At 48.3% G+C, this 71,768-nt stretch overlaps 1 protein-coding gene across 1 annotated transcript; it reads right to left on the reverse strand.

Moving 5' to 3' along the window:
- Positions 1–739: 739 nt before the first annotated feature.
- On the reverse strand, positions 740–50,265 carry IGFN1 (immunoglobulin like and fibronectin type III domain containing 1). The gene is made up of 21 exons (XM_037885336.1): positions 50,178–50,265; positions 45,559–45,681; positions 41,128–41,267; positions 40,480–40,579; positions 38,762–38,807; positions 38,048–38,222; positions 37,350–37,463; positions 33,883–34,054; positions 32,581–32,853; positions 25,903–26,027; positions 22,950–23,091; positions 21,266–21,562; positions 18,815–19,114; positions 16,929–17,102; positions 15,867–15,995; positions 15,081–15,383; positions 11,498–11,586; positions 10,318–10,513; positions 9,304–9,603; positions 8,012–8,338; positions 740–753 (listed from the first exon to the last, which is right to left on the reverse strand). Exons 1-21 carry the CDS (start codon positions 50,263–50,265, stop codon positions 740–742), a joined length of 3,627 nt encoding a protein of 1,208 aa, XP_037741264.1.
- Between the last annotated feature and the right edge of the window lie 21,503 nt (positions 50,266–71,768).

A 71,768-nucleotide genomic window follows, 5' to 3' on the forward strand; every position in this document is an offset into this window, starting at 1 on the left:
CATCAAAAACATCTGCTGATCTCCTCCAGCCTTCTTTCTCGCACCTCAACCCTCCAGAGGCCAAATGTGGGACCAATGTGCCCCCTCAGGGCAACTCCCACCAGCCTGGAAGCCCTTCCTCTAGGGACCCAGGAACATGCCACCTTTTCACCCCACCATGACCTTTACAGTCATGTTCCCCAGTTCTTCAGAGGTTTTAAAACAAAGGGAACAGAACAATGCCAAACCATGTGAGACAAGAGATCAGAAATCCAGATCCAAGCGGGTCGGCTTCAAAGAGCTTCCCAGCAAAGTTTCTGCTTCCAAGAGATTTCTCAGCCCCGGTTCAGGAGTAAGTGGAAGTGGCCTCTTGGCATTGCAGGATGATGTCTCATGCCTGTGGTGTCCATGAAAAGTTCACTCTTGGCCAACTCTGCCTACCTACAGTTCTCCCTCCACATTCACCTTCTGCGTCCTTTATGTTTCTCCTTGCTTTGGAAGGCCATCTTTCTCCCCTTTGGAGGGCTGTTGTACAGAATCATACGTCCATTCTGAAAAAATTTTGCTGTTCTAAAAGCTTTTGTTTTCTCCCACACACATGCAGCACAATGCTCAAGATACAGCCAACGGATCAGAAAACAAGAGACAACCCGAGACTGTCAGCTCGTTATCAAACTAGATTTGTAGCTTTTTGGTACTGTTCTACATAAAAGCTTTGTAATTCGGATGGCTGTGCAGAGCTGTCCTCAGGCAGGTCACATTAGAAGGAGGGATCTAGGAGAGAGAGAGAGATAACATGAGGGTCTTCAATATTAGAATGGAGACCGTTTGGAAGGCATACAGAGAAGAGCAACTGAAGGGGCTGGAAGGAGTGATTTATGAGGAAAGATTACATTATCAAATGAATCCAATCCTTCCCTGGTGTAATCTCACTGAGATGTTTTGAATTGCACCAGGCATTAATTTAACCCAATACATATAGATTGGCTAAACTATGACTAAGGGGAAACATGATGATTAGAAGGTACAAGCTCCTCAGTGTATGTCTACACTGCAAGCAGGAGGTGTGACTGCATCACACGTAGGCATACCCGAGATGGCTTTGATCTTCTCCAGCCTTCTTTCTGGTACCTCTCAACTGTGATCAAGCTAGCTCGCTGAAAATAGCAGGGTAGTTGCAACAGCCTGGCTGCTGGTACAGGCTAGCTGCTCACGTACAGACCCAGGCTCTGGGACAGGTTTGTATTTGGGCAGCCAGCCTGTGCTTCTCCGAGTGCCACCCTGACTTCACTGCTATTTTTAGTGAGCTAGCTCCCTCAAAGCTAGCACAGTGTAGACATACCCAAAGAGGAAGAGGCATTACTTAGGGTGTCACAAAGGCATGTAAGTAGAAGTAATGGGATGAAATCAACAAAGGGAACGTTTAGGCTGAATATGAGTGAGCTGTGTTAGGCTGTGTCACGGTCTCCTAATGGAAGTGGTGGGAGAGCTACTTGGGGCAATTATAATTAACTGGAGAATATGCTGTAGAGAACACCCATGCACTAGCCCCTAGGGGCATTGCCTAGTTGTGACCTAATTGATCTTCTCATCTCCAGTTCTTCAGTTCTATAATTTTTCTGTGAGAACCAAACTATGTTCTGGGAATACAGGTAGGGTATGCTCAAGGGCTCCCTTGACGTTTGATCTTGTTCATTCAACTTTAGTACTTTAAACCTGTGTCTGAGTGAAAAGTAACAGCAGGCCAACTTAATCTCTGCTGTAAATCAGTGGAGTTGCACCAGAGAGGAATTGGTCAGTCTGTCCATACAGACAAGATTGGAACTTAGAAGGCTTTCCCAGCCCAGGATTTCTCTGTGACTGATGCAAGTAACCTAAAGGCTGTATAAGTGTTAGAAGCAGGTAGAAATTCCAATGATTTTCCCCAGGATCACTCTGGCCTCTAAAGTTTCTTATTTTATTCTGTGGAGTACAAATATTGTGGCTGAGATGCTGAATATGCTTTGCAGAAGTAAAACAAAAGTGTCTCTCTAGAAATTTCTGGAGGTGAAGAGTCTCTTGAGAGACTAATCTATTCTGTGACCAGGGCACTTGGCCTAAATTTATGCATGGCTCTTCCAATCTGCAAGAATGACTTGGGTTAATTTCATGCCTGTTGTGAGTTGTTGAATCATGTCATGGTACCATGAGTAATTATTCCCAGTGGGCCAGATCCAGAGGTCCATTCATTCATTCTTTAGTCACTGATTTCAGTAAGAGCTCTGCCTGCGTGTCCACTGAGTTAGAAACTGAGTAATGTGTGCTGAATGCTGTTGCCTTCCTTTTCTTACCCATACAGAATCCCTGCTCCGTCACACTCATTCTTTCATTTCTGATCTGGATCCTGAATTATCCCCGTGAGGAACTCACTCCAGCCTAGCTCATGTCCTTCCCCCTCTGTACTCACCTTCTCGTTTTCTTTGTCCATCTAGATCCAGCTTTCTCCCTATTGCTTCAGCCACTCTCGCTATGGCTGGTGCAAGAGTCTTCTCTCCTGCAGCTTCTGCCAGCTGTATTGGTTTTTATAGAGGCTGGTAGGGGCAGTGTGCTGGGACAGAAGCTGAGCCCTGATTAGGGGGCGGGGCTTCTCTGACTAGGGGTCCTATAAAGGTAGCCAGCCAGTCAGGCAGCGGCACAGACAGCTGCAGCAGCCCAGGAGCTGGCAAACCGAGCTGGAAACGGGGGAGTTTGGGGGGAAGACTAAGAGCCAGGCAAAGGAACAGGTCGGCTAGTGAAGGGGGGGTGGGGGGGTGGTGTTTTGGTGCTCACTGGGGGTTTGTGTTGCTGTGGGTGGTGGTGTTTTGGTTTGGTTTGTGTTTCCCGGACTAACAGGACTTAGGTGGGAAGGCTATGACAGATACAGAGGCAGCGGTGGTAGTGACCAGAGCAGTGGAAGACACAATGAAGATGACTGGATGTAGAAGCTGCAGCATGTACATGATCCTGAAAAGAGTTTCGTCTTCATGAAGTGCCGCCTGATAGAGCTGATGGAAGAAAAGATCTGAGGACTGGTGATGCAGGTGGGGAGACTGGTTGAGTTTAGAAGGGGGTTCGAGCGGATGATGGAGCAAAGACATGAGGAGGCTGAAGGGAAAAGCTCAGATTTGCAGATGGAAGCGGGACCGAAGAACTCTGAGGGGACACTGCTGGGTGAGGAAAGTGGACAGTGGAAGCATGTGACTAAGAGAACCAGGCAGAGGAAAAGACGGGGCAGTGAAGGAGAAAGAGTTCAGGAACGGGTTTACGGAGTTGGAAAATGAAGAAGGGGCACAGCAGGTGGTCACTAAAGGTGAGAGGCCAAGGAAGAAGAGAAGAGCAGATAGTCCTATTGGAAGAGAGCAAGAGACATTGGAGATAACACCAAATATGAGCCCCAGGAGGATACGGGATGTGTTGCAGAGAACTGCAAGGGACAATAGAAACCGAGAGGACTTGCGGCCAGATGGAACAGGGGATACACTGGAGAATTGCACCATTGCCAGGAAAAGGCAGGTCTATGTGATTGGGGACTCATTACTGAGAAGAATAGACAGTCCTGTAACAAGAGCTGATCCAGAGAACAGAAGGGTGTGCTGTCTGCCGGGTGCTAAGATACGGGATATGGACTTGAGGCTGAAGAGGATCCTAATGGGAGCGGGAAAGAATCTATTGATTATCCTTCATGTGGGAACATATGATACCGCTAGATTCTTACTGCAACATATCAAGGGAGATTGTGCCAGGCTGGGGAAGACGCTAAAGGAAATCGAGGCTCAGGTGATCTTCAGTGGGATTCTGCCTGTTCCTAGAGAAGGGCAACAAAGGTGTGACAATATTATGATGCTCAACAGATGGCTCAGGCAGTGGTGCTATAAAGAGGGCTTTGGGATGTATGGCCACTGGGAAGCATTCATGGACAGAGGACTGTTCTCTCGGGATGACTTCACCTGAGTAAGGAGGGGAACAGACTTCTAGGATGGAGGATGGCACAACTGATCAAGAGAGCTTTAAACTAGGAATTCAGGGGAGAAGGTTGGGAGATGTCCAGGTAATCTCCACGCCAGTTTTTCTCTTTGAGAGGGAAGAAAACGAAGTAAGAAAGGATACAGCCATGGGTAGGAGAATGGACATAAGGTGGAAGGGCAGTGTACATACCAATCTAATAGGTAATATTGGTGGTAGAATGCCTGTGCCCAATCGGTTAAAGAATGTGAGCGAAGCCAAACAGCAAAAATTAAGATGTTTGTACACTAATGCGAGAAGCCTAGGTAACAAAATGGAGGAACTAGAGCTACTGGTGCAGGAAGTGAAACCAGATATTATAGGGATAACAGAAACATGGTGGAATAGTCGTCATGACTGGAGTACGGGTATTGAAGGGTATGTGCTGTTTAGGAAAGACAGAAATAAAGGCAAAGGTGGTGGAGTAGCATTGTAAATCAATGATGAGGTAGACTGTAAAGAAATAAGAAGTGATGGAATGGATAAAAGTCACATTGGGGAAGAAAGCTACTAGAGCCTCCCCTGGGATAGTGCTTGGGGTGTGCTATAGACAGCCAGGATCTGACGTGGATACGGATAGAGACCTCTTTAATGTTTTTAAAGAAGTAAATACTAATGGGAATTGTATGATCATGGGAGACTTTAACTTCCCAAAAAGAAAAGGAGTACTTGTGGCACCTTAGAGACTAACAAATTTATTTGAGCATAAGCTTTCGTGCGCACGAAAGCTTATGCTCAAATAAATTTGTTAGTCTCTAAGGTGCCACAACTACTCCTTTTCTTTTTGCGAATACAGACTAACGTGGCTGCTACTCTGAAACCTTTAACTTCCCAGATATAGACTGGAGGACAAGTGCTGGTAACAATAATAGGGCTCAGATTTTCCTGGATATGATAGCTGATGGATTCCTTCACCAAGTAGTTGCTGAACTGAGAAGAGGGGATGCCATTTTAGATTTGGTTTTGGTGAGCAGTGAGGACCTCATAGAAGAAATGATTATAGGGGACAACCTTGGTTCAAGCGATCATGAGCTAATTCAGTTCAAACTAAATGGAAGGATAAACAAAAATAGATGTGACGGGGGGTTTTGATTTAAAAAAGGCTAACCTTAAAAAATTAAGGAAATTAGTTAGGGAAGTGGATTGGACTGAAAAACTTGTGGATCTAAAGGTGGAGGAGGCCTGGAATTACTTCAAGCCAAAGTTGCAGAAACTATCAGAAGCCTGCATCCCAAGAAAAGGGGGAAAAAATCATAGGCAGGAGTGGTAGACCAAGCTGGATGATCAAGCATCTCAGAGAGGTGATTAAGAAAAAGCAGAAAGCCTACAAGGAGTGGAAGATGGGAGGGATTAGCTACCTTACTGAGGTCAGAACATATAGGGATAAAGTGAGAGGCCAAAAGCCATGTAGAGTTGGACCTTGCAAAGGGAATTAAAAGCAATAGTAAAAGGTTCTATAGCCATATAAATAAGAAGAAAAGAAAGAAGTGGAACCGCTTAACACTGAGGATGGAGTGGAGGTCAAGGATAATCTAGGCACAGCCCAATATCTAAACAAATACTTTGCCTCAGTCTTTAATGAGGCTAATGAGGAGCTTAGGGATAATGGTAGGACGACAAATGGGAATGAGGATATGGAGGTAGATATTACGACATCCGAGGTAGAAGCCAAACTCCAACAGTTTAATGGGACTAAATCGGGGGGCCCAGATAATCTTCATCCAAGAATATTAAAGGAACTGGCACATGAAATTGCAAGCCCGTTAGCAAGAATTTTTAATGAATCTGTAAACTCAGGGGTTGTACCGTATGACTGGAGAATTGCTCACATAGTTCCTATTTTTAAGAAAGGTAAAAAAAGCAATCCTGGTAACTACAGGCCTGTTAGTTTGACATCTGTAGTATGCAAGATCTTGGAAAAAAATTTGAAGGAGAAAGTAGTTAAGGACATTGACGTCAATGGTAATTGGGACAAAATACAACATGGCTTTACAAAAGGTAGATCATGTCAAACTAACCTGATCTCCTTCTTTGAGAAGGTAACAGATTTTTTAGACAAAGGGAACACAGTGGATCTAATTTACCTCGATTTCAGTAAGGCATTTGATACAGTTCCACATGGAAAATTATTAGATAAATTGGAAAAGATGGGGGTCAATATGAAAATTGAACGGTGGATAAGGAACTGGTTAAAGGGGAGACTACAGCGGGTCACACTGACAGGTGAACTGTCAGACTGGGAGGAGGTTACTAGTGGAGTTCCTCAGGGATCGGTTTTGGGACCAATCTTATTTAATCTTTTTATTACTGACCTCAGCACAAAAAGCGGGAATGTGCTAATAAAGTTTGCAGATGACACAAAGCTGGGAGGTATTGCCAAATTAGAGAAGGACAGGGATATCCTACAGGAAGATCTGGATGACCATGTAAACTGGAGTAATAGTAATAGGATGAAATTTAACAATGAAAAGTGCAAGGTCATGCATTTAGGGATTAATAACAAGAATTTCTGTTATAAACTGGGGACGCATTACTTGGAAGTAACAGAGGAGGAGAAGGACCTCAGAGTATTGGTTGATCACAGGATGACTATGAGCCGCCAATGTGATGTGGCTGTGAAAAAAGCTAATGCGGTCTTGGGATGCATCAGGCGAGGTATTTCCAGTAGAGATAAGGAGGTGTTAGTACCGTTATGCAAGGCACTCGTGAGACCTCACCTGGAATACTGTGTGCAGTTCTGATCTCCCATGTTTAAGAAGGATGAATTCAAACTGGAACAGGTACAGAGAAGGGCTACTAGGATGATCCGAGGAATGGAAAACCTGTCTTATGAAAGGAGACTCAATGAGCTTGGCTTGTTTAGCCTAACTAAAAGAAGGCCGAGAGGAGATATGATTGCTCTCTAGAAATATATCAGAGGGATAAATACCGTGGAGGGAAAAGAATTATTTAAGCTTAGTATCAATGTGGACACAAGAACAAATTGATATAAACTGGCCATCAGGAAATTTAGACTTAAAATTAGATGAAGGTTTCTAACCATCAGAGGAGTGAAGTTCTGGAACAGCCTTCCAAGGGAAGCAGTGGGGGCAAAAGATCTATCTGGCTTCAAGATTAAACTCAATAAGTTTATGGAGGAGATGATAGCCCAGGCAGAAGTTATTGGCTCGATACAGGCATCAGTGACTGCGTAATGACCTGTGTTATGCAAGAGATCAGATTAGATAATCATGATGGCCATTTCTAGCCTTGAAATCTATGACTCTCCATCTATTTTCCAGTCTCAGCTGAAACCCTCTCTCCTCTGCCTCTGTTTCTTAATTTCTATTTCCCGCTGTCACTCTTGGTCTTTGTAGATTTATAATTGAACTCTGTAAAGCATTCTGGGTAAACACTACCCAATATAAAGTTGTACTGAACTGGCAAATAACGTCCCATGGTAGCCATTTGCAAGATGCCCTGGTGGCAATGAAATGCTATCTTACATCACACACATGGGTGGTACACAGAAGATGATATGCCAGGAGCCATCCATAGGGTCAGAAGGGACCACCAGATCATCTAGTCTGACCTCCGGCATATCACAGCCTGCTACCATCACCCACGCACTAGACCCAATAAGTGCTCTGGGATCTCTAATAACCATGAGCAGTCAGGACCCTGGTTTTCTCTCTCATCTGATGGCTGCATCTCCAGCATCACAGGCCCTCTAGCACGGCACTGGGGCATTGGGATCAGCACAGAGTGAGTGTGCACCCTGCTGAGCCCACCACTCTGCTCCCTGTGGCACCTTGTTTTTTCTTGGAGTCTCCCATCTGAATACGGACCATCCTTCAGTAGATTCCAAATTTGCCTTTCTATAGCACTTATTTGGCCCCATCGCCACAGTATCTGAGTTCTTCCCAATCTGTAACGTGTTTATCCTCACAACCTCTCTGTGAGGCATTATCTCCAATTTGACAGATGCAGACTGAGGCAGGGAGACTAAGAGACTTGACCAAGATCACTTTACCTTTTATGATAAGCATGGCTTTGCTGACCACATGGCCCAATTCATTGGTGGCTTCCACCTTGTACTCTCCTTCATCTCTCTTCGTGACACCTGGGATCACCAGGCAGCAGACACCAAAGTCATTTGTACTGAAGAAGGTGTGGTCTTCTGAGAGATCCCTGCCATCCTTGTACCAGGTGATCTTAGGTTTTGGGTAGCCACTCACTGCACAGCTCATGTGACAATCAAATGCTGTGGTCACTACATGGGGCTTCAATTGGAGGAGGAATCTTGGAGGCATATTTTGATTCACCCTCCTGTATTTGGGTAGTCTGACTTTAAACTCATCTATAAGAGACATAAATACACACTCAGCGACTGCTCCAGGGGACTTAAAGGCTGGGTGCAGAAGCATCCTCCACCCATAACACTTAATAATTGCATTTGGCATCCACCCTACCAAATTGACAGGGCCTGGCTCCCTAGGTCAGGAGAGCGTTCATGGCTCCTTCTGTGAGTTGCCATGCAGTGGCCATATGTGTAAGGCCCTGGCTCTCTCTGCGTATTATGAACCCAGTTACTGTTACTGGGAGTTCCTTTAATCCAAGCATTGAGACTCAATAAAAGGGGACAGAACTAAAAGCTTTGTTGATCCAGTCTGTGCTGCATGCAGTACCCAAAAGTCCTCGTCTAGAATGCAATAGGCGCAGTATAAAGCCTGAGCTGTATTCTCTACAGGTAGTTTCCTCTTAAGTTTTCCGAAGTCCCAGTCAGGAATCTGGAGGGGATCACTAGGTCTTTGGCATATGGACAAGGCCATGGCTCCTTCTACAGGTCATGAGGATTACACAGTACCAGTCTAGCTCCTGCAGGTCACCTGGTCCTTCCCAAATGGGGTTGGGTCCTCAACTCCTGCAGATTGGATTGTGTGGCTCCTTCTTAAAATTACCAAGTCCTCACCATTCAGGTCATAGCCCTTGGCTTCTGTGGAACTCACCTAATTTCAGAGTTTGCTAGGAATTAATTCTCTTGGAAGCTCTTACCCATATAAGTAATATGAGCCGGTATATTGATGGGAATGGAGAAGCCCAGCTTCACTGTTCCCACTGATCTGTAAACATTCATGTCCAGCAGGGGACATCTTTCCTTGCCCAACAGTATTTCTTGGGGATATGTCAATGGGCTCTCATCTGGGCAGACAGCATACATATGGGGACTGGGACACACTGACAAAGATTTATAAATGGGATAGTTTGACTGAGACCCAACAACACAGGTGCACTGATAGATTTTTTTTTAAAAAGCCTTTTTACCCTTTTCCTTTTGCATGATCCAGGGCTGCACAGTTTCAGATGGATCACTGGTTCCCATATAAGTTTTGGCCACAACCCTAAAATAATACCCGCGGCCAGGGATAAGTTTGGTGATGGTAAACTTGTTGTTGTAGATCAGGTCAGCGACCACTTGCCATGAGCCCTTGTTGGAGTCACGTTTCATGACTACATAGTACAGGTTACTTTCCCACTTCTCTGTCGGCGAGGGCTCCCAGATCACTGTCACTGTATTAAGGACTTTCTCTTGCAGAAGAATAGGGCCAGGGGACTGTGGGATAGCTGCAAAGTGAAGACAAATAGTATGGAGGGAGTAGAGAAAGTGGTAAGTTTAAGATGTTATAACAATTCTGCAACCCCATAAACTTCATGGAGATCAGATATTTTGAGCATTGTGGCCAGCTAAACTTGATGGTCATTAGTGGGAAATGAACTCTGATCCCTTTGCTCCAAATATACAGGTCCTCCCATCTGGATTAGGGAAATTCAGCATTACTGGACTGGTATTAGAGACCCTCTCTTTCCCTTCTATTAGAGAGCTGATACAGCTGTGTTTTTATAAACTGGAAGTGAAGGAGTTGACAAGGCTATAGAGTTCTTATGGTTGGACACAGGTACTTTGTTCTGTTTGCTAACTGACATTCACAGAGCCCTGTCATGGACTGAGACACCTGGCTATATTATGGACTGTATAAGTTGGCCCTCTGATAGCTTGTACTATCCTAGTCCTCTCACAGAATACGGCTGTGTCTCTGTTGGTGGTACCTGGCTGGGTCTTGGATTGTAATTTAATCAATGGATGCCAGTATTCTGTAGCCCTGCCCTAGACTAAACCACCTGGTTTTTGGACTGTCATCTCATGAAAGACCGTATTATCTAGCCCTTTCCTTGTCCACAGTGCTTAACCCCATCAAAACTGACAGTCCTCTACTCAGTCATGGGCTGGAACCTCTCCCTTAGGATTTTATTCTCCACCAAACCTGCTATGCATGTTACCTGCGACTTGGACTTGGAAGCTGAAGGATTCTTTTTTTCCCCACTCGTTTTGGAGTATGATGGTATAGAGCCCACTGTCAGAAAACTCAGCTGATGGAATCAAGAGTTGGCTGAGGCCATCTCTGGTGCTCACTATGGCCCTGCTGGGTAGAGGAAGCCCATTCTTTAGCCAAGTCACCTCTGGAGTTGGGGATGCCTATTAAAGATAAACACCAATTATAAGTCAATCTGCTTTTCTTTTGTATTTATATCCTGTGTACCTATAGCTTCCTTGCTTTGTCCTCAAGTGTTTCCTTAGCTGTAACTTGTTTCTTTGCCCTGGAACCATGGCCAACAAAGGGTGTGTTGCCCTAAGCTGTTTCAATATAACTAAGTCAGAAAATATTTATTAACTCAGAAGTTGTAGTTGACAGATAGGCAAGAGTAGCCCTATTAAAAGCATCTGCTGCTTTTTGGAGGGAAGAAGACTCCTGTCTGGATGATTGTTCCATTTTTCCTTCCGGTCCCCCTCCCTCCTGATGTCACATTGCAGTGACTTTCTTTCAGCCTAGGGGAACTGGATGTGGCTCCCTGTATTGCTCATCAATGCCACCTTGAGATCAGCCAGAAGGTTTTCTCCCCTTCTCTTCAGTAGGGACCAAACACCAGATCTCACCCATAATGCTCCCAGCCTTTGCCAACCTGCAAGAGTAAGAGGCTAGATCTTTGAATCAAACCTGTGCCTTTCACATGATACAATCAAGGTGTACCACTGCTCTTGCTGTTTAGTTTGATGAACATGCTCAGCAGGACATTGTCAATTCTCCTACCTTCAGTTCTCACAAGGAAAGCAAGGGATGGGTGCGGGGAGTGATTAGTTGACACATCAAAATCTGAGACGTTGGTGCTAATATTTTACACTTCTTTGGTGCCTTCCATCATCAAGAGTTTAAAGTGCTTTACTTTACACACCTTAATGAATTATCTGAACTTCATAACTCCCCTCCCCCATGAAGAGAACCATTACTATCCTGATTGTACACATGGGGAATGTATACGAGGTGCAAACCAATTAGATGACTTGCCCAAGGTCATGTGAAAATTCTGCAGCAGAATGAAGAACAGAACCTCAATTATTGTCGTTATTTTTACAACATGGAATCATATGGAGGACTCCTTACAAACATGCTTCAATGCTTACTTCAAAGGGCGTGTGCACTCGGATACAACTTCCCGCTTTTATAATCATAAAGTTTTTCATAGTGTCATCTCTTAGGAACTTGGGACTAACTGGAATGCAAAAAACAGTGAACACAATTAAAAGCTGCATCTTGTTACAAGGTCGCTGACAGATTTTAACTCAAATACACTCAAAATAGCATGTCCAGTGTGCTAAAGTTCTCTCCTCCGGCTGGCTGCCTGACATATCTCTGGCAGTATTAAGTCAATGGATCTCTTTCACTGAGTGAGAAGTGCCAGAGCACTCGCTGAGCATCATCTTTCTGTATTTACAGAGTGTTGATGACTTAAGATTAGGATATTGCCAGCAAGTTAAAGAAGTATGGGCTGGATGAATGGACTATAAGGTGGATAGAAAGCTGGCTAGATTGTTGGGCTCAACAGGTAACGATCAATGGCTCCTTGTCTAGTTGGCAGCCGGTATCAAGTGGAGTGCCCCAAGCGTCGGTCCTCGGGCCGGTTTTGTTCAATATCTTCGTGAATGATCTGGAGGATGGTGTGGATTGCACCCTCAGCAAGTTTGCAGATGACACTAAACTGGGAGGAGAGGTAGATACACTGGAGGGTAGGGATAGGATACAGAGGGTCCTAGGCAAATTAGAGGATTGGGCCAAAAGAAATCTGATGAGGTTCAACAAGGACAAGTGCAGAGTCCTGCACTTAGGACGGAAAATCTCATACACTGCTACAGACTAGGGACCGAATGGCTCAGCAGCAGTTCTGCAGAAGAGGACCTAGGGGTTACAGTGGACGAGAAGCTGGATATGAGTCAACAGTGTGCCCTTGTTGCCAAGAAAACCAATGGCATTTTGGGCTGTATAAGTAGGGGCATTGCCAGCAGATTGAGAGACGTGATCGTTCCCCTCTATTCGACATTGGTGAGGCCTCATCTGGAGTACTGTGTCCAGTTTTGGGCCCCCACACTACAAGAAGGATGTGGAAAAATTGGAAAATGTCCAGCGGAGGGCAACAAAAATGATTAGGGGACTGGAACACATGACTTATGAGGAGAGGCTGAGGGAACGGGGATTGTTTAGTCTGCGAAAGAGAAGAATGAGGGGGGATTTGATAGCTGCTTTCAACTACCTGAAAGGGGGTTCCAAAGAGGATGGATCTAGACTGTTCTCAGTGGTAGTAGATGACAGAACAAGGAGTAATGGTCTCAAGTTGCAGTGGGGGAGGTTTAGGTTGGATATTAGGAAAAAAAATTTCACTAGGAGGGTGGTGAAACACTGGAATGTGTTACCTAGGGAGGTGGTGGAATCTCCTTCCTTAGAGGTTTTTAAGGTCAGGCTTGACAAAGCCCTGGCTGGGATGATTTAGTTGGGGATTGGTCCTGCTTTGAGCAAGGGGTTGGACTAGATGACCTCCTGAGGTCCCTTCGAATCCTGATATTCTATGATATTCTAAGAGGGAAATACTGCAAAAAAGGTATTCACAAATGTTTGAATAGAAACCATGAAATCTCCTCAACAGCATCTGTGACCCCTCTGACTTGCTTTTCACAATCATGCAAATGAACTTTTCTTCACAGTAATGCTTGTGGAAAAGGAAAGTGGTGTGAACACTCGTTCCTATGTCTGTTCACAAGAGCATTGACTTCAGGAGTATTCATCTGGACAGCTCTTTGAGGGCTTGGGAGTCATCCAGTCAGCTAAAACGATATCATGTAACCTGGATATCCTAGAACACAGTGCAAATAGTGCATTAGAAACAGTGAATAGTCAAAGCGACAGCCACAGCAACCAAGTTCTGAGTGACCCGTGGGCTGAAGCATGTTCACAGAAACCATTGTTGAATAATTTCAAACAGCAAACAAGTTCATACAAAATCAAAGCCAGTTTCCCGATAATTTATGAACAGAAAAAGAGTGAAATTCACTGTTTATATTGTTTGCTACCCTCCTGAGCATGAAACCCCATTGCTGTCTCTGCAGCAGGAGGGAGAGAAATAGCTACTCAAGTATAGACCCACTTTTGCCCTATCTCCTAGTGTGTGGCACAGGGGCCACACTCTAACCAACAACAATGCATTAGGATATTAGGCTGAGTCACAGAATCATTTTGAAGAGCTTTAGTCCATTATGTCAAGAGTGAAACCCCTCACCTCCCTTTTTATCTGGGCCATTATTTTATATTGTACAGGTACAACTGAGACCGAGGCTTCATTGTGCTAGGTGCTGCACGTACACATAGACCCTGCCCCTAAGAGCTTGCTGTAGAGACAAGTCAGCCAAAGGATGGGAGGGGAAAGAGAGACACAACTGAAATGATTTACAGCAGGTCAATGGCACAGATGGAAAAAGAGCCCATGTCTTCTGGCTCCCAGCTCAGTGTCCTAGATCGTATCACGCTCCCTCATTAAAAAATATATAAAAACTTCTCCATTTGTTTGGGTTTTTTTCTTTTAAAGGCTCTGAGTGTATGGCAGATCCAGCCTCTTAATAACAGACAACTGAAAGTGCAACCTATATCTGGCTGACTGGCAAGGATGTTACAAAAAATGTGACCCTTTTATTGAAAGTTTCCCAGCATCAGGCTAAAAACTGGAATGAACATGGGATCTGGCATATGAGATCAAGTCACTGGTCCATCTGATTTGATATCCCTGCTTTGGCAGTGGCCAATGGTTGATGCCTCAGATAAAGGTGAAAAACCTCCATAATACGTTTGACCAATGCTGAACACAAGGTGAAAAATGTCACACCCTGTGCAATGTAATTAAGCCAACCTAAGCTCCGGTGTAGACACTGCTAGGTCAATGGGAGAATTCTTTTGTCCACCTCTCGGAGAGATTGGTTTACTACAGCAATGGAAGAACCCCTTCCGTCACTGTAGTCTACACCAGTGGTTCTCAAACTAGGGCCCCGCTTGTTCAGGGAAAGTCCCTGGTTTGCTGGGCCGGTTTGTTTACTTGCTGCGTCCGCAGGTTCGGCCGATCACGGCTCGCAGTGGCTGCGGTTCACCACTCCAGGCCAATGGGGGCTGCGGGAAGCGGTGCGGGCCGAGGGATGTGCTAGCCGCCCTTCCTGCAGCCCCCGTTGGCCTGGAGCTGCGAACTGCGGCCAGTGGGAGCCGCGGTCAGCCGAACCTGCGGAAGCAGCAGGTAAAAAAACCAGCCCGGCCCGCCAGGGGCTTTCCCTGAACAAGCGGCGGCCCTAGTTTGAGAACCACTGGTCTACACTACGGTGGTGCAGCTGTAGAATTTCTCCTGTAGACATATCCTACGTATCTGAAAAGAGATAACATTTGAGATGCTAGAATCACAGTGAGCCTCCAATGTGAGCTGTGGTCATCTCAAACTGAACCCTCAATTTTCCTGATTCAGTAAGGAATATAGGAGCTAAATTATCTGTGTCCTCCATCTACAGCCTGAGATAATCATCTATAACAGGCTCCTGTGCCCCACAATCCACAGATTGAGTTGTTCCAGCTCAAGGTTCAATTTGAATCTCTAGCAAAGTGAAAGCTGCCTTTGGATGGAGAGCCCATGATTTGTACCTGTAGGACTATGACAGCTTTTCAGGGGCAGCACATTTGACTCACCAATGGGAGGCATGGCTTGGATGCAAGTGTCCAGTGCTATGGCTTCCCCTAGGCCTCCCTCATTGATGGCCCTCACACGGAGGAAGTACATCTCTCTGGCTTGCAGACCTTTAATTGTACAGGTTGTCAACCCTATGGGGACAGTGTTACAGTGGGTCCACTTGAGGCTGTCAGAGGATTTCTTCTCCACCTTGTAGCCCTTGGCAGGCCCCCCTTCATTTGAATCGGGTTTCATCCATGCCAGAGTGATGCTGGTGTAGTCAGTATTGGTGACCTTAAGGTCCCTCACTCTACCAGGAGGCTCTGGGAAGGGAAAGTTTATTTAGACTTCGTTGTCCTAGGATTCCTGCCCCCACCCCCATTCAGTGCACTGGATAATCCATCCCCAACATGCTTGCACTGGGTATCCATTCAGTCAGGCTCCCTGTAGCATACTGGGAGTTTGTCCCCGTCCCTCTGAATTGTACTGGGAATCCTGCTCCCAGCCCCTCTGCAACATGCTGGGAAGCCCACTCCATGTTCCATGCAGCACAGGGGAATCTCACCCACAACCCCTGCAGCACGTTGTGGGGCCAGCACCACATCACCCTCCCCAGCATATTGAGAATACCACCCCACTCCCTGCAGTGAATTCCTGATTTTTTAATATTATTCAAGTATTTTATTCTCCCACACATACATTTTAAAATACTTAATACACATTGCTTCCTGGATTCACATGCTTCCCCAGATTCATCCCTCTCTCTGCATCCCACATCCAATGGGACAAGTGGATAGCCCACTTACTCATGGGATCTCGAGCAAAGACAGGATCGGACGGCGCACTGGCCTTGCCTGTCCCTGCGGCATTGATAGCAGCCACGCGGAATTCATACTGCAGTCCCTCCTTCAGATCTGTCACCATCCACTTCCTGTCTGTGGAAGGAAAAGATAAGGTTCCTCAGTGAGCTCAGGCTCAGATCTGCAATCCCCTCAGTAGGATGTGTTGGGACAATAGTTCTGTACATTAATTATACCACATGGAATTGCACAGTATACCACTCTCCTGCCTAGAGGAACACATATGGAGTATCGAAATGCTGTCCCTTTTTCTCCTGTCCTTCCCCACCATTAGCACAAGTCTCTCTCATTGTACTCCTTCCTCCCTTTCAAATTAAATGCCATTTGAGATACTGAGGAAGTAAGAGAAAGAGTAAATAATGCTTTCCTTGCAATGGCAGCCCTTCTAATACAGGAGATATGAAGAACTTGTGTGGATCTGAAAAGATCATTGCCATCTATAGGTGAACACGATTTTGAAGCCTGCAGAGATATCAGTTCCATCTCCTTTCCTTCCTTGTCCCTGGAATGTCCCCCCGTTTGCCCAGGTTCCAGCTCCATAAGCTAAGAAAGCACTTCCACAACTGAAGTGCAAGGTGCCAGATTGCTGGCCCTCAGTTTATGCACAGAATGGCACAGCCAGGCAGCAACAATGCAAATTTCTCCATTCTTCAGCAGCAGATTTTTATTCACAACCTGGAAAGGAACCACCTCTGGAGGTAAGAAGAGAGTCCCACCTCAGTGGTTTATTCAATATTTGGGCATTCTGCTGAGATACCCAACAATGGTGCCAACTGTGATTTTTGTACTATCAACTCGGACCTGGACTGAGATCACTGATTTGTGTCACCACACAGAAGTCACCCAACATCCATCAGACAGTAAAAACTTTTGGTCACTACCAATCTAAATCATATTTGAAGCAGTGACCTAGAAATGAAAGAGTCAGCATCTCATTACGCCTTGAGCCATCTAGTCTTCTTGCCTTCTTAGAGTCTTTCAGCCTGGTCCAAGCTTTCAGCTGCTTACCTGTTATTGGCAGGTCAGAGATAGGTGTCCAGATGTTGCTGCCTTTCTTGCGTTTCTCAACGATATACCCCAGGATTCTGGAATTGCCTGTTTTGGGAGGTGCTGCCCAGGAGAGTGTTATGGACTCTTTGTTGGCACTGACAATCTGAGGAGGAGCAGGGGGGCCAGGGAAAGCTAGGAAAAGATTAGCCCTTTGTTATTAGCAGGTATTTCTTTTCCATCACATGACAATAATGGGTTCTCAAGGGTTGTTTCTTCCAGGATCCCCCAAATGGTGTGTTCAGATGAGACACCTTTTGAAGGTAGAGGGGAGATCTATGACTCAGTCTTCTACTCTCCAGGACAGCTACATGCTGGGAGCCTGGAGGGGGAGCATGTCCAGACTCCTAAGGGTCAAGATATTATGTGTCTTTCATGAATGAGCCCCTCTTGCCAGTGCTTAGAATGACATTGACAGTCTCCAAAGGGAGGCATGTGCCCAATCTTACGGGGAGGGAAGGCCACTGTGATATTATTGTTCCTGAGGGTGGAAACAGGAGTCTTGATTGGCTTCTAGTTCCCTCCGCTCCACCCATTATTGGAGGGCGTAACAAGGTGTGTGCTGAGTCAGGAGTGATTCAACACCCTGTCACTCCAATCCCCATCAGTACATTAATTGGGACCTGACTGAAAGACAGGCCGGTGCCAATTTCTTGAGTAGAGATACAACTGAAGGACTAATTGGGTGGAAGTAACCCCAGCAGCTGGGCCTGTATAAGCAGACAAGAAGGAAGTGCTAAGCAGAAGAGTAGAGAGCCTGAAGAAAAGCAGGACTGAGTGCTACTAATACCCTGTCTTTTCCCCAGAAGCAAGTGGTGGAAGCTGACTACTGACTGTACACTGTATAAATAACATTGCAGGCTGTGCCCACAGTGGTGGTTAAGAATGCTGGGAGATATGGAGATCAGCTGCTATGGCTAGAAAAGACTCTCAGGGGACCACCCCATGACAGACGGCAAAACAACCAGCCATTAATACAACAAAATTGTTTTAAAAGTATCTTGGCACAAAATGTGATTAAAGGGGTGAATAAAAAGGAAGGACAGAGAGAGGGCAGCACGGGTGGATGTGAGGAAGGCAGGCAAAATGAATTAAATGTTTTCCCTGCTTGTACTTCCATGTTTGTGCTAAAAGCTCTCTCTAGTATTTGGGTCCACCGGCGACGTTATAGAGTAGAATGACTGTTCTGTACTTAAGGACATGGCGGGGGAGGGATAGCTCAGTGGTTTGAGCATTGGCCTGCTAAACCCAGGGTTGTGAGTTCAATCCTTGAGGGAGTCATTTAGGGATCTGGGGCAAAAATTGGGGATTGGTCCTGCTTTGAGCTGGGGGTTGGACTAGATGACCTTCTGAGGTCCCTTCCAACCCTGATATTCTATGATTCTAAGTGATACTACTGAATAAAGACACAACCAATTAATGTCCCTTTGGGAGACTCATTTACCTATGGAGTAAATTAAGGTAAAAGCTTAGCAGGTTCTCTTTGCAGTGACATGTGGGAACCCTTTCTTTGGATTCAGTCCATGCATGGTTTCCACTGTGGATGTTGCTTCAAGGTTTAGGTTGGATTGTACCCAAAAACCTCAAAGCAGATCTCACTCAGAATCACCAAAATTTGCAAGAAACTTATGGTCTCCATCTGAAACCTTAAATTGGCCCCAGATTCATATGACATCATGTTCACAGTCACTTGACAGTTGAGCCAGGCTTGCAAATCTTCTGTTCAAACTGGACAAAAGTACAGATTTGTAACAAAACCCAAAATGTGAGTTTCTCTTGATTTCGGCTTTCATAATAGAAGTCTCACATGGCTATAAGATGTGTTTACACAAAGCGCTTCCTCTTACCTTTGGTTGCAGCCATCACCTCATCTGATTCCAGTGCCTTGCTCTTTCCCTCAGCGTTCACTGCTCGCACCCTGAAGCGATAGCTTTTGTCTTGCCCCACTTCGTTGGTGGTGAAAGTGCTGTTGTCCCTGCTGGTTTCTCCCAACGTTACCCAGGTTTTTCTGCCCACCTGCTGCCTCTCTATGATGTAGTTCTGCACTGGTCTGCCCCCATCATCCTTTGGGGGCTTCCATCGAATGGTTATTCCAGTTGTGGAACTATCCACCACCTCTATGGGTCCGATGGGTTTCTGTGGCTTGTCTGAAAGGAGGAGAAAAACAGGGAACAAAAGGTCCCACATCTGTTCTTGATATCAGAGGGGTCACTATCTCTCGCTACTCACACTAGGCAACTCAGTCTCAGTTTGTATAGTACTTACAGGGTAGAGCAGCAGAATTAACGCTAGCAAGATTACTTGAGTAAACATCCATTCATCTACTGATCTAGGAGAGTGTGGCAAGAGGAAAACACTTGCCTCATCCAATCTATAGTTCCAGGATGGTCAAACTTACTGACCCTCCAAGCTGCATATGATAATCTTCAGAAATTCTAGAGCCACAAGACACACACAACCTGCCCCGCAGAGTGGTGCCTGCTGGGGCACGCACAGGGCTTTTGCCTCAATGCATCCCCGTAGGCCTAAAGCCCCGAGACCCCCCTTCCCTCAGGGCAGAAGCCGCTAGTCCCACCACCCCAAGCTCTCCCCCTGCACTCAGTCTGGTAGGCCGAGAAAGGGAGGATATGGGGGGCACCACGAGGCACACGTTAACTTTTAAAGAGCCACATGTGGCTCATGAGCCGTGGTTTGGCCACGCCTCCTACAGTTGATCATTCCCATGAATACTGCATCAAAGTCAGACCTGGGTGAAACTCTCATTGACTTCCCGTCTCCTTTAGGAGTACAGATGGTTCCAAACTGGAACCATTTACCAACCTCACCCCAAACCTGCGGTGCTCAGGTAAGATGAGACCTGGAGCCAATTTACTTCCACTTTTGGTTTGCAAAAAAACAAAATCCAACGGAGACTCTTCCAAACCAAAGCCAAACACACCCTTGTTGAGTCCCATTTTTTAATCAAATACAAATGGATGAAACCCAGAACCAGGTAGTCAACAATCCTCTCCTCCGCCCTAAATGTAGGTGGTATAGATTAAATGGGATCCAAATCTAAACTAACCCGATTCTGAATTTTGGGTTTCTCCATCTTTGTTTGGGAATCTATTCTACTTTCTGTGCACCTCCATCTTACACAGATATGCCATATAGCGCCATATTACAGCTGGGAAGTTAACTTGGGCCTATTATTATTGTGAATAGAATGGCAAGATTCCCCTGACAACTTTAACATTAAATTGCTTTTGTGATCAATAGAGCAGGTTGTACAAGTCAGATATTGAGCTCCATCAGCTCAGAAGGAAATGGCTTTTGCAGAATAATTTACTCTATAATGAGCCAAGTGATCACTACAAACCAGGATCACAAACCCAGAGGAGAAGGACAGGGGAAGGAATATGAGAGAAACTGATTATTTATCTTAGTGATTTATAACCCTTGTATAATTATGTGAACTTTAATAGGTGCATTTGGGCTAGTTTGCATCTTTAATTAGTACTTTTCTTCTTGGAGAACTGTTTGTTCTTCATTTGACTTTTATATTTAAATTCCTGCAGCTCTCAAGGGGCTGTGTTTCAGTGCAAAAAGATGGATGCATAAGTAAACTGTTTAATTTAGAAAATGAGCGAGATTATCTTTATTTGGCTACTCTACCTGGAAGTCTTTAATCTTCTGTTAATTACTAGGAATGACAAAGCTAAATCAAGTGATGTAGCATCGTCCTTCCCCAGCAGACCACACTTCTGATCTCATCAACCTGTTCCTCGACTGGGAACAAATCCTGCCCCTTTTTCACCGCTGCAGAGAATTCCAGTTGAAGCTAAACCAGTGCAAATCTGCCATGCATGGTTTTCAGGTTTCAGACCCCACATAGGTAAATCAGGATACAGGCTGGGGTGAGCCAATAAAGGAGCAAGGATAGGTCTGGTAGATTTACAACCATGTGGATCCTTTTGCATTTGAGCCTGGAAGTCACTGAGCAGCTCCTGAAGGTGCCAAGTGGCTCAAGTCTCATTAAAATCCATGGGAGCTGCAGGCATTCAGCACTTCTGGGAGTTGCTCAGCACCTTGTCTCCTTTTGGTTTATTGTGGATGAGAAGGAAAAGAGTGAGCCCAGCCAGCACTCAGATATTCTTACAAGCAGTGTTCTGTAAAAGCACCAGTGAAGAGCTCCTTCTGTGTGTGCCATGACTCTAAACTAGTTATCTCTGGAGAATCAGGAAGAGAGATACCAAAAACAATTTACAAGGACTTCCCTCTGTGCCCAAGGTGGTGGACTGATATCATGAGACTCTCACCTATCACCTCCAGCTTTAGGCTGGCCTCCAGGGTTCCACTCTCATTCTTCAGCTTCACTTTGTAATCCCCACAGTCCTTCCTGTTGGTGCTAGAGATGGAAAGCCGCGTGAAGCTGTCTGCCTTGTCAATATGGATCCTGGCATCATTCAGGAGCTCATCCCCGTCCCTTAACCACGTTGCTCTGACTGGCTTCCGGCCCTCGAATGGGATTTTAACCATGGCATTCTGCCCTGCCTTGACTATCACAGGCTCCTTCATCAGCTTTTCCAGAAGAGCCTTGTCAACATTTGGAGGATCTAAACATAAAAACTCAGCCATTCATAAATAGAACTGAAAGAGAAAAAGCTTATTTTGAGGGCAGAGCTGCTCTGAATTAACTGCTGCTAAATATTTTCAACATTATTTAATCTGGTACTATTGGGCCCAATCCCAACAAAAATCACTGGAATTTATCATGTGGCAGGTGGGGCTCAGGATCTCACAGGATCTAGATCTTCGGTTTTAGTTGCATACTTACCGTATGCTCTGTATCCATACATGCACTGCAGGGTGATTCACCCTGTACAGAACAACAGCACCAGGCCCCACTTATGCCCTCAAAATATAACGTAAGTGAGGCCTAGACTTTGTTCTTGCCCCTGCACTGAGGTGAATTTCATCCAACATGCATAAATTCATTTGGAATTCAGTAAGCATGCATGTGAACTAAGAGACAGTTTTTGATTAAATCAGCTGGTCAAACCTTTGAGATAATGATACAGCACACTTAGAGATGCATATATTATAGAGATGTATTTGCTTGTTTAAGAGCGACATTTTCTTTAATTCTTATGAAGTCTTTTAGGTATTAAATTGTTCACTTTGAAATGGCTAAATCTGCCGCTAGCCAGTGCCTGTCAGCTGTTTTTTTCTTTTAATTTCCCTGTTTTTCTTTATATTTTCTGCTTTTTTCACCCACCTCCTCATTTCTTTACAAACTAAAATCTGGGATATTAAATGCAATAAACTTTGTTCATGCAAGATTAAGGCTCCACTATAAATTTGCAATTAGTTAGGAAATGCGCAATCTCCTTCACAAAAATTGGTGTTAGAGCTAAGAATCAAACACACATCTCCTACATTCCACTTCATTTCTTTAACCACAAGGCCAGCCTTCTAACCAAAATACTGCTTTGTAAGATAATGAATGCATTACATCAGCGGTTCTCAAACTTTAGCACCCTGAGGACCCCCATTTTGATTTAAAATTTTTCGTTGACCCCACAACTCCTCCACTCAGCCCCAGGCTCTGCCCACACTCCATCCCTTCCCCCACGGACCCACCTCACCCCACCCCCACTCCACCCCTACCCCTTCTCTTCCCTCCTCTTTCCATCCCCTCCCCCAAGCTTGCCCCAACCCTGCTCCTCCCCCTCCCTCCCATCGCCTCCTGCACGCTGCTGAATACCTGTTCCATGGCATGCAGGAGGCACTATGAGGGAGGGGGAGGAGTTGATCAGCAGGGCTGGCAGCCCTGGACATGACTTGCGGACCCCCTGGAGTACCCTGGTACTCCATGGACCCCAATTTGAGAAATTCTGCATTACATTTAAGCACAGGCAGGCTAATACATTGCATTAGGAACATGAGCATTCCAGCTGCCTTTTTAACATCGAGGCAATGAAGCAATTTGAACAGACTTGCCTTCAACAAAAATAGATGCTTCAGTTTTGACACCTTCAGCTTCAAATTTATACTTCCCAGCATGACTCTCTTCTACTGTGTCTATCAGTTTGTGGACCAGCCCATATTTTTCAGAAGAGAGTTCATCCAGGCCTGTTAGCTGCTGTGTAAAGGACAGGGAGACATTTTTTCTTTACAGGAACTATCCAATATTTTAGCAGGACAAATGTCAGATGGGACTTTCCGGTTTATTAATATGGCTATTCAAAAGAAAGACTGGCCAGCCAAGAAGATAACACACTAGAGCCGACTGGAAAATGACGCTTAAACTTCAATTTTCACACACATCCCTTTTCATCAACATTTTTTGGATTTTTGGGGGGGGGCGGGGGGGAAGGAAAAGAAAATTTGGTCAACATTTTTAATTAAAAAAAAATCATTTTCCATTAAAAATGTTGAACACTTTCTTTTCCTCAGAAAACTGAAAATGCAAACATTTTTGATGAACATTTATTTTATTTATTTATTTATTTATTTATTTTGGTGAAAATTTCCCTTCAGTTGAACTGTCATTTTCCCTCAAAAAAAAAAAAAAAATGGAAAAATGTTGACCATCTCTATAAAACACTCCCACAGATATCACAAACCTGACAATTTTTCTGCCTGGCCAAAGCAAATATTGTGGTCTTCTTGGCTTGCTTGCAATCTTTTCTGGAAGCCGGGTAGCACGCCAAATGTATCAGCCAAATACAATGGAAGTGCAAAATTTCAAACTATTTGGATGATCAAGTGCAGTTCAAAATATTAACAAAAGATACAGGGAAACACTTGCTTTTTTTTTTTATTGGGAGACAAAGGGAATTGGACTTGGGAAATAAGAATGCTCGATGTGCCAAATGAAACTGAATACAAAATCCAGGTGTGACAAAGTGGGAATTTCCTTTGGTATTTTTATGAAGCCTCAGTTTTCCCCGTACATAGCTTTTCTACCCAGTGGGAGAAAAATGATTAAGTTTGCTCTTGGGGCAAAGAGACATGGCCGGGGGGGGGAGTATGCCACTTAGCTGTCTGAGTGGACTGAATGGGTCATTAGAAGGACTGGCCAAGGTCAACCCTTATCAATGGAAAATCTGAGAAGAACATAGAAAACCCTAAAGGCCATATAATTGACACCTAGCAATCAACACCCACAGGAAGGAGCTTTCCCCCACCTCTCACCCCTGGGTTTGAACTCAGCATGGACCTACCTGAAAAACAAAGGACTGGGAGGTGACCAAAAGGCAGTAAAGAATTGGTTTCTGGAAGTGGCTGGGAGCTCTCTACGGGGACTGACTAAGGAAGTCAACAGAGCCTGAAAAGGGAGTTAACTACAGCTTGGCTAGCGAATTACTCTGGCTTGACTAAAATGGACTATGCTTTAACTTTCGTTTCTCTATGCTAACCTAAGGACTTCCAGTGCTGTGTTCCTGTTGACTAATATATCCTGCTCTGTTTTGAAAACTCTGCTTGGGTGTCACTACAAATACTTGCTGGGGTGCATTAGTTCCTGAAGGGTGTACAAGACTCTAACCAGGAGTCCACTTCAGTGGGACTCGCTGAGGAGAGCTCATGGTATGAAACAGGAGTGCTGAAACCCAGAGGCTCCAATCTAGGAGGCGGCGAGGCAGCAGGGCCTACCCCGAAAAACAAGTGGGACTCCTTGGAGGTCTGCCACACTGACTGGGTTACTCCAAAAGATGGTCTAAAATAGTGGTTCTCAAACTTTTGTACTGGAGACCCCTTTCACATAGCAAGCCTCTGAGTGTGACCCCTCTTATAAATTAAAAACACTTTTTTATATATTTAACACCATTATAAATGCTGGAGGCAAAGAGGGGTTTGGGGTGGAGGCTGACAGCTCACGACTCCCTGAGGGGTCCCAACCCCCAGTTTGAGAGCCTCTAGTCTAAAAGCTGGGGTGTAGCACAGATCCTGTGTAGCAACAAGCAGCTCAAAACAGGGTATTTCATAGGAATCAGTGACTGTCTAGCGTTCCTCAGCTGTGTCCACCATAGCTCATCATTAATCCCCAGGTAAGATCCTATGTTTTGGTCACCATTGCTTAATTACTATGATATTCTTTGATTATTTAACTGGTAACCCTTCATGTAACCACTGATGGACCAATATATTCCCTACTAAGGGCCTGATCCCAAGTCCATTAAAGTCAATGTGAGTCTTTCCATTGACCTCAGTGGGCTTTGGAGCAGGTCCTAATATATCTAAGCTGTCTCCATTCCTCTCCATCCCTACTCCTAAAACCTGGTTCCATGCCTGGGTCATTCCTCATCTGGACTACTGCAATCTCATCCTCAGTGACCTTGTGACCCAAACCATTCTCCTGCATTGTAATGAGACATTGAATCTAATTTGTCTTATCTTAAGTGGTGCTGAGCATTGATTTCAATGAGCACTGTGGATGGTCCACACCTCTCACAATCATATCTTCAACCTGAAGTTCCTTGGAGAAGGCACCTTGTTTTTCTTTGCATTTCTGAATGCACCTAGTATGTATATGCACTCTAAATAATCAGTAGTGGGGAGAAGAAAGGAGGCTCGTCCCTTCCCTGCCCATGTCAAGGAAAATGAGATGGGAAAAAAACCTCACAATACCCTCCTAGTGTAGATGTGAGAATGCAAATGGCCCTGTGGTGGGACTGGGGAGGAACCCTGCCCAATTCCCCTTGGGAGGCTTGAGCCAAACAGGCTCGGGTGCAATCCCGCACAGGTCAGACTCAGTGGCCAGGGAGACTAGTCTGCTGCCTTCCCTTACAGTGGAAACTGGGGCACCACCGCACAGGACCTTGTCTCTCAGCCACATGAAAGTGGGGCAGAGTAAGGAAACACCTTGCCATAATATTGCATGAAAGTTGTAGCCAGCAAGTGAAATAAGCCCTTGGTGTCCCAAGAAAAAAGTGAGCTATTGCACCCTTACCTCAAATTCATCTTTAAACCAGATTCCCTCCATCTGATCGTTATTGAGACTGCAAGACAGCACAGTGGGTTTCCCTTTCTGGGCACTGACATCAGACAACCCTTTGTTGAAATGGCAATGTGATTCTGAACATACAGAGAGGAAAAGAGCCCACATTGGAAATGCACTGACCATTTGTTACACAAGAGAACATACTGGGGGAGTAACATCTGAGCACAAAAATGCCCGTGCAGATGGGAAGAACAGGCACCACTCTTATAAAAAGAAGTCCTACAGTAATAATCCCAAAATACTACTGAGCCAGATCCTCAGATGGTGTAAACTGACATTGATTTAATTGGGATTGTGCTGATATATGTCAATTGAGGATCTGCCTACGTTCTGTGTGCAAGTCAAGTCAATATAATGGACAAGTAGATACACTACAAGCTTGATTTCAAGTGTGTTGTATTTAAGTGGGCACACGTATCCCAATCCCTCATTCCCATAAGAAACTCAGCACAAAACCAGAAATATTTGGCATTATAGATCTTATCCACACTCAGTTAAGTAGTCTTTATTCTCATGAGCAGCCTCATTGACTTCAGTGGTGTTAGTCAGATAAGGCCAACTAACATGAGTAAGAGTTTTCTGGGTTGGATTTTATGTGCATTTTCATATAACAGAAAATTTGGCACTGAATGGGTCTCAGGGCTGTGGAAAAATGGAGATCTTTGCACTGGACATCATTAGAAACAATAAAGTAAAAGGATCTGTTTTGAACTACTGGGAGATGGCGAAGAAATATTGACACTTTACTTGAAAAGATATGGAAACTAATTTTTTGTGAACTGGATAATGCCTATTCCTTGTGTGCTTTGAGTCTGTTTATTTCATAGGAAGGAGTTAGAAGGGCTTAGAGGGGGGTTCCAGAGAGATCTCACAATATTTCTAACAGCTATCATTAATATATACCAGTTCTATCACAAGGATCTCAAGGCACTTTAACAGACAATTATAAATCTCTTCCCAACCTCCTGGAAGTGGTGAAGTTACTATCTCCATTTAAAGATGTGGAAGCTGAGACAAACATTTTCAAGTCTCCCCTTCCAGATGTGTTGAACACATGGAGCTCCCATCGACTTCAGCTACAAGTTGGGAGCATCAGCACTTCTGTAAATCAGATCCAAGTTAGGCACCCAAAACAGGAGAAACCCAAAATCAGTGACCACTTTTAAAAATCTGGGCCTGTGATTTACTTAAGATCACAAAGGAAATTTATGGCACAGTCACAGGTAGAACAGAAAGCCTCCAAGTTCTCAGGCCTAGGTCTCAACCACAAGATTATCCTTCTTCTCTAAAACACTAGAGCAATAGCATCATAAAAGCCATCAATGAAAAGTGAATACCTCTTGCTTCGTCTTGGAGAAAACCTCCTCTTCTTTTCCAGTCTCTGTTTTTCAAGGTTTCTTCTGCACTTAGTCCCCTGGCATTAAGGCCTGACATCTGTCCTCTTCTGGCATCAGCCTGGACTCCACTATGATGGCCTGACATCTGATCATAACCCAGTGACCCTTCACCATGAACACCTGGCATTCTCCCATCAATGGAGCCATCCTGTAATTTACCTCCTGCACCAACAGCTGCTCCACCAAGGGCAGGATCCCTGCCACAAAGGGAACCCAAGTGTCCTAAACCACCATTACCACCACTGGCAACTGCTCCATCTAAGACAGAATCTCTGCTGTCAAGTGAATCCGTGCCCCAAGCTCCTATGAATGCACCACCAGTACCAGGCCCTGCCCCACCTAGCACTAAACCTTTGCTATGTATGGAATCCAACACACCCGCCCCACCTACTCCAGCACCAGCACTAGTGCCACCAAACATACCATCCTTATCAAAGAAAGACTCCATGCCCTCTGCACCACTTATCCCAGCACCAGGCCCTGCTCCACTTACCTTACCATCCTTACCATAGAGAGACCATATGTCTCCTGCACCTGCTGATCCAGCACCGACTCCACTTAGCATAGAATCCTTGCCATCAAGAGCACCCATTCCACCTGCAACACCAGCACCAGCTCCACCTAGCATACCGTCTTTGCCATAGCAAGAACCTGCACCACCTAAGCCAGCACCAATCCCAGCACTACCAGTGCCAGCTCCCCCTAGCATAGCATCTCTGACCCCAGCACCATCTAGTCCACATCCAGCACCAGCTCTTCCTAGCATAGCGTCCTTGCCAGAGAGAGAACCCATGGTTCCTGTACCTGCTAATCCAGCACCAGCACCACCAACACCATGTCCACCTAAAATAGGATCCTTACCATAGAGAGAGTCTATCCTTCCTGCACTATCTAAACCAGTACCAGCTCCACCTAGCATAGCATCCTTACCACAGAGATAGCCCTCACCCCTTGAATCACCTAAACCAGCACTGTGCATACCATTCTTGCCACAGAGAGAACCCGTCAGACCCCCTGCTCTTCCTAATCCAGCATCAGCTCCACCAGATATAGCATCCTTTCCTGAAAGAGTTCCCATCCTCCCTGGGCTACTTACACCAGCACCAAAACCATCAGCCCCGGAGCCAGCTCCACCTATCATTCCATTCTTACCATAGAGAGACACCACGCCCCCTGCACCACCAAAACCACTACCAGCCCCAGCCCCAGCAGCACCAGCTCCACCTAACATACCATCATTACCATAGAGAGACCCTATGGCCCCTGGACTACCTAAATCATCACCACCAACACCAGTACCAGCCCCATCTCCACCTAGCCTACGATCCTTACCATAGGGAGACCTCATTCCTCCTGCACCACCTAAACCAGCACTGGCACCACCAATCTCAGCCTCATGTCCACCAGCCACAGCCCCAACTGCACCTATCATACCATCCTGACCATAGAGAGACTTCATACCACATGCATCACCTAGACCAGCGTCATGAGCACCAGCCCCAGCAAGCATATCATCCTTATCATAAAAAGACGTTATGCCTCCTGCACCTGTTAATCCAGCACTGGCTCCACCTTTCATACCATCCTTACCACAGAGGGAGCCCATGCCCCCTGCACCACCTGAGCCAGCACGACCACCATCAAATGCACCTAGTATAGCAGATCTGCCACCAAGTGCACCCATGCCCCCAGCACCATCTAGTCCAATACCAACACTGGCTCCACCTAGCATAACATCCTTGCCATAGAGGGAGCCTGCACCACCTAGACCAGCGAGATCAGCGAGACCAGCACCAGCTCCCCCTAGCATGCCATCCTTACCATAGAGAGAACCCGTGCCCCCTGCACTACCTAGTCCAGCACCAGAACCACCAGCTCCCCCTAGCATGCCATCCTCACCAAAGAGGGAACTTGTGCCCCCTGCATCACCTGAGCCAGCACCACCAACATCAGATGCACCTAGTATAGCATCTCTGTCACCAAGAGCACCCATGTCTCCAGCACCATCTAGATGGTCTCCAGCACCAACACTGGCTCCAAGTAGCACAACATCCTTGCCATAGAAGGAGCCTGCATCCCCTGTACCACCAAGGCCAGCGCCAGAACCATCAGCTCCCCATAGCATACCATCCTTGCCATAGAGGGATCCTATACTCCCTGCTCCTCCTAACCCAGCACCACCAGTGTCAGCACCGCCTTCCATGCCATGGAGAGATCCCAATTCTCCTGAGCCTCCTAACCTAGCACCAGCACCACCAAGCATGGAATCTCTACCATCTAAAGAACCCAACCCTCCTGCTCCCCCTAATCCGCCACCAGAACCAGCTCCACCCAGCATAGACTCCTCGCCATAAAAAGAATGCAGATCCCCTTCTACTATTGCATCACCAATACCAGCTCCACCTAACTTCAAGTCTTGGCCATGAATCTTTCCTAAACGTCCACATTCATTACTAGCCAAACCAAATTTATTCCCATTTGCCACTGAAACTCCATCTGTGCCTGCTCCAGAACACTGGCCTTTCCCCATCCTTCCATCCTTCCCCACCCTTCCAGTTAGCCTATCTTGTCCCAAAGATCCATGTTGCCAATCAACATCCATTGAGGAGCCATAGAGGTCTCGACTACCATCTTGGTTACTTCCATACTGGCCATCTTTGCCCATTCTGGTGCTTTTAAGGTGATTTTGATTCCCAAGGCCTTCTCCCTGTAGAAGTTCCTTAGCACCTTCTTCATCTAGCAACATGGACTTATCTGTCTGCCATCCAGTTTTATCTGTTCCATCTCCTTCAGTTTGTCTGCTCTTTCCTCTGGCAGCTGCATTGTAGACACATTGTTCGTTGATTGGAGAAGAAGCCATTCACAGGAAAGAAAAGACAAAAGCAATAGGAACAGTGAATAAAAATCTCACATAACACTGCAGCCACCAAATGAAATATCATGCCATTGTAATGAGAAATGTATGAAAGGGATGAAAACGAGAGCATTCAATTTTGCACTACGATTTTTATGATTTCATTCCAGGACATTTCACAATACAGAAATTTAATTTTTTGCACAGAGGACATTTTCACACCCAGAATATATAAAACTCAAAATCTTGCACGTTTCCAATGGAAGTTTCAGTCAGAATTTTATGTTTCTCAGACAAAAACCAACATTTTAAGTAGAAATGGGTCTGTTCTCACTCCAAAAAGGGACTTAAAGCTGACATGAAAGACAGTGCAACTTTTGCAGCTCCATTTTGTAAATTTCAGAATGAAATGGTAGTTTACAGACTTTTGTTTCAATTATTTTACCCACCAAGCTTTTCTTATTTACTCATTTAGTTAAATGCATATAAAGGGTGCCTAACTTGTATGTGCTAGGCATCCCTGACAAAACTTAAAACATATATCCTCCCCTTCAAACAACGCCATACCCTCACAATCACAGTTCCCTCCCATTTTCATATATGCCCTGATGCTCATCAGATTCAGGTTAGTTTGCACCATGGGAAGAGTGGAAGGGCCCTGAGAGAGATAGTCTCTCAACATTTTATTTTGGGGGTGAAGCAGTGTTTAGCCTGAGGATGGGCAGACCCAAAGCCACATCTAGCTTTTCATCCGCTGGGGGATGCTGTGGTTTTCAGAGGTACAGAGATAGCTGTTGCTGAGAGGGAAAGGGGCCCTTTGGAAGTAAACAAGAAAGTCCGTTATGGCAGTTGGAGACGAACATTCCATGCTCCTCCCAACTCTCCTCTGCTGAGCAGCAGAGACCTCCTCAGGGAACTTACACAGGGGAGTCTAAACACACCAGTGGGACAGCCAGTAAATGGAGACAATCAGAGTCCTCTTACAGGAGTTTGCATGGAGCCAGCAGTGACTGGCAGCAGCCAGCAGCCAAGGGTAGTGGGCCAGCACAGACTCACAGAGATCAGTGTTGGCCAAGAGACACCCAGAGGATACCAGCAATAGCTAGCAGCCATCTTAGGCCACCTGGGGGTTGATAGCAAACCTGATTGATCCTAAAGCCATTTTAGGGAGGCCCTGTCTCAGTAGCTCCAGCCTAGAGGTGTAGTGGGGCTGGAGCGAAAGGCCACTTCTGGCTGAATGTGTATCTATGGCAAGTTTAACAGGAAGCCTTCCCTGCAGACTAACCCCTGGCTCTCTGCTGGAGGGGTTTGTCCATCATCACTCAACAAGAGGAGCTGCTTTGAGGGAGGTCTAAGTAAAATAGCTGAAAACACTATCCAGGTATCCTGAGGTAGCCTTAAACCTTGAAGAGGCCTGGCTCTAACTAGGTAATGGAGCCTATCCGATTAGGAAGGATCAGTCATCAGTCAACCCCACAGTTCCTGTCATGAGTGGCTGAGGGGATACCATGGACACAAAGGCAACTTCTCTCTTGTACCCATCCCTCTCCTGCATTCAACAAAAAGATCACGTACCCAGTGGCTAACAATCCCCACCATACTCCAAAGTACAGGGCCTACTAGTTGAACTGCAGGTTTGGGGCCCTGCCCCTCTAAATTTCCCACCCAAGGAGTAAAGACTCCAGCCCTATATATAGGTTAATATTTACTTAAAGTGTAGTTGTTCCTTAGGTAAGTTAAATAAGGATGTACACTACCAATTGTAAATATGGTTAACAGGCCAGAGGTCTGGGGGTTCAACTTTCCTCATCTGGTCCCAGTTGGGTTGAAGGTCAGCAACTTAATGAGGACAACAGATAGTTGATTTGGATAGCCTAATTAAGAGGACCCTACTTTAGAAATAGCAGCACTTGAATAGGAATAGTAGATTTTCAGGTCAGAAAGGATATTTGTGATCATCTTGTCTGATCTATTGCATAACACAGGCCAAAGATTTTCACCCTGTAATTTCTTCATCAAGTTCCTATATTGCGGTGGAGTTAGAGTGTATTTTTAAGAGAGATCCAGTCTTGATTTAAAGTCTCCAAGTGATGGAGAATCCATCTTATGGCAATAGGGGAAATGAGAGCTTGCAGGTTTTGTCAGTGTTCAGAAGGAGGGGAGTTATTGACTGATTGTCATAGTCCTACTGAAAAGGAAGGCTGAAGTTACTTTCTAACCTGCTTCCCACTTTCCCAGATAGCACTCCAGAGCCACCAGCCTAACAATCAACTCCCAACAGCAATCCATGTCTAACGGCAGGCCACCTGGTGACAAAGTTAGGTCCACCATAAGAAAGCAAAACTGAAGCTAAGGGAAGAATAGAGTGTTACTCACGTTCCACCTCCAGCCATGCACTAGAGGAGCAGATTCTTATATCGAGGGTGTAAGTCCCTTTGTCAGTGAGCTGTGTGTTTTTAATCACCAGCTGGTGGGTCAGGCCATCAGGAGAGATGGAGATTTTGTACTTCTCACTCTTCTCAATGGGATGTTTTCTATACAGCCACACGGCATCGTAGCAGGGGCTATATAGGCTGCATTCAAAGATGGCATTTCCTTGCTCATGGCAGTGCACTTCACTAAGCAAGCGTTGGAATCCCACAGGAATGACTGCAATGGCAAACCAAGGGCTATTAGTCAAGTAACAGATTCTCCATGACAGGCAGCTCAGGTCTTTCAGGGAGAAAAGCTATGCTGGAGCCTAGGAAAGTCTCCTACACTCTGGGAGGCTGTGAGAAGAGTGTGTTACATGCCCCCTAAAATGACCCTCCTTCTATTATATTTTATACAAGAGATATACAAAAACATATCTTGAAGCAAAGTAATGTTGTTTCCCTCCTATTGGAGGCCACTATGGAAAGTTACAGTGGGACAGCTGCCACTTCCAGTCCCTCTGCAAGTCTTGGATGGGATGGCTTATTTCCCTACAAGGACCAAAAAAGGAACAGCCCACTTCTATATCCAATGACCAGGGTGGAGTAGCGCCCATTCCCTTATAATGGAACGTGGTCTCTCCAAGTTAGGATTGAGGCCCATTGTTAGGAAAATGTGGGTGAAGGAGTTGCTTGACTCACTAGGACTAAATGTGGATGGATGGATGGATGAAAGAAAATTTGAAGCTAGCAAGCTTTTGCGCAGGCAGAAAGAACAGCTACCCGGAGATGTACGCTTTAGTCTACTTCTGAGTGCTACAGGAATATTTATTTTTTTATTTAACTAGGTACCTATACCTCATCACTGTAGTGTCTGAGCAGTTCACAATCATTCATGGAGTTTTAGCCTCACAACATCCCTTTGACAAAGAGGATTATTATCCCCATTTTACAGAAGGGGAACTGAGGCACAGGATAAATTAAGTGTCAAGCCCAAAGTCATACAAGAAGTCTGTTCTGAACTGAGAATTGAACCCATTGATCCTAAAACCTAATCCAGTGTCCTGTCCACATGACCACCTTTCCTACCCTTTCTCTTTGTCACAAGTGTATTATTAGAGAGTAAGAGCCTTTGCCTGCATAGACTTCAGTGGCTATTAGTTTCCACTGCTGAGTTTGAAATTTAGTCCCAGATTAGATTTCCCATCTGCAATGGGTTCTTATCACATCCTGGCAAAGTGCATGTTTATAAAGCTCAGGTCCCTACAGTCAGCTTCTAGCTCAGTTGAGAAGACATCCACATCTTCCACTTTGATCTGGTACACGCCGGCATCTTCCAGCTGCAGGTGGTTGATGGTGAAGTTGTACTTTTTCCCTGCCTGCCTCAGACAGTGCTTCACTTTGTCATCGTTGAATCCATACTTGATCATCTGGCCATCCTAAAGGGAGAAAAGAGGCAATTTGCTGAGTTAGAGCAATGCACTTGTTTAAATGGAAAGACATTAAATGGGTTTAAAGCACCAACCCAAGACTACCTGAATTCCTAAGTGCAATATGTTAAGTGTGCAACACTCAGTTTCTAGCATACGGGAGCTCCAGAGGTCCAAATCCCTTCAAACACATTATGCCAAATTCATCCCTGGTACAACTCCATTTATGTCAATGAGTTATACCAGGGATGGCTGAGAACATAAGAATGGCCATATTGGGCCAGAGCAATGGTTCATCTAGCACAGTATCATGTCTTCCAAAAGTGGCTAATGTTTCAAAGGGAATGAAGAGAAGAGGGCAATTGTCAAGTGATCCATCCTCTGTTGTCCACTTCCAGCATCTGGCAGTCAGAGGCTTATGGACATCCAGAGCATGGTGTTGCATCCCTGACCATCTTGGCTAATAGCCACTGATGGACCTATCTTCCAGGAACTTATCTAATTCTTTTTTTAATCCAGTTATAGTTCTGGCTTTCACACATCCCTTGGCAACGAGTTCCACCGGTTGGCTGTGCCTTGTGTGAAGAAATACTTCCTTTTGTTTATTTTAAACTGGCTGCCTATTAATTTCATGGGGTGACCCCTGGTTCTTGTGTTATGTGAAGGGGCAAATAACACTTCCCTGGTCACTTTCTCTGCACCAGTCATGATTTTATAGACCTCGATCATATCCCCCCGTCGTTGTCTCTTTTCCAAGCTGAAAAGTCCCAGTCTTTTTAATCTCATCTCATACGGAAGCTGGTCCACATCCTTAATCATTTTTGTTGTCCTTCTCTCTACCTTTTCCATTTCTAATAAATCTTTTTTGAGATGGGGTAAGCAGAACCGCTCACAGTACTCAAGGTGTGGGTGTACCATGGATTTATACAGTGGCATTATGATATTTACTGTTTTATTATCTAGCCCTTTCCTAACAGTTCCTAACATTCTGTTAGCTTTTTGACTGCCACTGCACATTGAATGGATATTTTCAGAGAATTATCCAAAATGACTCCAAGATCTCTCTCTTGACTGATAATTGCTAATTTAGACCCCCATCATTTTATATGTATACTTCAGATTATGTTTTACAATATGTATTACTTTAAGTTTGCATTTATCAACACTGAATTTCATCTGCCATTTTGTTGCCCGGTCACCCAGTTTAGTGAGATCCCTTTGTAACTCTTTACAGTCAGCTTTGGACTTAACGATCTTGAGTAATTTTGTATCATCTGCAAATTTTGCCATCTCACTGTTTATCCCTTTTCCAGATCATTTATGAATATGTTGAACAGCACTGGTCCCACTACATATCCCTAGGGGACTCAACTATTTACTTCTCTTCATTCTGAAAACTGACCATTTATTCCTACCCTTCCCTCCCCACCAACTTTTAACCAGTTACTGATCTATGAGAGGACCTTCCGTCTTATCCCAGGACTGCTTGGTTTGCTTAAGAGCATTTGGTGAAGCACCTTGTCAAAGTTTTTTCGGAAAGTCCAAGTACACTATATCCACTGGATCACCTTTGTCCACATATTTGTTGGCCCTGTAGCCTATTATTGCTGATAATGGGCAGTTGCTGCTCATTGCTTATGAAAACTGACTTCACAATGAGCCCTGTACAGAACTCTCTTAAACGTAGGGTGACCCGACAGCAAATGTGAAAAATTGGGACGGGGGTGGGGGGAGGTGGGGGTAATAGGAGCACCCAAAAACCGGGACTGTCCCTATAAAATCAGGACATCTGGTCACCTTACTTAAATGAGGAAAAAACATTTATTTGCCTAATTCACATGGCATTTTGAGGCTTAATTAGTTTCTTTTTGTAGCTTTGAAGATGTAAATGCTCAGGGTGCTTAGACTCTCTCCTAATGTGGATGGAATAGCTTGTGATCAAACTGCCTTCCAATCTGTGATTTTACTCACCATCTCCGCTACCACTTGTGGCTGCACAGACCACTTCCCCACCCATTTGTTTCATAGCTTCACAGAGTTTAAGGGCAGAAGGGACCATTAGTTCATCTAGTCTGACTTCGTCTATAACATAGGCCGGAGAATTTCCCCCAGTTATCGCTGTGTTGAGTCCAGTAACTTGTGTTTGGCTAAAGCATATCTTCCAAAAAGACACGCAGTCTTGATCTGAAGACTTCAAGAAATGAAGAATCCACCACTTCCTTTGGTAGTTTGTTGCAAGTGTTAATCATGCTCGCTGTTAAAAATGTGCGCAGTATACAGAGGTAAACCCACCTCGCTACTACTGTTCACCACTCCTTGCTCATACAGCCAAAGATCCCATTAGCTCTTTTTGATGCACTGAGAGTTCATTTGGCACTGCATAAATGTCTCTAAAACAGCTATAAAAACTGCTTACATAGGAAAGGCATATTAGGAAAATACTTAATGTATTTTTAGCTGTTTCTGAATGCAATGTAGCAGCAGGAAATGAGGAAGAGGACTCAGCACCATGTGATCATCCTGCTGTTCATAAATCACCTGCACCACGAGTGATCTATTGACCATGGCTGTGAAATTCTGTAACTAGGTGTATTTTTTAATTTCCTTCAGAGTCCTCTTTGATAGAAGACAAATTAGACAGGGACACAATGCCCATCAAAATGAATGAGACTCGTCTGAATTTGCTGATTTGAGACTGCAGGGATCAATTTATTGCCTGTGGGGTTCTTGAATTTCCATGGAGGACCCTAATGAACTTGAATATTCCATCTTTATTGTAACCCCTTCATCTTCTGCACTTCAGGTCTCATGCCACATCCACCAGCAGAGGACAGCTGGATGGGACTCCCACTTCAATTATGCTCCTTAATCAATCAAAGGAGTTGCTATTGAGAGACACATTATAAAGCAGGAGAGTGGGTTTGTGGGGGGGGGGGTGAGAAAACCTGGATTTGTGCTGGAAATGGCCCAACTTGATTATCATACACATTGTAAGGAGAGTGATCACTTTAGATAAGCTATTACCAGCAGGAGAGTGGGGTGGGGGGAGGTATTTTTTCATACTTTGTGTGTATAAAAAGATCTTCTACACTTTCCACAGTATGCATCCGATGAAGTGAGCTGTAGCTCACGAAAGCTTATGCTCAAATAAATTGGTTAGTCTCTAAGGTGCCACAAGTACTCCTTTTCTTTCTTCGTACACACTCAGTTGCTGCACAGTGAATCAGGCATGTTCTGAGTCAGATCTAAGTGACCGTTGTAATCTCAGCATGGCTTGATCTCGCCACTCCTTCTCCCACCTTACCTTGTACAGGTAAATTCTGCTCTCAGGATTTTTCAGGTCCATCTCTAGATGGAATGTAGCATTCCCCTCCTTATTGACCTTGATGTGTTTGAGGTTTGTGACACTGTAGATATACTGTGAAGGACAGACACAAGCACACGGTATATGATAGGGCTGGCTTTGGTAGATCTTCCATTAGATTGTCAAAATGGTGTGAAACCTACTTTACCCACCACTGTATCAGCATAGCAAAAGGAACAGCACTAGCCCTCCACTTTTTGCTGCTTTAGGCAAGCTGGACAGTACCCAGCAGCCCCCTGGTCACTCATACACAAAGCAGACACTATTGGTCCAATTTTCAAATATGGTTGTCTGTATCGGTTGACCTAATTCTACATTTGAGTGTGTAAATCAGCACAAGCCGCACAGGCACCCAAATACAAAATTCAGCACCCAGGTTTTAAAAAACGGGCTCCCTAGTACCAATTCCACCAATACCTTGCAAAGTGAAGTCCACTGAAATTACAGGAGTTACACACAGGTCAGGCTGGAATTGAGCCTTCTTTGTTGTATTGCCACTAAAGTTTTGCTGCCCTTGGGTAAAATGTTCAAAAGCATGTAAGTGACTTAGGAGCTTAAATCCCATTTTCTAAAGTGATTTAGGCCCAGAAGAGCTTAAGTCTAACTGAAATCCAATGGTTTTTGAAGGTTTGTCTTACCTGTTGTTGCTTGTCCTCTCTGTCCTTCCTCATCTGCTGAAGCTTCCTCAGCATCCCACGGAAGTCGACAATCCCATACTTTAAACAGATTTTCTCATAATCCTTCCTATCGGCATTCAGCAGCAACTGCCAGACCTGTTCCATGTCAACTTCCTTCTGTGCAGGTAGTGGAGTTCTAAGGAACAGTCAGAGGAGGAGAATCTGGGAGTTTAGATAGGCAACGGGGAGCACCTCTTTCCTCTTAATTTACCCCTCTTTCATTCTTCATCCCCACCCTTTCTGGAGGTTATATCCACCAGCAGATGAAGACTAGACAGGATGGGAATCTTTCTGAGACACACTGATGCTGCTCCTTAATTGGCCAGAGGTGTTACTGTTGGGATACAAGCAACATGTCTCTGTACCTTTTTCAGCCATTTCCCCAATAAGTTCAGAGTGAGCTAAAATGCAGGAGCAGAAGAGACAGATGATTCCACAAGGCAAACTTTGTGAGACAAGACAGCATCAGCAGCACAGCCCTGTAGGTGCCTCCTACTGGAGAGCGCTGGGACCTCAGCCCCAGAGCCAGTAACAGAGCACCTTCTACGTGGTGACTCCAGACAAACAGAAGCAGGTAGTGTTGCCCGGATGATCTGTGAAGGGTGGATTGTCACCCCTGCCACAAAGGTGAAACAGGTATCTTTTATGACACTGGTCTGCCCCGGGGCCACTCACCGCTTCCTTAATATTTTCCTGAAGTCCTGCAACTCTTTCTTCAGGTCTGCAAGAAAAAGAAATGGCAGGATGTGAAAATGGAGTCACCCAACAGGACGTAACGCAGAACCAAAAAGAGCTTTAGAAAAACTAAGGCCACCATGATGCAAAGTGGCCACTAATAGGTGTCCAAATTGAGACATCTTAGGCTACTTCTGAAAATTTAGCTGAAAACGTACTATTGCAGCTAAATGGTGAGCTGTGTTTTAGATACCCTTTAGTCCCTCTAGCACACCCTTTAGGTGAAGGCCTGTCTTCCTCTCACCTTTCCCACGGTCCAACCACTCTGGGACTGGATCTCTGGGTGGAAGCCCATTAACACAACAGGTCCAACTGGGCTTGGCACCTATAAACCATTTTTCTCTTGGGGCTTGTGACCTGCACCTGATTAAAGTGACTCAGAAACAGCTTCTTCAGAAACAAAGTGTTATTTATTCACCCAAAGGTACGTAACAAGCAGAGAAAAGGGATAAAAGAACAAAAGGCCTAAACTTTATTCTTTTCTTGTAAGTTTTGGGTAAGTTCCACTCGGCTCAGACACCCGTTTTCCTGAGAAAGACAGACAGCTCCTGAAGCATTCTCTGTCTCTCTCTGTCAAAGATCCATCTCCAGCCTCTACTGCCTGCTCGATCCCCCTTCCTTTCTACGCCAGGGACTTTAATAGTTTAATATCCTCTTTGATCCCAGATGTGGGCCTGAGAAAAATAAACCTTGCTAGCGGAGTTGGAGCCAGACAAGTGGACATTCTCTTATTATTAGCTTCCCCACTGTTTCTCTCTGATGGTCTCTTTCTTTGCCATTGTTCTATTTCTTGTTTGTTTCCCCTAACAGTCTCCTTTGATTCTCCTTCTTGCAGCCAGGCTGGATAATATCAAGCAGGTTAACTGAAGTGCATATGATATTCATAAAACATAATACAGATAGCTCTCTTGTTCTCCACACTTACCCTCCTGAGGCTCAGTGGGGAATGGTTTTGTTGTTTTCTTGAAACTACCTGATGAGTTGGGAGAGGAGACAGAGCAAAGAAAGAAAAGAAAAAAAATCATTAGGTAACCGTGATAATAATACTAACAAGCTTTAATACTTATACAAGTGTCTTCCATCCCCGGATCTCTAATCAGTGAAAGTCACAGGGAAATCCCAGCCTGGATTTGTGTGTCCACATGTCATGAATTCCCAATAACTCCCAGTTATTATTAAATATTTGTATTATAGCAGCACCTAGAAGCTCCAACCAAGATCAGAACCCCTTTGAGCTAGCTGTACATACACATAGGAAGAGGCTGTCCCTGCCCCAAAGAACTTATAATCGAAATTGATAAAGGAAATATTACCACCCCCATTTTACAGATGGGGAACTGAGGCCCAAGAAGACTAAAAGTCTTGCCCAGGGTCACACAGCAAGACTGCAGCAGAGCCAGACACTGAACTTGGAGCTTTTGAGTCACAGGCCAATACAAAAACCACACGACCAACCTTTGTCTGTCTGTTATTACAGGTGACTTCTATCCATCACCAAAGTAGGAGGAGTGACTGAAGAAGTCCAATCTCCTGTGTGTACAACACTCCCTCTCCTAGAGAAAGGAAACCTGGACAATGCTCTGAGCAACCACCAGCATAGACTGTTCTCTGTGAAAGTCAAATCAGATGGTTTTCACACAGGACCCAGCCAGTCCTACCTTGTATGACCTTGAGGCCAGCAATGCATGCAGCTTCCCCATACTCATTCACAACAGAGCAATGGTACAGATCAGTATCTTCTGCAGAGAGTTTGTTTATCTTAAAAAGAAGAAGATAGTATGAGCTGGCAGCAGCCTGCAATGGTGAATGAGGAATCTGCCCCTCTTCCCAGTTGCTCATCTCCTTATGAAGTAGCTGCAAAGTATCATCCTCGATCCTCTTTCTGTTCCCAGGACATTCCTAAAAGCTTTGTTTGCTTTAGTGCTGGGTGTTATTGCAGATTCAATGCCACCCATACTCACTTCCATCCATGATCCATCTAGACAACTGTGCTCCTCTGGGACAATTCTGTTTACAAAGCCCAGGGTGAAGTTCCTGCAACTTGACTCTACATAGCTCCTCCAATACACCCCAGTCTTGACCTCTAACACCCCCTCCTGTTCCAGACCTGAGTTCCTTGTACAGAGATCTGCTGATGCCCTTCAATCCTGAGCTGCAGCACTTTCTGCTATTCTGGTCCTGGGTTCCCTACACAGCTCTGTTGATGTCCAGACCCACAGCCCCCCTGCTATCCCAGGCTGGGTTTCTCTCTTCCTATCTCTTTCTCTCTGCTATGCTGGGCCCAATATGCCATAGCTGACCCTTACCTTCAGGATGAACTCATTTGTAATGCCATTGAAAGACATTTGGTATTTGTCAGGATTGTTCATTTCTTCTTTGCTCCGCCTCCATATCACGTTGGGTGGGGGTTCACCCTTAACCACAGCCCTGAAGATGGCATTTTTACCTTTCAAAAGAGGCAAAAAATTAGTCACTTAGGGGAGGGGGCAGGAGCCTGGATAAAATAGGACCAAGCAACAGTTGAGCTGACTGCTTTTCAGAAAGCTGACTTGGAAAGTGTCTTTCAAACTCATCCACTGACCAATAGGATTTCTTCCCTGAATTTTTATTTCTAGGCAGAAAATGCATTTTTCGTAGGACTGAGTTTAAGCCTAAAACTTCAGATCCAGATCTGGATTTCAACCACACCAGCATTTGTGGGGGTGTGGGGTGGATTTGGGGATCCACTTCAGGCCCAAGTTGATTTTTTCCCACATGTTAATGTTAAAAGAACCTTAATGTTCTGTTAGAAAAGTGTGTTGGGGGGTTGGGTACATAATCTATTAAGGTTATTGCATATGAATTTTAAGGATCTCAGTTCGAAACCTTGTAACATGCTGGGTACGCCCACACTGAGACAGCTACTGATGAGAGCTCTGCTATTTAGCCATGTCTGGCCACCAGTCTGGCAGACGCACCACCATCAGCAAATAGCACCAGTGATTCCAATCAGCAGCGGATATAAAGGGAAAGGACAGTTTTAAAGAAGAGAGAGATCCCTAATCCAGCATAAAAGCTCTATTCAGTATTTGGAATTTATGTCCTCTTAACAGAGAAATTTTCATGAACCCTTTATGAGCAATCAGGCTCTACCCTCAGTGCACAACAGTTATGCCATATTCCCTGCATTGTCTCAGCATCTTGTCCATTTGGCTTGTGCTGACTCCACACAGCTCCCTCCTCTTCTTTTCACCTTGAGAGACACATTGGTTACTTTTGCAATCTTCCCAACACATAGGCAGTAAATTGTCCCAAGCACAGCCAGTAAATCTGTGACCACTAAATGCTACTTTCTGAGGGTCCCTTTCACGTAGCAGATGTGAGGATAGTAGAGGTGGTCAGAAAATGGTCTTTGTTTCCAGAGAAAAATTAGAATTTTTATTGAAAAACAATTTTTTGCCAGTTTTCAGCCCCAAACGGCCAAAAACTAAAAATTATTTTCCAACAAAAAATTGAAACTTTTCACAGAAAGCAGACCCTTCCCGATGACGTTTTCATTTTGTTCAAACTCCAATTTTCTGTTGGAAAAAAGTTTCAATAGAAAATTTTTGACTAGCCTTAGGCAGGGACCATCCATACAGCGCCTAGCACAACATGATCCTATAGTCCATGACTGGGGCCTCTGGCATTATGCAAATACAACTAAACATAATAATAAAGGACCACATTTATTGCGAGGTTTCAGAGTAGCAGCCGTGTTCGTCTGTATTTGCAAAAAGAAAAGGAGGACTTGTGGCACCTTAGAGATCAACCAATTTATTTGAGCATAAGCTTTCCGATGAAGTGAGCTGTAGCTCACGAAAGCTTATGCTCAAATAAATTGGTTAGTCTCTAAGGTGCCACAAGTACTCCATTTATTGCGAGGTGGCCCTGGTAAAAATCTGGGGTACCACTAGGGGGCATTGCATCCCTCTATAAAAGGCACAACAGTCCATAGACAAGTGACATAATTGTATGGAGAGATTTCAGAGTAACAGCCGTGTTAGTCTGTATTCTCAAAAAGAAAAGGAGTACTTGTGGCACCTTAGACTCTAACCAATTTATTTGAGCATAAGCTTTCGTGAGCTACAGCTCACTTCATCGGATGCATACTGTGGAAAGTATAGAAGATCTTTTTATACACACAAAGCATAAAAAATGGGTGTTTACCACTACAAAAGGTTTTCTCTCCCCCCACCCCACTCATTAACCAATTTATTTGAGCAGAATATCAGGGTTGGAAGGGACCTCAGGAGGTCATCTAGTCCAACCCGCTGCTCAAAGGGTTTGGGGGGGGGGGGTTGGGGGAACCTGGATTTGTGCTGGAAATGGCCCAACTTGATTATCATACACATTGTAAGGAGAGTGATCACTTTAGAGAAGCTATGACCAGAAGAAGAGTGGGGTGGGGGGAGAGAATACCTTTTGTAGTGGTAAACACCCATTTTTTCATGGTCTGTGTGTATAAAAACATCATCTGTATTTTCCACAGTATGCATCCGATGAAGTGAGCTGTAGCTCACGAAAGCTTATGCTCAAATAAATTGGTTAGTCTCTAAGGTGCCACAAGTACTCCTTTTCTTTGTATGGAGAGAGAGGAGAAAACTGAAACCTGCAGGTGCTGGAAATCTATTCATTCTGCAGAGTTAGGGACTTTACACAGGCTTTGCCACATTCTGCAGAGTCCATAAATACAATCTGAAACACTGCTCTAGGGCCCAATCCAAAGTCTATTGAAATCAACGGGAATCTTTCCACTGATTTCAGTGGGCTTTGGATCAGGCCTTTGGTGATGATGAACTGGCCTTCCTGTAAATACCACACACTGCAACCCAGGGACGGACTTACACCTGACGCGCCCCTAAGCCCAACGTGTTTAGCATTCCCCTGCCTACAGCTGACGTTCATGTTTTCCATAAAAAATTAAACACAAGCAAATATAAACATAGCCTCCCTGGGAAGGCACAAGACCATGTACGTAGGGTTGCTAACTTTCTAATCGCACAAAACCAAACACCCTGCCCCACCCCTTCTCCGAGGCCCCACCCCCACTTGCTCCATTCCCCCTCCCTCTGTTGCTCACTTTCTCCCACCCTCACTCAATTTCACTGGGGCAAGGGGTTCAGGTGCGGGAGGGGGGTGAGGGCTCAAGCTAGGGGTATGGGCTCTGGGGTGGGACCAGAAATCAGAATATCAGGGTTGGAAGAGACCTCAGGAGGTCATCCAGTCCAATCCCCTGCTCAAAGCAGGGCCAACACCAACTAAATCATCCCAGCCAGGGCTTTGTGAAGCCAGGTCTTTAAAACCCCCAAATCAGGGGTTCAGGGCACGGGAGAGGGCTCTGGGCTGGGGCAAGGGGCGGGGGAAAGGGCTCCAGCTGGGGGTATGGGCTCTGGGCTGAGCTGAGGGATTTGGGGTGCAGGAGGGGGCTCTGGGCTGGGGCTGAGTGGTTAGGAGTGCGGGAAGGGGTGAGGCCTCTGGGCTGGAGCCAGGGATGAGGGGTTTAGGGTGCAAGAGGGGGCTCCAGTCTGGGGCAAGAAGTTGGGGTGCAGGGGGGTGAGGGCTCCGGCTAGGGGTTTGGACTGTGGGATGGGGATGAGGGGTTTACAGTGCAGGAGCGGGCTCCGGGCTGAGGCCAAGGGGTTCAGAGTGTGGGAAGGGGTGAGGGCTCTGGCTGGGGGTGTGGGCTCTAGGGTGAGGCTGGGGATGAGAGGTTTGGGGTGCAGGAGGGGGATTAGGGCTGGAGCAGGGAGTTGGAGTGTGAGGGGGGTTGCTCCGGGAGGGAGTTTGGGTGCAAGAGGGGACTCCAGACTGGGGCAGGGGGGTTGGGATGTGGGGGGATGAGGGCTCCAGCTGGGGGGGGGTGGGCTCTGGGGTGGGCTGGGGATCAGGGGTTTGGGGTGCAGGGAGAGCTCAGGGCTGGGGCAGGGTGTTGGGGGGGGGCTGCAGGGTGCTGGCTCCAGGAGGGAGTTTGGATGCAGAAGGGGACTCCGGGCTGGGGCAGAGGGTTGGGGTGCAGGAAGTGGGGACCCAGCGGTGTTTACCGCGGCTCCCAGGAACTGGCCACCAGGTCGTTACGGCCCTAGGCGCATGGGTGACCCCCACAGCTCCCACTGATCTCGGTTCCTGGCCAATGGGAGCTGTTTAGCCGACGGTTTGGGCAGGGGCAGCACGCAGAGCTTCCCTGGCTGCCCATATGCCTAGGGCCACAGGGTCCTGGCAGCCACTTCCGGGGGCTGCACGGAGCCAGGGTAGGCAGGGAGCCTGCCTCAGGCCTGCGCCCTCGCTGCACCACCAACCGGACTTTTAAAGGCCCAGTCGGCAGTGCCGACTGGAGCCACCAGGGTCCCTTTTCAACTGGGGATTCTGGTCAAAAAACAGACATCTGGCAACCCTACATGCACAGCACTCCCAGCCCGAGCCGTGGTGCAGCCCACCCACCCCAGGTGAGGTGTAAGGGAGGACTGCACCTTTCCCCATGGTGAGCGGTCCCCGGGTGTCTTCCATCCCTCCTGCAGCCCTGAATGTTGCTAAGTGCATGAACCTTGCATGAATGCTACACTTATACCAATGTGACTGAGGCTTTAGCTACACAAGAAAATTGTACTGAATTAACTGTTTGAAAACTGACAATTAAATCGATAGTTTTCTCATGCAGGCAAGGGCTGAGATCAAGAATCTGGCTCTGTGAGATTAACTGTTTCTTAAGAGAGTCTCACCTTCCTGTAATGTTAGGGTGATGGGTTTTCGCTCAAAGTCAGGCGTGCTACATCCTTTTGGAATAACTTCAACAAACTGCTTGATGGTCACCCCTGGGATGGCAGATTTCTTGCAGGGTTTCACTGGAGAAAAAAAAAATTAACATGAATTCAAGTTACATTGTGAACTCTTCAGGGCAGGAAGTGTCTCTTAATATGTCTATATATGATGCCCCGTACAATGGGGCACAGATCGCAGTTGGGACCTCTAAGCACTGCTGTAATACAAATTCGTAAAAAGAAATAGAGATCTGAACAGCAACAGTCAGATGTGGATCTAGACATTCCTCAAGTTCTGGCTGTTCAGATCAGAAATTTTAAAATTTCTGACCTGACAAGATATAGTTCCCTGACAGAGGACACATCACATATTAAACACAAACCACAAGAAGGCAAGAATGGCTCATTTCTGATGAAGATCACAGGTCGAGTTCACAGTTTCTTGGTTTGTTGTTCTTTCTCACCTGCCCTAAACCTTTCCATTGTCATTCTGGAGGCCAGCGCTGCAGCTTAGTGGATTCTCCTGCAAAACAGAAGATAGTTTCATTGCCTGGGGAGGTTCATAACTCCTGGGGTGTGTGGAAAGACCTAATACCCAGAAGCTATTTAAAATCTTCTCCTTATTTTGCCTGCATCAGTTTGCCCCATCCTCAGCTGCTAGACCCCAGCACTCGGAAGGAGAAAGCCTAGTTAATTAGCATACCTCCACCACTTATTCCTCAAAGAATCACCTCCAGGCATCAAATTCCACCTCCACTACCCTTGATCTTTTCATTATTGCTTATAAACTATCAGTATGTTATGATTGAAGTAACCAAGCTGTTAGAGGACTAAACCGGATTATTTATTCAAGCCAATTTACACATATAATAACGTTCCACCATTGCATCTCCATATTCCCTTGATTCCTTCCCCCAGATGCTGCCTAGTGTTCTCAGGTTGAAAGAACTGGGCACACTTAGTCTAAAGGAGAGAAGGTTGACAGGGAAACTTAAAACAGTCTTCAAATATACAAAAGACTGTTACAAAGAGGACAGTGTTCAATTGTTTTCCATATCCACCAAGTGTAGGGCAAGAAGTAATTGGCTTGGTTTGCAGCAAGGGAGATTCAAGTTAGATATTAGGAAAACCTTTCTAACTCTAGGATACTTGAGCACTGGAACAGATTATGAAGGGAGGTTATGAAATCCCCGTCAGAGGTTTTAAAGAACAAGTTAGACAAACACCTGTCGCCAGGGATGGTCTGGGTTTACTTGGTCCTATCTCAGTGCAAGGGAATGGACGATGACCTCTGAAAGTCCCTTCCAGCCCTACATTTCTATGATCCCCATGTGCATCTCACAACTTCATTGGGAAGAATAGCTTAATTTGGCTAGTAAAAATAATGGGGACACTTGCATTTTATTGTGAAACAACAAAATTTAAGATCCAGGTTGGGCTTGGACCTTCACAAAAGCATCCTTCACCACTCTGTGTTATTCTGAAGCTGTAAAAATAAACTGAGGGCAAGAGGTAAAGGGAATTCAGGAACAGTCACTGTCCTTTATGGGGCACCATTACCTCTACAACCAAAAATACATTCTTCACTCTGGGCTTTTAGCTTCCAGCAAACTGAGTTAGGGTCTGGTCTGGTTCTCTCTGGAGTCAATGCCAAAAAGCCCATTGATTTCAGTGGGACCAGGCATGAGGCCTAAAGCACCAGTTATGGTTTAAGTTGTAAAGACTGAGATTTATTTTGAAGGGGGAAGGCCAGTCCATTTTCTCTCCCAATCTTTTACTCCCCACTCCACTTTTGTGCCTGGTTCGCAACGCTTTCTCCAGCCAAAAAGCTCACATTGAGTAGGCCAGTTCTGCTCCAACTGCTGGCTAGGAAGACATCACTCAGGAGCAACAGAACCTCTGCAAGGCTCCCAGCCCAAGTAGACCTGGGCAGTGCGGGACTCAAAGCCACCTCCTCATGGCAGCACAATGCACAGAGAACCAAATAGTCAAGCCAGCCTAGCCGGGGTTCCATCATTCATTCAACTCTGGATGGCAGCAATGTTAATTTTCTTTTTCTTTTGTGCTGCTTCCTTTAAAATAAAGTCCCCAGGAGGAGTGGCTCACTCAGGGAGTTGGTAATAGGTAAGGAGCCATTTATCTCTAGGTGGCTGGGTCAAATTAAGTCCCAGTTGATAGGAACTGAATGTTGTTCCCCTTTGGTGGCCTGTGTTAGAAGAGCTTGGTCAATCTCAGTTGAGCTTCAAGTGGGTGGGTGTACCTATTGGGTTTCGGGAAGTGGGTGGGCGGGAGCCCGCCCACTGCATAAGGACCGCCCCCCCGCCCCCCCCCACACACACACAGCCTAATGGGAGGATCTACAGGACCTGGAAACCAAATGATTCCATGGGACAACTAGTGAAACAGGGACAGGAGTTCAGTCAAAGGGTCAAAAAAAGGGAACCTGACGGGGACACCGAGAAGAGAACCCCAGACAGAGCCCACTGCTCCTCAAAGGCATCAAGGGAGCCAGTGGATGCTGCCCAGAGGAACTCTGCCCAGATACATGAACGGATAGAGGATCAGAAACAGGCCCCACAGTCACAGGAGTCTCCATCGGCCAACCTCCTCTACCTGGTTTTATAGATGGCCGTTTTAGCCAGGGCCAGGAGGAGGTTGACCAGGAGGTCCCGTGACTTTGTGGGGCCACGGATAGGGAGTGCATAGAGAAGGTGATGAGGGGAAAAGTGCAGCCAGAAATGTAACAGGATATTTGTGAGGGGCCGGAATAGGGGCTGCAACCTGGCGCACTCCAAGTAAACATGCGCCAGTCTCCCTCACGCTGCAGAAGGGGCAGGTGTCGGGATAGGGGTAAACCGCGCCAAATACACGCCCGTGCTCATGGCCCCATGAAGGAGCCACCAGCTGATATCCCCAGCGGGCCTCAGGACGAGGGTGGGGTATAGGCTGGCCCACCAGGGCTCCTCACCCTCTAGAGGTGGCAGGAGGTCCCGCCACTTTGTGTCGGAGCTGGACGCAACGGTGAGGAAGTAAAGGGTGTGGAGCACGAGCGTGTATAGGTGTTTCCTTGGCGTGGTCTGGAAACGAACTGACTGCAAGTCATGCAGCCGGCTCACAGAGAAGGGGCAGGAGGACCAGTTGGGTCCATGGGGCTGGGGCCCGATGAAAAGGTCCAGAGAGCCTGGGGTGGAGGGTGGGCGGGGCGTGCCCTCATGCAGGATCCGGTCGAGGTAAGCCCAATCAGCAGGCGGCAAAGCGTCCCTCACCTCCTGAAGTACGCACCGGGGAGTACAAGGCCTGGAGAGCCCCATACGCTGAGTGAGCGTCAGGGGATCCAGCCAGTCTCCCCGGTCATAGTCCAGGAGGTCTCCGACTCTGGTGACTTCTGCCGGGATCAACCTCTAGTGCACCGAGAGGGACTCCGCCACCTGCACATGGAGCTGGGGGTTGTGTAGCAGGGGCTCCGCGAGGAGATCTGCCCTCTCAGTGGCCACCACGGACCTGGTCGCCGATAACAGTTTCCAGGTCTGGAGGAGGTCCTGGTAGAATACCGGCAGCCTGGAGAGGTCTTGCGGAAGACCTCTCAGATCGAGATAAAGGAGCCGCCGGTCGTATTGGAGCCCTCAGAAGCGGCGCAGGAAGGCGTGCACCAGTACTTTCCACGCCGGACTACCTGCACCATAAAGGAGCCTCTGCAGGGCCTGGAGGTGGAAGACATGGACCTGAGTGGGTGGGCACTGCAGACCCTGCCCTCCCTCCTCCAGGGACAGATCGAGGACCCCTGCAGAGACCCCGGCAGTCCTGGCCAAAAGAACTCCAGAATCGCCGTCTGGAGGTCGGCCAGGAAGACCAGGGCTGGGACCAGGGTGTTGAGCCGGAACCAGAGCATGGACAGGACTAGTTGATTGAGTACCAGTGCCTTCCCTCAAAGGTAGAGGCACTGGAGTAGTCCTGTCCATTTCCGGAGCCACTCCGTCACCCTGCCCTGTAAACTGTGCCAGTTCTCCGGCAGAGATGGATGCGTGGCAGAAAGGTAAACGCCGAGATAGAGCAGCGGACCCGCGTCCACCAGATGGCCTGAAGTGCGGGTGGGAGGGAGCTCGCCTGCCACCCGTCCCCGACCACCAGGCCAGAGCTCTTGACCCAGTTGACCCAGGAGGAGGAGGCCATCGAGTACACGGTCTGGCAAGCTTCCACCCACGCCAAGTCGGGGTCCTGGACCACGAGGAGCACATCGTTGGCGTATGCCAAGAGGACCAGCCGCAGCTCCGGCTCTCGAAGCACCAACCCCGTCAACCTCCTGTGGAGGAGACAGAGGAAGGGCTCGATCACCAGAGCGTACAGCTGGCCCAAGAGGGGACACCCCTGCCGTAATCCCCGCCCGAACCTGACCAGCTTGGTCAGGGTCCAGTTGAGCCTGACCAGACACTCTGCGGAAGCGTACAGCACCTGGAGAAGACCCACAAACTGGGATCCGAAGCCTAACGCTCACAGAGTGCCCAGGAGATACCCGTGGTCCACCCTGTTGAATGCCTTCTCCTGATCCAGGGACAGGAGGGCGAACGACAGACCATCCCTACTCCCAAGCTCCAAGAGATCCCAGACCAGATACAGGTTATCAAAGATGGCACGGCTCAGGATGGTGTAGCTCTGGTCTGGGTGGATCATGTCCTCCAGCATGGACCCCAGCCACAGCGAGATGGCCTTTGCTACAATTTTGTAGTCCGTGCTGAGGAGCGAGACGGGACGCCAATTCCATAAGTTGTGGAGGTCCGCCTTCTTCGGCAATAAGGCAAGCACGGCTCACCTGCACGAGAGAGGGAGGATCCCACTTTGCAAAGACTTGGGCCAAACAGTGACTAGGTCTGGGCCAGGACGTCCCAGAACACATGGTAGAACTCCACAGTCAGCCCGTCCATGGCCAGAGATTTATTGGTGGGCATGCAGTGGAGGGCTTCCGAGAACTCGGCCAGAGAGAGAGGCAGCTCTAGCCAGTCCCGGTCGCCCGCACTGACCGTCGGGAGTCCATCCCAGAGCACTCTGTGAGCGGTAGGATCAGTCGGATCCGGGGAGAAAAGGTGTGCGTAGAAGGGCCCTCTCGCACATCTCCACTGGATCTGTGAGGAGGGTGCCGTCCTCCGCCAGAAGGCAGGTGATGTGCTTCTTGGCCCCCCTCTTTTTCTCCAGGGCGTAGAAGAAGCAGGAGCCGCAATCCGTCTCCCGAAGGAGGCGGATGCGGGATCAAACAAAAGCACCCTGGGCCCAATGGTCGTCGAGGGCCCGGAGCTCCTCCCGCTTCTCCCGGCATGCTCTGCAAAGGGATGGATCCTTAGGGCTGGTGGCCAGACGCCTCTCCAGCTCTAAGACCTCCCATTCCAACTGCACTATCGCTGCATCCCTCCGTTGGCTGGCGCCCTGGGTGTAGTCATGGCAGAAGAGCCGGGCATGCACCTTCCCCAAATCCCACCACCGCCACGCTGAGGGAAAGGCACGCCGCTGCCCCCGCCGGGCCAGCCAGAACTCCCGGAAGGACGCCACAAAGCCCACATCCTCCAGCAAGCTGCTGTTAAAATGCAAATAGGCCAGCCCCGGCCTCTCCGCACGGAGAGAGGCCATCACAGTGGCCAGACAGTGATCTGAAAAAGGGGCCAGCCAGATGTTGGAGGAGCGGGCCCGTGAAAAGTGGAAGTGTGACAAATAGATGCAGTCCAACCGGGAGTGGCATGACCGATGGGCCTCCACCCTGACATAGGTAAACGTCGAGACATCGTCTGGGTGGTGGACCACGAGTATCTCCTGGGCACCCTGCGGGCTTTCAGCTTTGGGCCCCAGTTCATGGGCTTTCTCCAGGTGCTCAACTGGACCCTGACCGAGCAGGTCAGCTTCGGGTGGGGAGTACGGCAGGGGTGCCTCCTCTCGGGCCAGCTGTATGCTCTGGTGATCAAGCCCTTACTCCATCTCCTCTGCCGGAGGTTGATGAGGTTGATGCTTCAGGAGCTGGAGCTGCAGCTGGTCCTGTTGGCATATGCTGACGATGTGCTCCTCATGGTCCAGGACGCGGACGACCTGGTGAGGGTGGAGGCCTGCCAGACCGTTTACTCGGTGGCCTCCTCCGCCCAGGTCAACTGGGTCAAGAGCTCTGGCCTGGTGGTTGGGGATGGGTGGCAGGCGAGCTCCCTCCCACCCGCGCTTCAACCCATTCGGTGGGGTACAAGTCCGCTGCTTTATCTTGGCGTTTATCTATCCACCACGCATCCTTCTCTACCGGAGAACTGGCAGGATATGGAGGCCAGGGTGGGTGAGTGGCTGCGGAGGGGGACAGGACTGTTCCGGTGTCTCTCCCTGTGAGGGAGGTCGCTGGTGCTGAACCAGCTAATCCTGCCCATGCTCTGGCACCGGCTCAACACCCTGAGCCCAGCCCCGAGGATCCTGGCCAGGCTCCAGAGGATGGCTCTGGAGTTTTTCTGGCCCGGGCTGCACTGGGTCTCTGCAGTGGTCCTGAGTCTTCCCCTGGAAGAAGGAGGACAGGGCCTGGTTTGCTTGCGCAGCCTGGTCCATGTCTTCCGCCTCCAGGCCCTGCAGAGGCTCCTTTATGGTGCAGGTAGTCCAGCGTGGAGCACGTTGGCGCACGCCTTCCTCCGCCGCCTCTGAGGGCTCTGATATGACCGGCAGCTCTTTTTTCTCCATCCGAGAGGTCTTCTGCAAGACCTCTCTGAGCTGCCAGTCTTCTACCAGGACCTCCTCCGGACCTGGAAGCTTTTTTCAGCGACCAGGTCCTTTGTGGCCACAGAGGGGACGGACCTCCTCTCAGAGCCCCTGCTACACAACCTCGATCTCCGTTTGCAGGTGGCGGAGTCTCCCTCAGTGTGTCGGAGGTTGGTCCTGGCAGAAACCAACAGAGTCGGAGACCTCCTGGACTATGACGGGGGGACTGGGTGACACCCCGCGTGCTCGGTCGACGCATGGGGCTTTCCACCCTTCCAGCCCCTAGGCACATACTCCAGGAGGTGAAAGCTGCATTGTCACCTGATTCTCTCGTTTTCCTGTGGTGAGCTCTGTGAAAGGGCGCTCCGCGCCCACCCCTTACCCCTGGCCCTCCAGATTTAGGAGGGAGGGATAGCTTAGTGGTTTGAGCATTGGCCTGCTAAACCCAGGGTTGTCAGTTCAATCCTTGAGGGGGCCATTTAGGGATCTGGGGCAAAAATTGGGGATTGGTCCTGCTTTGAGCAGAGGCTGGACTTGATGACCTCCTGAGGTCCCTTCCAACCCTGATATTCTATGATTCTATATTTTTCTTCGGCCCCTGTTCCACGAGCCCCCCTGGCCTCCCCACTCCCACACTCCGAGCCAGCTGCATACCCTGCAGCCGGTCCGGTTTTGAACTGCGTCTAGAAATCTGTACACACTTGTGCTCCACACACTGCACTTCCTCACCCTCGTGTCCTGCCCCGACACCAAATGGCAGGACTATCTTCTACCTAAAGAGGTGAGGAACCCCAGTGGGCCAGCCTTTATTCCACCTTGGTCCCACGGCCCGCCAGGGACATCAGTTGGTGGCTTCTTCATGGAGCCGTGAGCACGGGCGTGCACCTGGTGCGGTTCACCCCTATACCTGAGGCCTGCCCCTTTTGCGGCATGAGGGAGAACCTGGCGCACGCCTATCTCGAATGCACCAGGTTGCAGCCCCTATTCCGGCTCCTCCAGAACCTCTTGTTGTGGTTCTGGCTGCACTTTTCCCCACACTTATTCCTTTTCGCACACCCTATCCGTGGCCCCATGAAGTCGCGAGACCTCCTCGTCAACCTTCTCCTGGCTCTGGTCAAAGTCTCCATCTATAACACCAGGAGGAGGATGCTGGATGAGGGGGTGCTCTGCGACTGCGGGGCCTATTTCCGTTCCTCCCTCGTCTCACGCATCCGGGCAGAGTTCCCCTGAGCAGCGTCCGCTGGCTCCCTCGACAGCTTTGAGGAGCAGTGGGCGCTGTCCGGGGCTCTCTGCTCAGTATCCTCATCCAGTACCCTTGTTTTGAACCTCTGACCTTCACTCCGATCCCTGTTTTTCATTAGTTGTCCCCCGCAATCAGTTGGTCCCTGGGTCCAGTGGTCCCTCCCGCTAGGCTGGGGGAGGGGCCTTTAGAAGTGGGTGGGCTTGCGCCCACCCGCCTCCTGGGTTTGCAATAAGATCCCGCTGCAGGAGGGAGAGGTCAGTCAGCTTGGGCTGCCCGGCTGGAGCTCTCTCCTTCCCTGGAGTGATGCTGCCACTGCTGTTGAGTGAGGGGGGGCCTTGCTGGCCTGCCACCCACCCACCACCCACCTCTGGAGGGAGAAGCCAGGACCCCACTCCTGCCACCTGTGCGGGATCCTTCCTGCCTGGCCGCCAGGGCTGCTGGAGCTGCTGCTGCTGCATTTGTCCTGGGAGCTGCTGGAGCCCGGAGCAGGAAGAGGACGGAGAGGCCCATCGGCTGCCGGGGGAGCGCACAGAGACTCTGGAGACCACTGTGGAGGGGGCCACTGAGGACTGATTTTTGAACTGCGCTTTTGTGGTGGGGGTCCTGACTGTGTGTGTGGGGACATAGGGGGTGTGGCGTGGAGCCTGCCCCCGGTCCATCTGTGTCCCACCCCCACCATTGCCCCCCCCCCCCCCCCCCCGGCCACTCACCATCTGCCTCGAGCTCCTGCCTCTGGGACTCAGCTGTCTGCCTGGCCGGCCGCGTCCGTTTCCACCATTTCGGTCTGCAGCAGCAGCCAACCACACAGTGACTTTTTCGCAAGCGCGCCTGGGTGCACGTGCCCCCCCCTTTTTTTGGACTGCCCCCCTCCACGATTACAGCCCTTTGCGCCCCCCAGCTTCTTTGCCTAAGCCCCTTGCGAGCCCAGTTTGTGTGCCTGCCCCGCCCTTTCCCCTCTGCGGTTTGGTTTGTTTGTCCCGCCCCAGCCCTACACCTAGCCCCTTGGTTCCCCTGCCCCACCCCCAGCCTGTTTGCTCCCCTTCCTTTGCGGCCCCCTTGCCCTGATTGGCCCTCCCTTCGTGTGCCCTCCCCCTCCCCCGTTTTGGTTGATCACTGCACCCCCTTGATGTTATTGTAACCTTCCCTCCCCTAGTGCAGCTAGAGGAGCTGGACTTCCATCTTCTGTCGGTGACTGACCCCCCCACAAGTCCTTGATAGCCACCCTATCTGCCCCCCCCATTTCAGCACCCTCCTCCCCTGCCCGCAGCCTAGCGGGGAGGAGTGGTTGACCTGCTTCCCCTTCCCCCTCCTTTCTACCGTGTTTTTCCCCTCCTTCCCCTCCCTCACAGCTCATCATGGCGGGAGACATGGCAGGTGGGATCCCTGGGGCAGACCCTGCCCCCCCCGCCTGCCCTCTCGATGCCCCCCCCAGCCTCTACTTCAACCGTTGTTGCTGAACCACCTGCTATCGCCCCCGCTGGGGAGCCGGCAGCAGCAGGCAATGGGGTGACCTCCGCGGCTGCCACATCCCTCGCCCCCTCTGGTTCTGGAGGACCCACCCCAGCCAGCGGGAAGGGCCGGGGCAAAAAGAAGGGAAAGAGCCCCGCTAAAAAGACTAGGGCCTCCATGGCAGGGGCTGCCCCCACTGCCGAGGCCCCACCACCGGCCGCAGCGTCCCTCCCCGCTGTTCCCTCTACCAGCACTGCGGGCGCCCCCGCTCCAGCCCCCAGAGCGTACACCCAGGTGGCGGCAGCCTCTCCCGCCAACTACTACGTCATCTCTCCCAGCCACCACCGCTGTTACCATCCCTAGCGGCCAGGGCCCCTTCCCCACCTTGACCAGGAAGCATGGCGTCCGTTGCCTACTGGTGCCAGCCTCGCCCCACGTGGAGACCTATGTGAGGGCGTTGGCGAGGGTGGTGGGGCCCACGGCCATCGTGGCGGCCTCCAAAATGTATGGGAAGGTCGTCTTCTTCCTTGCCTCGGAGGCTGCCGCCCAGGAGGTGGTGGAGGAGGGCCTGGCGGTGGGGGGCATGTTCGTCCCCCTGGAGCTGCTGGAGGACCTCGGTGCCCGTGTAGTTCTGACCTCCGTTCCTCCTTTCCTCTCTAATGCTGTCCTGCTGCCTGCCCTCTCTACCCTGGGGAAACCAATCTCCATTATCAGCCCTCTTCCGCTGGGCTGCAAAGACCCTGCCCCCCGTCACATCCTCTTGTTCTGCCAGCAGGTGCATAGAATCATAGAATCATAGAATATCAGGGTTGGAAGGGACCTCAGGAGGTCATCTAGTCCAACCCCTGCTCAAAGCAGGACCCATCCCCAACTAAATCATCCCAGCCAGGGCTTTGTCAAGCCTGACCTTAAAAATATCTAAGGAAGGAGATTCCACCACCTCCTCCAGTGTTTCACCACCCTCCTAGTGAAAAAGTTTTTCCTAATATCCAACCTAAACCTCCCACACTGAAACTTGAGACCATTACTCCTTGTTCTGTCATCTGCTACCACTGAGAACAGTCTAGATCCATCCTCTTTGGATCCACCTTTCAGGTAGTTGAAAGCAGCTACCAAATCCCCCCTCATTCTTCTCTTCCACAGACTAAACAATCCCAGTTCCCTCAGCCTCTCCTCATAAGTCATGTGTTTCAGTCCCCTAATCATTTTTGTTGCCCTCTGCTGGACTCTTTCCAATTTTTCCACATCCCTCTTGTAGTGTGGGGCCCAAAACTGGACACAGTACTCCAGATGAGGCCTCACCAATGTCGAATAGAGGGGAACGATCACGTCCCTCGATCTGCTGGCAATGCCCCTACTTATACAGCCCAAAATACCATTGGCCTTCTTGGCAACAGGGGCATACTATTGACTCATATCCAGCTTCACGTCCACTGTAACCCCTAGGTCCTTTTCCGCAGAACTGCTGCCGAGCCATTCGGTCCCTAGTCTGTCACGGTGCATGGGATTCTTCTGTCCTAAGTGCAGGACTCTGCACTTGTCCTTGTTGAACCTCATCAGATACAAGATACAAGTGATGCCGGCGATGCATGATGGAGAGGCGCTTGAGGGATCTTTCCTGGTCCCCTACCAGGGGGCCCATTACTGGGTGCATTATTCCACGGGGAGGCCCGGTGCTACCTCTGCCAGGCGATGGGGCACATCCAGAGGGACTGCCCCTTGGCCCGGCACGGAGGAGCACCCGGGACACCCGAGCCCTGGCAGGGCACCAGCCCCATCATCGTCGGCACCCCTGGCTGCCCAGTGCCCGGAGCCACCCTCCTTCTCAGTCCACCACTGCTCCTGCTCAGGCCCAAGGGGTACTCCCCACCGTGTGCCCAGAGAAGCGGGAGAGCCCTGCCTCTGCTGTATGCACTCTGGCGGGGCCCATATCGGAGGGTGCGGTGGGAGTATCGCCGGGCGTGGGAGAGGGCCCGCCCCAGGGGGAATCTGCCCCCCGTCGTGCTGCCCCACCGTTGCCTTCCCAGGTCCCCAAGTCATCATTCCTGCCCCCAGACCCAACCCCTGTTACTCAGCCCACAGACGATGCCACAGAGGGCTGGACCCTAGTACAGGGAAAGCGGGGCAAGCGGAAGGCTCGAGCTCTGCTCCTGCCATCCGATGCGGAGGGAAACCAGGAAGGGGGGGCACCGATGCCGAGCCTTCCACCCTGCCCATGGCCACGTTCCATCCACCGGTGCCAGCTGGGGAAGACGTGGCAGCACCGGAGGGGAACACCGCCCCTCCGTCGGGGTCCCTCCCCACAGAGGCCTCTGCCCCCTTAACATCTGAAACCCCTGCGAGCTCCGAAGAGAGCGTCGCCCCGGGCGCTGGCGGGGAGGGCCCCGGGGTGGTGGGAGGCGATCTCCCCTCCATCTATGAGGAGATCGAGGCCCTGGGTCTGACCCTGGTCACCCAGGGGAAGGACGACCCTCTGCCAGCGGGCCTCAACCTGAGCGACCTCACCCCGGCCCCCCCTTTCCCATGCCCCCTCCCCATAACCACTGCTTCTGCTCCCGCCTCCAAGGGTCCCCTGGACTCTTCGACCTGCCCGGTCGCAGGTGGTGCTCCGCTGACGGCTGCCAAGCCTGTTGGGGCAATGGCCAGTGCCTCGCAGCCAGGACCCAAGTTACCAGGGGTATCTCCCGTTGGCGTGGGGCAACCGACTTCCTTCCCGGGTGGGGGCCCCACTGAAACTTGCCCACCTCCTGATGCCATGGCTATTGCACCTGCTATTGAGCCTGGGCCTGGCATCACTGGGGACCCCCTCCCTGTCCCTCAGACCCCTGAGCCAGACCGAGGGGACTCACCTCCCAGCGGCCCAGTTACTGGGGCCCAGAATCCCGCCTCTGTCCCTCTCCCTGCCCCTACTCCTGACCCCTCCCTATCCCCTCCACCTCCTGCGATGCCATTGCCGCCCCTGAGGCCGTCTCCTTCCCTTTCCCGGAGGGTGAACCCCAGGGAGCGGCCTTTGTGTTTCCCTGTCCCAACCCACTAGGGGCTGCTATCTTCCCTCCGCCGCCCCCCATTGAGCCGGGGTCTGAGGCAGGCCACGTGGTGCCAGCCCATCAGACGCCACGTCAAGGGTCTGCCCCTTGCCTGTCCGTCTCGATGGGCCACGGGGCTGTGCCAGGGGCCCCACCAGAGAACGACCAGGGGCCAGTGACCCCACCCCCCCATTGGCTGCGAGAAGAGCTGTGGGAGTTTCTAGAAGACATCTGTGGCTCCCGTAATAAGGTGCAGCTCGCTGTCCAGCGATGGGGGGATTTTCTTCAAATCCTCCGGGCCATGAGGGCCCTCATGGGGGAGGGTAAAAGGACCAGGAAGCAGGCTCTGCGGCTTACCACCGGGCCCGTGGCTTCTGTGACTCCTTGCTCACCTTCGGGGTAGGTCACGGTTTGCTGCACGGCCCACTGGGGGCCGAGAGCATCCCTGATGGCGAGGATCCCCCCCAGCCCTCCTGGCACCTATCATCTTTGCAACACTGAACACCCAGGGCTGTAGGATGGCCAGGTGCCAGGTGCTCTCCTTCCTTTGGGAGGGGGGTACTCTGTGGTTTTCCTGCAGGAGACCCATATGGATACGGCTGCCAAAGACAGCTGGTGGCTGGAGTGGGGGGACAGGGTCTACTTTGCCATCTCACAGTTTGTACTGCTGGAGTGGCGACCCTGTTCTCTCCCGACTACAGCCCGAGGTGCTGGGGGTCGCTGAGGCTGTGCCAGGCCGCCTGCTGCATCTCCGGGTCCACATGGAGGGGCTCGTGGTCAACCTCATTAACGTCTATGCCCCAACATTGGGCCTGGAGCAGCTGCGTTTTTATCAGCAGGCATCCACCTTCCTCGGCTCCTTGGATCCTCATGAGTGCCTGGTCCTGGGCGGGGACTTTAACGCCATCCTCGAGGAGCGGGACTGCTCGGGGACCGAGCAGAGCCCAGCTGCCATGGACGTCCTCCGGGAGATTGTCCAACATCACTGCGAATGACAGACCATCCCTACACCCCAGCTCCAAGAGGTCCCGGACCAAATACAAGTTATCATATATAGTCTGGCCCAGGACGGTGTAGGTCTGTCAGGATGGACTACGTCCGCCAGCATGGACCCCAGCCGCAGTGAGATGGCCTTCGCTATGACCTTGCAGTCCGTGCTGAGGAGCGAGACGGGACACCAATTCCGTAGGTCGTGGAGGTCCCCCTTCTTCGGCAATAAGGCGAGCATGGCTCACCTGCACAAGAAAGGGAGGACCCCACTTTGCAAGGACTCGGCCCAGACGATGACAAGGTCCAGGCTGAGGACGTCCCAGAACACGCGGTAGAACTCCACGGTCAGCCGTCCATGCCTGGAGATTTATTGGTGGGGATGCAGCGGAGGGCTTCCGAGAGCTCGGCCAGAGAGACAGGCAGCTCCAGCTGGCCTCGGTCGCCCGCACTGACCGTCAGGAGTTCAGTCCAGAGCACCCTGCGGGCTTCGGCGTCGGTCAGATCTGGGGAGAAAAGGCTAGTGTAGAAGGCCCTGGCCCTTCCACGCATCTCCTCCGGATCCGTGAGGGGGGTACGGTCCTCTGCCAGGAGGCAGGTGACGTGCTTTTTGGCCCCTCTCCTTTTCTCCAGGGCATAGAAGAAGCGGGAGCCGCAATCCATCTCCCGAAGGAGACGGATGCGGGATCGAACAAAAGCACCCCGGGCTCGATGGTCCTCCAGGGCCCGGAGCTCTTCCCGGTACGCTGCACGGAGGGGTGGATCCTCGGGGCTGGAGGCCAGACACCTCTCTAGCTCTAAGACCTCCCGCTCCAACTGCCCTATCACCCCATCCCTCTGCCGCGTGGCGCCCCAGGTATAGTGGCGGCAGAAGAGCCGTGCGCGCACCTTCCCCACATCCCACCACTGCCTCACCGAGGGAAAGGCAAGCTGCTGCTCCCGCCAGGCCAGCCAAAACTCCTGGAAGGAGGCCACGAAGCCCACGTCCTCCAGCAAGCTGTTGTTAAAATGCCAATAGGCCGAACTGAGAGAGGCTGTCACGGTCACCACGTGGTGATCCGAGAACGGGGCTGGCCGGACGCCGGCAGCATGGGCTCGTGCCAGATGGAAATGTGAAAAATAAATGCAGTCCAACCGGGAATGGCACGACTGATCCTCCTCCACCCGGACATACGTAAAGGTTACCCACTCCTGCCCTGTGCTGCTTAAAAGCCAGCCCTGGGAGGGAGCCAGGGCTGAGGGCAAGAAAAGCTAGGCTGACTGGGGAAAAGGCCGCAGCTGGGCCACACCCCAATCAGGCTGCAGCTGGGCCTATAAAGGGGCTGCTAGGCTGAAGTTTAGCCAGTCTCTCTCTGTGTTCAGAGAGGGAAGGGCCTGGCTGCAGGGACCTGAGGGAATACCTAGATTGGGGCAGGGCTGAGAGGGAAAGGCCTTGGGAGCAAGGGAGCTCTGGCCTGGAAACCCCCAGGCTGCGAGGCCTAGATTAGGGTCTATTAGGTACTGGGGTTGCAAGGGGGCAGCCCATGGGTAGACAGAGGCAGCAGGTCCCACTCCACTTGCCGGTGATGAGTGGTTGATACACTGCAGTCTGCCCTGGGGAGCAGGGCTAAGCAATGACTGGCAGTAGCCAAGACTGAGGTGAGGTGGGGGTAGGGGTTCCCCAGGGAGGGGAGACCTGCAGGGATTGTTGGGGTTTACTGCCAGGGGGCAGCACCCCAATGGGCGGAGGCACCGGGTCCTGGGAGGGACCAGGCCCAGTGGTAAGGTGGATCACCAGATGGCGCTCCAGAGGCTGACACGCTAATTCCCGCAGAGCCGCAGGAGGTGCCGCGAGGTGAGTCTGGCTCTATTACAGTGGGGAAGGGAGCACATGACAAAAATCCACCACTTCAGCTGATACTCGCACAGTAGAGACCAAAGACTGAAAGGGATGTGAACCGCAACCTTTCCTTCAGCCCCCAGATGGGGTTTTCTTCAAGGCAGGGGTGAGGCACCCTGGCAGAGACGTTTGCCCTGCTGGAGCCTCAGCAGCACCTCTTCTGGGGTAAACAGAGGTGGTTCCCCCCACCCCCAGGGCCAGAGATCAGCACTTTCCCCAAATTATTTTGAAAAGACATTTTAAAATGGAAAATGTGACCATGAAATCCTAGCATAATTCTTCCCTCATGCCCTCTATTTAGCCATGAGCGTTAGCGGTGTCTGCTGACAGTATTTGTGTCTCCCTGGCTTCCAATATAGGAAAAAAATGGGGACAAAGAAGAAAATGGGGACATTATTTTCCCAGTTGGTGTGGCTAAAGGCTGCCAGTTTTCAGACTTTATGGACCTGATTCTGCACGTACAATGGTATAAATTGGGAGTAACTCTATCCAGGACAGTGGAGTTACACCAGGATATGTGAGAAGAGGATCAGGCCCTGTATATGCTGCTGGAAAATCGATCCTGTTTATCCCTTGGGAATTAAGGCTGTGTTCCAGCAGCCACTTCCATGACCCCTTTCTATACCTTTTTATTGGCCAGTCACAGTCTCTTGGCTTTCAGTCTCGGTGGATATTGGCAGCCTCGCTACTTTTCTATGTTCATGTGCAGCTTTTACCCTTAGCATGAAAGCCCTTAATAACGTCTGATGCCACGCAAGCCCCTTCCACAGACCGGGATTGTTCATGTAAGCTGTGGAAGTTAGCTAGCTTTCCCTAACTCCGGCCCATACTTCCTCTCTAAAGGGCTTTTAGCCGTTGCTGGAATTCAGCTGCCTTACCCAGTGGAGGTAATCACTTCTATTTAGCACGGGTAGAGCCAGTGGAGCGAAGAGGTTCCTAGCATCCAGACTAACAGGTGTTTACTTTGCCGGTAGATGCGCCTCCCATAAATGGTATAATTCCAGTTGAAAAGGGTCCTGCTGCTGTTGTTTATTCCAAACTCCCATTATGAGTTATGGTAGGGATTCTGCTTGAACTACCAGGGGGCTCTTTCATTTAGTCAGACAGTTGGTCATAAGAAGTGTCAATTTCCAGGCTTCCTTTTGGGGGAAGGAATGGAGACAACATTTTCTGCAGATGGGCTGATAATTTAAAACCATCTGTGATGCAGCAAAACCCTCCAAGAGACTGACCTTCTTCCATTTCACAGCTTGTTTTCAACCCCCCCCCCCGCCCCGCCCAGTCTTGTTAACCCTTGCAGCTGAGCTGCTGGCATGCCACTGAAATGCCACAAAATGTCAGGGTGGTGTCTGGCGCATTCAGCAGCGGTCAGGGGTTTAAATGAGGAGAGGATGCATTCTCCATAGGAGCAAGTGCCCCCACCACAGCAAGAAGTGAGTGAAAGAGGACAAGGGAAAACAACTGCCCCAAGAGAGCATCTCCTCCCCTGCATCATCTCAAGATTACATTTAATGGAACATTTTAATTGGAGGTGAGATTCTTCTGCATCCTCTATTTAGCCTTTAACTCCTTTCCCTTTCAAGAGCGCATCTTGAATCCACCAGCTGTGGCTGATGGGGGGGATAGCTCAGTGGTTTGAGCATTGGCCTGCTAAACCCAGGCTTGTGAGTTCAATCCTTGAAGGGGCCATTTAGGGATCTGGGGCAAAAACTGGGGATTGGTCCTGCTTTGAGCAGGGGGTTGGACTAGATGACCTCCTGAGGTCCCTTCCAACCCTGATATTCTATGATGAGGGCCAGATCGGATTCCTTCCAGAACATTGCAACAGCGCACCTGGACTGCCCAGAGAGGGTTGCTAGAAGTGATGCATAGATGCTAGGAACTGACACTTTTGCCAGGCTCACAGCCCTGTCCATCAAACATGAGGCTAGGTGCATGACCTTCTCTCATGACCCCTGCCTTCGCTGAGTGGGACCAAGCATTTGGGCTGTGCTTCTCTGGTGACAGACAGGGCCATATTCATCTCTGGATTACTGTGCTAGAAGACAATGTTACACCAGGAAGGACTGAAAAAAACATTTAGGGTGGGATCTACAAAGCCACCTAAGACATTTGGACAAACAATGAATAGGAACTGGGTGTCCAAATCCCCTAGATCACTTTCAATATCCCACCCTCAAAATCTACCCAGACACTACAGTGATTAGAACCCCATAAATACAATAGATAGAAATGTATGTTTAAGGGCTATATGGAATGGATGTTTGCTAGATGCTCCTATTTACACGGAACATAAGAATGGCCATACGGGGTCAGACTGATGGTCCATCTAACCCAGTATCCAGACATCTGACAGTGACCAATGCCAGGTGCATGAGAGGGAATGAACAGAACATGGCAATTATCAAGTGATCCCTCCCCTGTCATCCAGTCCCAGCATCTGGCAGTCAGAGGCTTAGGGACACCCAGAGTGTGGGGTTGCATCCCTGCTCATCTTGGCTAATAGCTATGGATGAACCTTTCCTCTATCAAATTCTCATTCTTTGTTGAACAGTTAGTTACGGTTTTGGCCTTAACATTATTCTGTGGCAACAATTTCCACAGGTTGAGTGTGGGTTCCACTATGGTGACTAGGGGTCACCCAATGACATTAATAGGCAGCAGGTTTAAAACACAAGGAAGTGTTTCTTCACACAACGCACAGTCAATCTGTGGAACTCCTTGCCAGAGAATGTTGTGAAGGCCAAGACTATAACAGCATTCAAAAAAAGCTAGATAAATTCATGGAAGATGGGTCTATCAATGGCTATGTCATAAATATAAAGGGAAGGGTAAACACCTTTAAATCCCTCCTGGCCAGAGGAAAAACCCTTTCACCTGTAAAGGGTTAAGAAGCTAGGATAACCTCGCTGGTACCTGACCAAAATGAGCAATGAGAAGACAAGATACTTTCAAAGCTGGAGGGGGGAGAAACAAAGGGTTCTCTCTGTCTGTGTGATGCTTTTGCCGGGAACAGAACAGGAATGGAGTCTTAGAACTTAATAAGTAATCTAGCTAGAGATGAGTTAGATTCTGTTTTGTTTAAATGGCTGATAAAATAAGCTGTGCTGAATGGAATGGATATTCCTGCTTTTGTGTCTTTTTGTAACTTAAGGTTTTGCCTAGAGGGATTCTCTGTTTTGAATCTGATTACCCTGTAAGGTATTTACCATCCTGATTTTACAGAGGTGATCTTTTATTTTTTTTCTTCAATTAAAATTCTTCTTTTAAGAACCTGATTGCTTTTTCATTATTCTTAAGATCCAAGGGTTTGGGTCTGTGTTCACCTATGCAAATTGGTGAGGATTTTTATCAAGCCTTCCCCAGGAAAGGGAGTGTAGGGTTTGGGGAGGATTTTTTGGGGGGGAAAGACATTTCCAAGCGGGCTCTTTCCCAGTTATATATTTGTTAAGACACTTGGTGGTGGCAGCAATAAAGTCCAAGGGCAAAAGGTAAAATAGTTTGTACCTTGGGGAAGTTTTAACCTAAGCTGGTAAAAGTAAGCTTAGGAGGCTTTCCTGCAGGTCCCCACATCTGTACCCTAGAATTCAGAGTGGGGAAGGAACTCTGATGGGCTATTAGCCAGGATGGGCAGGGATGGTGTCCTTAGCCTCTGTTTGCCTCAAGCTGAGAATCGGCAACAGGAGATGAATCACTTGATGATTCCCTGTTCTGATCATTCCCTCTAGGGCACCTGGCATTAGCCACGGTCAGAAGACAGGATACTGGGCTAGATAGACCTTTGGTTTGACCCATTATGGCCATTCTTATGTGTTGTGTGAAGTACTTCCTTTTGTTTGTTTTAAACCAGATGCCTATTAATGTCATTGGGTGACCCCTGGTTCTTGTATTATGTGAAGGGGTAAATAACACTTCCCTATTCACCTTCTCCACACCAGTCATGATTTTGTAGACCTCAATCATATTTCCCTTCTTAGTTGTCTCTTTTCCAAACTGAATAGTCCCAGTGTTTTTACTCTCTCCTCATAGGGAAGCTGTTCCATACCATAAATCACTTTTGTTGTCCTTCTCAGTATCTTTTCCATGTCTAATATATCTTTGAGACACAAATATTAGAACTATATCACTCTAGGCTAAAGAACACTATGGGCACTAAGACTAGGATAGGTTTCTTCTGTGTCACCAGCTCAAATCCAGGAATGGTTGGGTAATGAGTCATTTTCCCTTGTGATCATTAACTAGTGGTCTCAATCCCATTCCGGCTGGATAAGTGTCCTTTGCGTAAGTTAGTGACCTTGTTGGTGGTCTCATTGCAGAGGCTAAGGACTGAACTAGCCATGCAGACTGAACTTTACTTTCACCTACACAGATGCTCTTGAGAACGTTGTATAGGGTGTGGGGTTTGAGGGCGCTTACCCTGTAGGGTCTTCATTCTATACTCTACTCAGTTTGTGGACAGAGGACTTCAGGCCAACATTTTCAAAGCTGGGTGCCTAAAATTAGACCCCTTCAGTCTCACTTAGGTGTCTAAATATCATGGATGATTTGCAGAGATGCCAACTACCTGCAGCTCCCATTGACTTTAGTGGAGGATGCTCAGACCCTCTGAATATTAGGTCTGGAATTCAGATGTCTGAATATGGATTTAGGGGCCTAATTGAAGGCACCAAGGTTAGATGATTTGATTCTCAGTCTGGCACTTTCACCAGCAACAGGACAGATTCTGACCTCCTCATAGTGCCATGATTAGTCCGGCTGCCGTCAACTGATTAAGCTGCTGCTCAGCATGAGAGGGTTAGAATCAGGCCTAGCGACTGCAAGGAGTAGCAGTACCCAGTTCTCATGCTGTAAATTAGCTCCTGTCCTTTCTATGATGTATAGAATCCCTGGAATTCTCTCGTTCAACACTACTTTGTTTTCATCTACAACTGATGGGGGATATTTGTCAACTCCATCCATGATTTAGATGGGGCACTGACTGCTTATCAATCTGGCACTCATACCCTTGTGATTGCTGCCCTTTGACTAATGCCCAGTCCCTGACCACTCCTGGCTGGCCAGCATTGGATCATGCTTACCCTTTCCTTAAGGATGTAATTAATGAAATCAGCAATGTAATTAATGAAACCCTGACTCACTGTCAGAGCTGCCCTCCCCTTTCTCCCAAGCATGGTAAAGAAAGTGACATTTTAACCCACCCTGCACCTCAATGGGCATGGAAAATGCACCCAGCACCACTGGTCCTGTATGGCCCTATATGGTCCTTGCTCTTTGTCAGATGTCTTCTCACTCTAGCTAAAATTAGCATCAGGGCAATAGGTGGTCCCAGCCACGCTGCATGCACTACTGCCAGGCACCCATGGGGTTAATAAAACACTGCTGTTTTTATTAAAATAATGCAGCATAAAATCCAGGTGTAATACAGAATTCCTGATTTCAAGGACTGTGCTTTTCCCCCATATTTTTCAATGCATTAACAGAAACCTTTTCAACTACCACCACACCTCCCTGACCTACCCCCCAGTTTAGCATATCAAAAACAACTCCAGCTAAGGATCTTTCCCAACAACAAAATATGCAATAAAATCCTTGTCCGAGAGGCTGCATTGTAACCTTCCCACCCCACCATGTTAAGAGTCCATGGCTGAAACAAATCCTGCAGAAAATCACCTGGAATCCAGTTAATCTACAGTGAAGTCCAATTTGTTCTCTTTCCCTTCATTTTGAGTTGCATGGTATTTTCTACATCTTTCTAGGGCTGCCTTGACTGCACTTGGCCTGGCCAAACAAAGCCAGTAGCTGCTATGAGCAGAAATGTGACAGAAGAATCCAGTCACTGGGATTTCAAGTCCCACTCCTGCAATTTGTATTTCCCGAGCAAAGTCCATCTTTAATCAACATCCTAACAGAGGAATAAAGCCAGAACGTTACCCCAGCACCCACCCCAGAAATAACTGAATAGGTTATGAATCACTCCCAACCACATGCCCATTGCAGCTGACTTGCCTCCTAGAAACCCCTTTGAACTTAGTGGCTTTACAAAGGGTATTCAGGAGTCCATGACTTTTCTCCCTTGGTGTGAAGAGGAGGTTAGCAGAAGCTACCACCAATTATCTTTTGTGCAATGTCAAGGCAACCAGGAGTGACCCAGATCAATTGTTCCTACCATATGCAAGGAATCACAGTTCATTCTGCACTGGGTGCTTAGAACTCACCTGTGTATGTGTCTTCCTCCTACAGTTCTGTTGTGTCCTTGATTCCCTTCCTCCCCAGGATGCTGTGAAAGCTGCTGCTTGCAAGAGTTGCCTTTCCAGTCTAAACTCAGATATCAAATAGCAGATTCGATCACTATGAGCCTTTGCTGCTCTCTGTGCTCTCACTTTCTCCCTCTCACTGACCTAATCTCCCTCTTGCCCTCTCCCCTTGGGAGGTGACAGCCTGTGATAAGTCCAAACAATTTTTTTTATGGGAACCTGATGCACCAGTCTCCTGTTCATCGTTATTTCAGTAAATACCAGTGACGACACTGGACAAGTCTGAGATTAACTTAATTCTTTGACGTTTCTAAAGTCAGTTTGGAGGGATGATTTTCTGCCAATCTTTCTTCTTCAAAGCATCGCCTTGAAAGTTTTTGTTCTACTAAACCTTTGAACAATCTAAGCAAAGTGCAGCAGAATTGTCTGCTTTGGAAACAGTAAGATTAATTCGGGTCAGGTTTTCAGAGGTGCTGAGCACCGCACGATCCCAGTTGAAATCAAGGGCTGAGCTCTTCTGAAAATCAAAGGACTGTAGAAATTTTAATCAAAGTGCTAAGGGCCTGAAGATAAAAAACTCTGTGCTATAAATGTCAAATATTTTATGGGCTAAGTCACAGCCACTTCCTGAAATCCTTTTAATGTATTTAAGTATTAAACTTTTTAAGCTTACTGTAGTTTTTCTTTTCTTCAAATGCAAGTATATCAGGTAACAGTACAAGCATGACCTGGTGTTTCAGACATGAGTTACCACTTTGTTTTGCAGCCAAATTAAAAAAAAAAAAAGATTTTCCCAATTGTCTCTCATAAAACAGACTATTGTAAGAGACAAGGTGGGTGACTTTTCCCACTGAAAACATGTCATGAAAGTTCATGCATCAGTCTGTGTTTGGTTAGCCAGGCAGGGTACGGCATATTTACACATTGCTGTATGGAGGCAAAATTTGCCTCTTTGCAATATGTTTTATTTCATAGCAAACTTCTAGAACACATAATTTGCTGCTTTCGTGTGGTGTCCTGTGTAGCTATGGATATTAAATCATCATTTCTCCTAAAAGTGACAACTTATTTTACCCATAACATACAAAGACTTATACCCAGGATAAAAATCTGCACAATGACTCGTTCCAGAACACACGTCGGTCTGGTCAGTCTCGCTCAAGGTGCAGGCCTGGTGCAGCAATCACTGGAGGGGATTCTCCAGGCTGTGCCATGCAGGAGCTCAGGCTAGTGGATTAGAATGGTCTCTTTGGGTCTTAAAACACAAGCATCTATTAACTCTGCCTGTTTGCCCACTCTTATTCTGGTTTAAGAGTGTCTTATTTCAGTTAGTCTACTTACACCAAAAGAAGAGTGTCTACACAGCCTTTTGCACTAAATTACAACTTAAGTTGTTTCCATTTCCAAGGGTTTGAGACTGAACGTTTTCCATTGTTTTTTTTTTTTTCCAAAAATTTTTGAAGTTTCCTTTCCCCTTCTTGGCTCTCCCTTTTTTCATTTGTGCCACTCACTGCAATAAAATGAATAATGGTGAGGATTGGGGTTCCCCCCCCACCCCTCTTTTTTTCTTTGCTTATGCTGTAGCTTTTCAAAATTTCTACTTTGGCCAAGTCAGACAAGCCACAGAGTGACAGTTGCATTTTCCTTTTGCCACTTGGTGATTTTTCCAGAGCTGATGATCTGAAAAGTCAGAGAGTGGAGAACAGAAAAGTGCAAACAAGGACATTTTAATTTTTTTCTGTTCTTAAAATTGTTTTGTTTCAAAATTTTCCATAGTGTTGATTTAAAAAAAAACCCACCATTTTCCTGTGGGGAGAAAAAATCATTTTCAACAAAACCATTTTTTCCAGGGGAAAATTTTCTGGTTCAGAAATTGCAACCAGCTGTTTCCACCACCCACAGGACTCCACCCACCCCTCACACCAAACAACACCCCCCCTCACTCCCTCCAACCTCCCAGCCTCTCCCCACCAACCCCCCCATCCCTGCCTAGACCCACAACTTGCCTCCTCAAGGCTCCCTGCTGGGCTTTTGCCCCCAGCTGCCCTTCCTAAAGCTTTCCCAAGCCTGTGCCCCCCGAGCTTCCCTCAGTGACCAGGTCCCCTCATTCCCCTCTCTAAGGCCTGGTCTTCCCAGCTCCTCTCCCTTGTATCTCAACCTGGCAGGGCCCAGTCTCCACTATAACCAGCTCAGCCTCCTCTGTGGCCAACTCTGATGCCCTCCTTTACACAGAGAGCTGGGAGGGGAGAAGAGGATGGGAGGGGGTGCTCTGCTCAGATGGCGCCTCCTCCTGGTCACTCTGAGGAATAGCTCTCCAGGTCAAGGCCCCTTCCTGCAGTTGCATGCCATCGCTCTGCCTCTGCAGCCCCTCTCTCGCGCCACGAGTTGCTGCTGCCTCTTGGTGACTTAGCCTCCAGCCAGGTCACTATACGCACCTTCCCCTTCTGAGGCTGGGAAGTCTTTCCTCGCCAGCAGTCCTAGGCAGGCTTCCCATGCCCTGGCTGCTAGTGCCGCAGGGGAACCAGGGCCTGCCTTCTATTCTGGGGACTCTCTAGCTGGTAGCCAAGGCCTGTTCCCTTCCATACCTTTCTGCCTGTCTCTGAGCCCTCTCCTACCATCTAGCACTCCCCACTAGCTGGGTTTGCCAACCTCGTAACTCCCCCTTCCCAGGGAGTAACTGTGGGCTACTGTCCCTGTAGCCTCCAAACACTCCTCCCTTCTACCACGGAGGGACCACAGACTTCCCCTTTCTGCTGCCAATTTCCTGCCTTTATAGTCCCAACCCAACTCCTTCCTCCTCAGCTGGGCCTCCTCATTCAACCAGGATTGCTTAGCCACCTGATTCCTCTCCACTGTGGCCTGTTGGGTTAATTAAGCCCCTTCTCAGTCTGCCTGAACCCTCTCAGGGCAAGTGTGGGGTGAACACCCTATCGCAGAGGGAAGCAGGCATGTTGGAACTGAGCCACCTCCAGGTTCTAGACAGCAGCCACCTGCAGAGCTGAAGGAGGCTGGGAGAAATCGTGTTGTTACAATAAAGCAACAGCCCCAGATTCCCCTCTGCTGCCATCCTTCCCTCCAAGAGGGGGTGAAATTTGGAGGGAAATACGTTGTTGTCCATCCCGGGTTGAAAGTTGGGGAATACCCGTACTCCTGCCCCATCCCCCCCAAAATTACATCCATTACTGCAGCTCTCCCCACCCGCCTTGTGTCTTCAGCTATTGCATCCTGCAGTTGCAGTTCTTGTTGCACCAGACCCAGAGCCGCTGCAGCTCACATGATAGCAATCCCCTCCTGTACCCTAGTGCGTCTTGCTGAAAGGACGCCAGTGAAGAATTCACTGTATAAACACTACAGTTCCTTGATGTAAGAACCAGCCACATGTATCATTACTCCTCCTCCAGGTGATCACTGGCATGGAATTTTATTTGTAACAATATTTTGAGACATTTGACACATTTTTCTTCTGCCTGTATTTCGCCCTTGCAAAATCTTACCTGTCCAAATATTTGGCATGTCCTAATTTCAAATATATCCTATTGGTATGGGCCAGATTATACTCTCACAGACATTCAAACAACCAATAATAAAGAAACTAGAATCCTTCGAATTATGTTGTGATGGAAGAATTCTGAAGACATCGCGGCCAGACTGCGTAACCAGCGAAAAAGTATTGGAGATGACTGAACTCAGCAAACGCCAATCAGAGGTCTTATGAAAAGAAAGATTAAATTTGCAGGGCACATTTTAAGGTGTTCAGAGAGTGATGCATGAACGATGTGGTATTATGGGTGGATCAGGAGGACGATTCACCCACGAAGAAATTGCCAGAGGACTGTACAGACCTGACTACCACAGTTGCAGCCCATGTAAGGAGAAGAGTTAACTTTTTTTACAATATTTAAGTGCCAAATTTCATCAGAGTCTGAGTTTGTTATCTAAAATTAATCTCAGCTCTAGTTATTATGGAAAGGACACTCACAGTTCGATAGCTGCATCTGAGCTGAGTCTGGCACGTAAAGCATGGATTCGATCACTCTTACATGTGAAGACTACAGTGAGAAGCAGAAGATGGCAGACATGTTTTGAAAGAGGGCAGTTCTTTGTGAGTTCCTGATTTTTATGCACCAACCTATGTTGACCAAAAATGTTCCGTTATGAAAAAGTGTGGCCAAAAATGACCATTGACCCTAAATATTTCTCCTCAAAAGTCAGTCTTTGCAAAGATCTACTCAACAGAAGGGGTTGGAGGAAGAGGGAAAGTATATGTGTGTGTGCAGAGAAATATGGGGTGCAAGAGGCTGGGGGAATTTGGAGGGCAGGAAGCAGAGGACATCTGAGGTATACACTCCACCTTCTTTGCTCTGCTGTGGTAATGCAAAGCACCTATTTAGCGAGCCAGTAAATTCTGGCTGCTCTGTGCTGCTCCAGAGTGGCATAAAGCAGCCAGCACGCACCAGTGAATATGACCTTAAAAGTTGCAAAATTGGAAAATAACTTAAGGATGATACTTTTTCTATTTAGTAAGGGTCAGTTTTCAAAAGCGGGTTTTCAGCTCTTTAGAAAAACCGTTCCCAATATTGGGCGCTGAGTTGTTTTGAAAAGTCTGACCTTAATCTCTCTGCATCTCA

This window comes from Chelonia mydas, chromosome 21, assembly GCF_015237465.2.
Source record: "Chelonia mydas isolate rCheMyd1 chromosome 21, rCheMyd1.pri.v2, whole genome shotgun sequence".
Classification (NCBI taxonomy): Eukaryota; Metazoa; Chordata; order Testudines; family Cheloniidae; genus Chelonia; species Chelonia mydas.

Bases quoted from the DNA above. Each gene is read 5' to 3' on its own strand.
- IGFN1 (XM_037885336.1), bottom strand. From the start codon at position 50,265: ATGATCCACCCAGACCAGAGCTACACCATCCTGAGCCGTGCCATCTTT. The intron at 41,268-45,558 runs GTGAGACTCTCT...CTCTTTTGAAAG, and splicing joins CACCCTAACATTACAGGAAG to GTAAAAATGCCATCTTCAGG. The intron at 26,028-32,580 runs GTGAGTAACACT...CTGTATGTTCAG, and splicing joins TGCATGGCTGGAGGTGGAAC to AATCACATTGCCATTTCAAC.